The sequence below is a fragment of the Bactrocera dorsalis genome, chromosome 2 (genome assembly GCF_023373825.1).
Source record: "Bactrocera dorsalis isolate Fly_Bdor chromosome 2, ASM2337382v1, whole genome shotgun sequence".
Taxonomy (NCBI): domain Eukaryota; kingdom Metazoa; phylum Arthropoda; class Insecta; order Diptera; family Tephritidae; genus Bactrocera; species Bactrocera dorsalis.
In genome coordinates this window covers 82,884,390-82,938,495 of record NC_064304.1, presented here as the reverse complement: position 1 = coordinate 82,938,495, position 54,106 = coordinate 82,884,390, and the positions used below count along the sequence as shown (strand labels likewise).

The 54,106-nt window shown below is 36.4% G+C and overlaps 2 protein-coding genes and 1 pseudogene across 4 annotated transcripts; 2 read left to right on the top strand and 1 right to left on the bottom strand.

The window, feature by feature from the left end:
• The first annotated feature begins 3,019 nt into the window (after positions 1–3,019).
• Positions 3,020–5,676, top strand: LOC105226544 (protein takeout-like; annotated as a pseudogene).
• A 1,141-nt stretch (positions 5,677–6,817) lies between these two features.
• On the bottom strand, positions 6,818–8,198 carry LOC115066180 (uncharacterized). The gene has a single exon (XM_029550326.2). The coding sequence runs from the start codon at positions 7,829–7,831 to the stop codon at positions 6,818–6,820; it is 1,014 nt and encodes a 337-aa protein (XP_029406186.2). The 5' UTR covers positions 7,832–8,198.
• An 11,119-nt stretch (positions 8,199–19,317) lies between these two features.
• On the top strand, positions 19,318–53,345 carry LOC105226545 (dynein beta chain, ciliary). Of its 3 annotated transcripts, XR_007421581.1 has the most exons (32): positions 19,318–19,429; positions 21,762–22,520; positions 23,787–23,939; positions 24,003–24,214; positions 25,449–25,690; positions 25,741–26,023; positions 26,095–26,360; positions 26,453–26,904; positions 28,326–29,896; positions 32,082–32,354; positions 34,065–34,094; positions 34,352–36,340; positions 36,411–37,123; positions 37,184–37,536; positions 37,610–38,433; positions 38,845–39,206; positions 39,266–39,422; positions 39,479–40,828; positions 40,895–41,064; positions 41,131–41,434; positions 41,510–41,703; positions 41,807–42,011; positions 42,072–42,236; positions 42,527–42,667; positions 43,362–43,532; positions 43,615–43,931; positions 44,001–44,415; positions 44,485–45,486; positions 45,551–45,699; positions 46,500–46,611; positions 49,770–49,902; positions 53,018–53,345. XR_007421581.1 is itself a non-coding variant. In XM_049447708.1 (31 exons), exons 2-31 carry the CDS (start codon positions 21,800–21,802, stop codon positions 53,177–53,179), a joined length of 13,479 nt encoding a protein of 4,492 aa, XP_049303665.1. In that variant the 5' UTR covers positions 19,318–19,429; positions 21,762–21,799; the 3' UTR covers positions 53,180–53,345. The 3 variants fall into 3 exon arrangements, 2 of the variants coding, with proteins under 2 accessions (XP_049303665.1, XP_049303666.1); XM_049447708.1 differs by lacking the exon at positions 46,500–46,611; XM_049447709.1 differs by lacking the exons at positions 34,065–34,094; positions 46,500–46,611.
• The last annotated feature ends 761 nt before the right edge of the window (positions 53,346–54,106 follow it).

Here is a 54,106-nt window from a genome sequence, read left to right as displayed (position 1 = left end):
CGTGTTAAGGCTGTGATGTTGAAACGTGAATCGGCAAAAGCGTGAAACCTTAATTATGAAATTTTAAGCAGAAAAGTTACTTACAAATTGTTTATAAGACATTTTAATTGTTGATTTTTAATCAAAAATATTTGCAATATTTTATATGTATTTATGTGTTTACACAATTGTTTATAATGTACAAAGCTATGTCTACTTAAAAATTTTACTTATTTTTCAAAATCCATTTATATTTACAACTTCCAAATTTTTTATTTAATATAAATTAAAATATGTAAAGCAGTAACTACACTGCAATGAAAATTCTAAACCAAAACAGTTAGGAAGTATGTACCATATCGTCACCTAAAATGCAAAATAACGTATGATCAAACAATTCGAAATTGAGTATTTTATTGATTACGAGTCGCTATTTCAAATTACATACATATATGCCAAACATTTTAAGGTTCTACTATCAGATATAACCCAGTTTTGACCAATATTTAAATTTTGTTTCAACTCGTGTTTCATTTTATATCGTGTTTCATTCATTCTCCTGTAAAATTGAAATGTTGTTAAGTTTTTAGGTGACGATATGTAATGTGCGCTCGCACTTGTCGAATTATATTCAAATTATTTCCTTTTGCTAGTGTTATTACTTTGTATGCAAATACATGAGTGCTTTATACCTATAAATATAATTATGTATATGTAGTTAATAAATGTATTATAGTTAGTTAACCAATACAAATTTTTATGTTCCACTAAAAGACGTAATATCTAATACATACTATATATAAAAATATTAAATACAACCATCTTTTATTTAGCATCGTTCATAATGTAATAATGTATTTTAATTCAGAATTGCAAGCAGGTAAAAATCAGTTACCGAATTTTTTTGCAGCAATTTAGAACATGCTCTACTGTATTGCATTTAATTGTTTGTGTAATTGTGTAAAACAACTAAAATGAAATACTCTTAAAAAATATTTTCTCTGATTTTCATTAAAACTTTCATGAAAATAATATGACTTTGTAGAGCAGTTATATGCGTTAGTAGTCCGACAGGCCCGTAGCCAGCTTTTCATTTCGGGGGGGGGCTGAAGTAAAAACATATATAAACTTTAAATTTTCTGTTTATTAAAAAAAAAACAATATAAATTCATATACATATTACTTAAATTATTTAGTATTATTGCCATATCATTAATTACTTCATCTGGATCTATTTTAATATCCCAGTGCACTGCATTAACAGCAAGTGCACTCAGCCGCTCATTGCCCATCACACTTCGTGGTAAAGTTTTTATTCTTTTTAAGGTTGAAGAAGTTCTTTCGAAGGAAGCGGTCGTCACTGGAAGAGTTGGAAAAATTGTAAGCAGGTAGTGAATATTTTTAAAATTCAACACTTCTATGGTTGGATCTATTGTTGATAAGCTGCAACACCACAATCGATACTCTGATTTTAATGCTGTTATTGATATTTGCTCCTCGAAGAAAATAGTTAAATTTTTTAATTCTTCGGCATTATCAATTGCAGCAAAATCTGTGAGTAGAATTTGAAATTACGAGAGTATATCCTCATTCACTAATAAACGTCACGTCACTCTAGGCACTACAAGATCTATGTCAAAAAGATCTTTAGACATTTGTGATGCTGTTTGGAAAATATCGTTGAAAAAACCATCCGCTGTTTCTCTTATCTGGTGCAGAGTTCTTATTAATTCTTTGGCTCGGTTCATTGCTGATACAAAATCCATAGATTTTTTCCTGGAGTTGCACAGACAGTGGCAGCGTTAAGCTGAACAATTGCTCACAGACGAATAGACTAAGCAAAAAATCGCTTTTCTCTATCGCTGCTGAGAAGGCTGATGCTTTAGACGAAATGGACCATGTCTTACTCGAAATTATTTCCAAACTTGGTACAATGAATTTGAAAAGCTCCACAAAGCTTATAATGCTTTCATGCCTTTCTATAAACCTTGTTTCACAAAGGCGAACAAGTCGTCTTTTGTTAATCTATTCGGAAAGAAATCGTGGACTACCGGTATGAGATGTCGCCAAAAGGTACAAATGTCATCTTCACATGTACATACATACAGTACACAAAAATACTGAGTATTTACAGAAGTGTATTTTACCTTTTATTAAACAGGTTTAACGTTGTTGCGACTATATGCATATAACAAAACAAACTGAAGAACATAATAAATATAATTTTTATAACGATATTGGTGAGACTAATCATTTACATGCCTCCATCGTTTCATAAAATGTTAATACAGATATTTTTGAAAATGTTTTGTTACCAATAAGAATGATATCTTGCTTGAAGCAAGTAGCAAAGATTTACGCAACTGTAGGCTGAACCACACTCGAAAAACCTCGAGACTGCACGCCAGGTGATACCTAATGCCCGATCTATTGCTTTCGTCACATCCTCTCATAACTTCAAAATTTAAAAGTACCTCGTAGTACTCTATATAACACATACTATAAAAAATGATGAAGTCAAGCAGCTTATTTTACTTGCGATTGAGTTACCGGACAGGCGTATTTCCAAAAGCTCTGACTCGTGCTAGTTTTCCAAGCAATTTTTTAAATAGCACATAAAATTTTGAAGAAGATTTTATAAAATACTTATGGAAAAAACGACGAACTACTCATAACAATTGTTACTTTTTTATATTTTTTATATATTTTGTACGTAAAAAATATGAAGTAAAACCAGGACATTTATTTGATTTTAGCTTGTATGGCAGCTATATCCTATAATGGTCTGATAACGGCGATTTAGACAAATGAGCGGGACTAGTTCGCGTATATTTAGCAGACAGACGGACAGAGCTAAATCGACTCAGCTCGTCATGCTGATCATTTATGTTTGTATATATTTTATAGAGTCTATGACGTTTCTTCTAGAAGTTACAAACTTCGTAGAAAACCTAAAAGTATAAATATGTTCTACTATAAGTCCTCCAAAAGCTATTTAGATTGATACTTATATTATAGTTATAATATATTTTATTAATTTTCTCTACTAAAAACCTTTAGCCACTGGTTTTTAGTCTTCCGAGAATCCGAAATAGTTATGCAAAATGGTTTAGCTTTCAATTTGTAGATGCGTTAGCCTTAAACATAATACCACAAGTTTAACAAAACTTTATTGCGGTACTTAATCCTTAATATTCGATACACTTCACACAATCCAGTTCATCACACGAAAATTTCACTGCCGAGTAACAAATTCAAATTTGTCAAAAGATAGCAATTTTTTGGGATGAACAATTATTGTACCCGTAAATAGTCAAAGTTCAAAAGGTTTTGCTGCTAATTTATTTAATCAGAGTAGGCACTTTTAATTGTCTAAAAAAACACAGTTATTTTTATTTATACAGTTTAAAGATCTTCGTATGACCTCTCAATTTAACAATGAAAATTTTGAATTGAGCAAAAAATCATTAAAAGCATAGAACTTAAGTGCACCTAGATCATTTCGTTAAAGATATTTATTCGCGTAAGTTGTGTAGTTAGGAGGTAAAATTTTCGTACAATACTAAAATTGTTAATTAAGTGATGAGCAGCTATAAATTCCTGACTTTACTATATCTTATCGGAATTTGCCATGTAAATACGAATGCCGATATGCGTAAGTATATGCTGGTGTTAAAGTGAGTGTAGAATTAATTTAGGTTGAAAAGGGCTGGAACTAATTATTGTTATAGACTGTGACTGTATTTCAGTGATCCTTAAAGCTGCTTTGTTCCTAGAATGTAATGTTTTCCTTAAAGACTAAATCGTCTGGTGGATATTATTACAGTCTAACATAACCTGTTTATGCTCTTGCAGCATGTTGCTACTCTCTGTTGCTAACAGAGTACAGTATAGTTTTGTTCACCTAACGGTTGTTTGTATCAAGTAAACGTTTACATATCGTTATGAGACTCTATCGTTATGTTCTTTGACATCCAAAGAGGGTTAGTATGATAGATGGACGTAATCGGAGACCTGCCACATCCACAAAATGCATCAATCTAAAAAATATACAGTGCCAATTAAAGTAGTGCAGCGATTTTTATTGGGCAGAAGCATCTATGGTTGAAAAATTGTGTTGTTGTGGTAAATTTTATGCATACTTTTTACTTAAAAATATGATTTTGGCAAAATTTACGACCTCATTTTGTTTTGTAGATATCTGCTCTTAAATAATCTTACTTTCTCTTAGAGTGTTATTAAATAATAATGCTATGAAGTTGTTTTGAAAGTTTTACAATGGAGGGAAAGATGGTTTAGAATAACCAAATGATAAGGCAAATGTAGTATGTGGCTCAACTAAATCGAGGTATTTTTGCTTAATAAAGAAATAGCTTTCCGTACAAAATTGCCAGCATAAGTTCTAAAAAAATATGTATATACATATTTCTCTTTTTTCATTATAGACTAATTACCAATACTTTCCGTCATTAAATAATATGTAAATGTCTTTCTATACCCAAAAACTAGCGCCAGAAATCGAAAAATGTCGTGCAGGCGATGTGGATTGTATTGCAAAAATTGTACCCTATCTTTTGCAAAATTATACCAATGGAATTCCTGAAATTGGTCTAACTGACATAGAGAAATTGTCACTAAATAATGTTATTGTTACAAAAGCAAAAGAGCAATCGCCAGTTACGTTAAACTTGGCATTCAAAAAGATGTATTTGCACGGTATACGAAATGTAACGGTACAACGTGTGGTAGGCTTTGAAAAAGATTTGCTCAGTTCAAAATTCGAAACTTACGTTACAATACCCAATTTAGTAGTGGATGGAGAGTATGTCTCCAGTGGAAAGGTGCTGTTGTTGCCAATGGATGCAACAGGTTTTGCGAAAATAGAGTTGAAGAATATAAGCTTAGCTTGAAATTTAAGTTCTATGAAGAATGTAAGAATGGCAAGCAGTATGCGAAGATAAAAGCGTTAAAATGTAAATTGACGCCGGAATTGTAAGTTCAAATCCACCATGAAATTAAGAGTATTATTTGAATTATCTAATCTTTCAGAATAGTCATACAATTCGATAATCTTTTTAATGGTAATAAACAGCTGGGTGAGTCGTTGAATCAGATGATTAATGATAACTGGAAAGTACTTTGGGCCGACATGGAATCTCAAGTAAATGAAGCAGTTGCAAGAATAGTAAAACGGCTCCTAGCGAATGTAATAAGTGTATTGCCCTATGACGATTTTTATCGTGAAGACTGACTGTTCGGAGTGTATGGATATTGAAGAACTTACATAAACATTATATATTGCTACTTAACAATTCTAAATTAATATAAAACATTAATTGATATTTATTCGTGAGTAGAAATAATTTGTGATATTGTATATCTTATTTTGTGTTATCGGTTAAAAAATTATCAGCAATAATCAAACCTGTTAAAAATCGAGTACACTATAAGCCTTTTTGGACAAATACTTTTCAATTCTTAAATTTTTTTGTTTTTTGTAAATTTATTTAGTCGAATCTTATTCCACCGAATCCCAGGAGCATCGACTCATCGTTGAAGATTTGGAAATCGGTAAATGTGCTCGATCTTTCGTGAGATATATTTCATAACCATGACGGGCATGGTTTAGTAGCTAGAGTTGCGCTCTATTACTGTGCAGGTTATGCAGGCAAAAAGCTATCACCTCCAGTTGCCAATGATGACTCTTCAAGTGAGTTTTAGTACGAAAAGGTATATACCAGTAAAAATCATCAGACATCAGGAATTGGTTTAACTATGTATAGCTTAGTTTGAAGAGGTTTGACATAAAAATATTTTTCTTTTAAATAGTTCGCTTGTTCAAGTATCCATTCTCGCTTGATGTATACTGGCTCTGCACGCCTCCTAGGTGACTTGCCCCCTTTGGACTAACATCAGGGCACAATTTCGGCAGAACTAGTTCCGCAAAATTCACTGACCAGCTCAACCGCTTTGTTATTGATTTGAAGATTCCACGTTTCAAGGGGTACAGTGTGATGCTACAAAAAAAACTGTAATAATTTTTTTTTAATGAATGCAGCCACGCATATGCTGCATCTAATTAGAAAATTATTCAAAGCAGCCTGAAGGGTTAAAGTCGGGATTGCTCAATTATCGATTTAATGTACTGCTTCAATTCAGTCAGATTTACGGGAATTGTTTTTGTACACCTCTTGCTTGACATAAACTTAAAATAAAAGGAGGCTGCTCAGGACCTTGAGGGCAGCGGAAAGTGGAGTTTCTTGATATTAATTTGTTTTAAAATTTTCTTTGGAGCTCCGCAGTAACCGGTCTGGCTATGTGTACACTTGCTCCGTCTTAGTGGATTCAAACGCTATTGAAAGAATATGTCTTCGGCAAATTTCTCATCAGGAAATTTAACAAGTTGTTGTATTCTTCGGAAATTTCACTAATTTTTTGACAAGTTCCAGGCGAATAAGCAAATCTAGAGAGTTTAATTGACTTGTTATTTGAACTTTGTACCGAAAAAGGTTTGAGCTGTTATGACTTATTCGTTAATACGAGTACATAATTACTGTTTGTTTTCGTAGCACCACGCAGTATCAACTTAGTCATCAGAACAAGGTTTAATAAGCTGAAAAAGGTGATATTTTAACTTATTTCCTTTTTGTTTATTGTTTAAGATAAAAATAATAATACATTTAGAGGTTTCATAGAGTCTCATAAAGTTATAAGTTATAACGAATCGAAAACATAGCGTTGAGAATTGTTTAAACCAGTGTAAAATTTTATGATTGTATGACAATGTTATGAGTACCCTTAATATTATTCCGAACATATCCTAAAGCAGTATTACATCTTAGTTCCTTTCATGTCTTCGTCCACGCTCATTGTAGTGTCCATGTTGCTGAAGATCGTCATAAAAGATGTGATCATTGAAAATCTCATCCCTATGATAATAGTTTTGAAAGCCTTGCAATTTTTCACCAGCTTGATAATTATTAGATTCCTCAAAAAACTTTTCAGCATTCTCACTAGGAGGTTGATCTGTTTTGTGTCTTTGACTTAGTTTTTTGATAGCCGCCTGAGCACCAAGATATCTTAACACCGAGTTCTCCGGCACGTTTTTATTTTCTGGTATATGAGTGTCATAATCATGGTATTCTTCGTCCAAATATTCTTTCGAGCTAACCTCGTAATTTTCCTTGACATCCTCATCCTCTTTTCTGTCTTCATTTGGATCGATATTTTCTGCTTCGGTCGCATTCGCTGTAATTGGCGTGACCTTTGCGAAAACATGAGCCAGCTTTGTATCGAGCATTCGTTGATCGGTCAGCTTTTGCCTCTCTAACCCTCTTTTATGCTCAAGCGTACGACTATTGTCCTTTTTTACAATTCCCAAATGTTCACGATACGAGGGTGCTTGTTGTTGAGCCAAAGCTTTGGCTACCAAGGCGCAACTTGTTTCCGTTCTCATTCGTACCGGCCTTATTACTATCATATACGGGCGTATCTTGCGTATTTTCTTTAACCCCTTGGGATTCTTTCGATATCTACGTGTCATTTGGTATTTTACTTTTGTATGTAATGGAGTTTTTATTTTTCGCGGAATTGTCGTGTTTTTGACTTCCTCTCTGTACGCATTAACAATCACGCAAATCTCCATATTCTCTGGCGTGGGTATAGCTGTAGTATTTTGGAAAGGACACTGCAATATATGATATTCTTGTGAGTAATCCGTTGGTCTTACGGGCAGCTTATAGTAAGCGTGCAGATTTCGTTCTACAATTATTGCCCGCACCATGACCAGCTCCCGTAAGATGGTGAGGACTAAATTTGCGGTGATGATAACAGAATTCAAAGTAGCAGGCATGATAAGACTCGCAATGTTAAAGAGTGGACTGAATTTATCCCATCCATTTACTGGCTTTTATAAAAATCATTGAATTTGTGTGATAGCAATTGGAAACGACTTTATTTGAGCACAGAAAAGGAAATAACTATAATTTGTACAAATTATGTAATAATTGAATTTTGCGGTTTGTGCCGCGGCTCTTTCGTTCAATGTCAATAATAGTTTGAAGCTTACACTGTTCGTTATGGTCCAACACCCTTGTTTAGTTGTTCGAGTTTCTGCTCCTATTGCAGAGCGGTCTCATTTTTGTCCATTTTTTGCATTTTTGCACTTTACTTAACGCCAATCCCACGTTATATCTGTTATGCTTCTAACAAATTTTTCATACAATAAGATTATGGACATTTAATGCAAAGCTGGAACGATGAGCGATCGCTGGAGAAAATAGTTAATTTTAGTCGAAACTGAATTCAAAGCTTGAGTGGGTTACTTGAAGAGCAATCGTTATTTTTTGTTCGATTACTTCCTTTGGTTCGAAAATTGGAATACTTTGCTAAATTTTGTTTTAAACAGAGACAAAATCGATATACGTAAATAAATTTAAGTGAAAAGGGTATTCTTTTTTTCATAAGGGGCGTTTTTTACGTGGCGGGTCCCAAATCCAGCGCACAACCCTGTGTAGGGGATATTTCGCCTTCTCACTTTAGCTCGCCTTCGAACGGTTGTTCTTAGGCTACCCAGAGGATACTTGGTCTAAAACCCGAAGTCGTGAGCTTCTGAGCCATATGTAAAAGAATCGTTTCTGGCCACTCCCAAATGAATGGTGATTAGAGAACTTTCCTCATTTGCGTGAACTTCTACACATGCCTCCATCCTCCCCGATGTCAAAATCGTGCTTGGCGACTTTAACGTCAAGGTGAGCAAAGAAGATATATTTGGCACTACGATCGGTAAGTTCAGCCTCCACGATGAAACATCCCAAAATAGTTTTAGGCTGTTCGACTTCGCCGGGGCCCGAAATATGGTTATCTGTAGTACTAGATTCCAGCATAAGAAAATTTGTCAAGCCACCTGGGTCCGGATGGAAAAACCACCAACCAGATCGATCATGTTGTGCTAGACCGAAGACACGTCTGCAGTGTTTTAGATGTGCGTGCGCTCCGAGGTCCTAACATCGACTCGGAGAATGCAAAAGAACAGCTGGAGTACGAGGAGTGCCGTGTCGCAGCGGAAAGAAAACAGACTGCCTACCTCGCAACGTTACGATCGACCACAACACGTGCGAGATGGGATACATACCGAGAGTTGAAAAGGGAAGCGAGACGCATTTGCAGATAGAAAAATAAAGAGAGCGAAATGCGTGAGTATGAAGAGCTTGACAAGTGGGCCGACGGGGGTAATGCTCGAAAATTCTACGAAAAAATGCGGTGGCTAACAGAAGGTTTCAAGACCGGAGCATACTCTTGTAGAACCCCCAAAGGTGATCTAGCGACCGATGCCAAAAGCATACTTAAATTAATGAGGGAAAACTTCTCCAGCCTGCTGAATGGCAATAAAGTACAACGCCAGGAGGAGGGGAACTCGATTCCCCAATCGATGACGATGGAGCAGACGTTCCATTGCCCGACCATGAAGAAGTTCGAATAGCAATTACTCGCCTGAAGAACAACAAAGCGGCGGGGGCCGATGGATTGCCGGCCGAGCTATTCAAACACGGCGGCGAAGAACTGATAAGGAGCATGCTTCAGTTTCTTTGTAAAATGTGGTCGGATGAAAGCATGCCCAACGATTGGAATTTTGGTGCGTTCTACCCAATCCACAAAAAGGGAGACCCCACAATCTGCGCCAACTTCTTTGGGATAAGCCTCCTCAACATCGCCTTTAAGGTTCTATCGAGCGTATTGTGTGAAAGATTAAAGCCCACCGTCAACAAACTGATTGGACCTTATCAGTGTGGCTTTAAACCTGGCAAATCAACAACCGACCAGATATTCACCATGCGCCAAATTTTGGAAAAGACCCGTGAAAGGAGAATCGACAAACACCACCTCTTCGTCAATTTCAAAGCTGCTTTCGACAGCACAAAAAGGAGCTGCCTTTATGCTGCGATGTCTGAATTTGGTATCCCCGCGAAACTAATACGAGTACGGCTGTGTAAACTGACGTTGTCAGGATCGGGAAGGACCTCTCCGAGCCGTTCGATACCAAACGAGGTTTCAAGGCGACTCCCTATCGTGCGACTTTTTTAATCTGTTGATATTGATATCATCGGCCTCAACACCAGCGCCGTTAGTTCTATTTTCTCCAGAGTGGACAAGGAAGCAAGGCAGGACCTGTCTACCGATTATGTAAATGTTCCTTAATTTTTTTATTATTTTATTCATTAAAGTCTATATGGTTTATTGGTATACAATCATTTACAGAAACCTGTAGATTTATCAGTTAAGATGCCATGACAACTGTTCGTTATGGTGCAACAGTTCTAACTAAATAAATAGATTCTACAGGTGGTATTCTCTATACCTATATTTATATAGTAGTTATTACTTTCTTTCACTTTTAAGAGGAATTTTGAGTGCGCAAGCGCTTCATCTATTATTTTGACTTCAACCTTGATTTTATTTTATCAATTTTTAGTAAACAAAAATAGATAATATTTATATAGTACTCTTTGTTAGTAAATAATAGGGTTAAAGTTTTCGTGTGCAAATCTATTAAGGGGTTATTCAACTTTTTGAAGTAGGTCGCTTGCGACATAACATGCTTTGGCTGTTGAGAGGATTTCAAACTAACTTGCTAACTTGCATATTTATATATCTACTTTTGTGAATATTTTAGTCGTCTTATATAGGCTAACAAAGACTTTGGAGCAACTTGTAAAATTGTGGCAAGCATTCAGAAATCTTGCCTAGGTTTGGGATAGGACAATTAAGGAATATTTACGTTCGGGTGTAACCGCACATTTTATACTCTCGCAACTTTCAAAGAGCCGGGATTTTTTTTTCGAATTTCAATAGTACATGGTGTCAAAAAAGCACCTGGAGATTGTAATTAAGTTCCCCGGGTAAATTATATTTAAAAAATCGTACTTTGTTAAGTTGGTAGAACTGTCCTTAATTACTATGCCTGAACTGTAAACAAGTTTGTTAAAAAAACAGCCGCACTGAGTAGTGCGTTACGATTTGTACGAGTATAATGGATAAAAATATCGAACAAAGAATTTGTTTCGCGTTCTTGGTTGACGCGTCCCGACAAATCTTAATTTTTTTCAAAAAGAGTATCGTAAACAGGTATTTTTGGACATGCTTCATTGTGCGAATTCCGATTCCACATTCAAGGAGAGCATTATAACTTCCGATGAGGGTTAATGAGTTTGATATGCAGACAAGTCAAGAGTCATCGGAATGGAACCCGTCAGCATTTATAAAAAGTGTTTTAAGGACTAGAAACATCGTTGGTACAAGTGTGTTACACATGGCGGGAATTACTTTGAAGGCGACAAAAGAAATATTGATGAACAATAATATTTTGCGTTTTAGTGCAAATTCCTGGTCTTTTTTTAACATTGTATATTTGACAAGTTGACTGATATTTTCGTTAAGAAGTTTGCAAAAGCCCTTGGAGTCCACATATTCGGTATATGCGAGCTTGAGTAGTTTTGACAGGACTTGGACAATTTTTGGTTCTTAGGTGGCACACCTTAAAGGCACAATTCGTCCAAAGTTGTGTCCCATAATATTATTTGCTTTTTGATTTGTACATTCTAAAGTGAAAGAATCAAGTAGAATTTAAAACTGCGAAATATGGGAATTAGATGTATGTATGTTATATACATATATACCTTCTTCTTTGAAATTGGTCGAGCAAGTCTCGAGATATGCGATTTCCGCTAAAGGAACGCGGTGCCACGCCCATCATCCAATTTCGACCCCTTTTTCTTTTAGAGTCCTCTCATCAATTTAATGTTGCTGACGTATTTTGTTGTTGATTTATCGCGCTTTTAGCTGTTTTTAACAGAACCGTTATATGGGGAGTTGGCGAGGTTATCATTCGATTTCACCCCACTTTTTTCCACTTTTGCAGTGTCGGTAGGGTTGCTTAAAAAAATTGTCCTTTTAGAGGGCGTGGCCCCGCACATTTCCTGCAAACCCCTGTGTTAAATCACAATTGTATAGCTGAATTTAGTTATGGCACTTTATAGGTTTTCGTTCAATGGCGTTTTAAGGTCGCAACATAAGGCAAGAATATAAAATTGTAAAATTTTTGGGGAATTATTTATGCTGCAGGTCAAAACTTGGAAAACTTATTTAAGGTTCAATATTTCGGTGGGACAAAGTAAAACAAGTTGTGTTTTTCTAACTTTCGTTCTGTAGATGTTAAAACTCGAACATATCAATACGTTAGTTCGAGTAATGGTGATACATAATGAAAAAATTAACCTTAAAAGAAATTTGAAATCCGTAAGTATATTCATATAATGAAAAGGCAAATCAATATTATTACCACTGTCTTATGAAACAAAGAATAAGGTTTGAGAGAAGAACACATCTCTTGAATATGTTAGTTCAGCGAATCACTTAAGTCTTTCATTTTGCAATGTATATATAATAGTATACTTATGTCCGCTAAAGAACTATAGGCCTACATACTGATCGGACAGACGGAAGGCAAAATAATCGAGAGAATAGTCAATATGTACTGGTGAGTTTGGGCCAAGAAAGTTAGACGTGTGTAGATCTGATTGTCTCAAGGTGAGAGATGATATTTTCGATAAAATGCCTCGAAACAAAATGAATATATTTAAATTTAACAGAATTTTGGTCAAGCTTATTTTGTATAATGAATTGTTGAGTATAAAAGACGCTTCTCGCAAGAAAAAATTATTTAAGTATTTTGTTCAAAAGATCACTAAATAATCACACATTCCTGATTAGCTTTAATAATTATTTTCTTATTAGGATAAGGATAAGAAGAACAAAATCATTACCGTGCTTTCAAGTTTAAATTCCTTTTGGCATATTCATGCTCCAAAGCAGCAACGTGGCAAATCTACATTCTTTAATTCAATTACTAAGCATATTAGAAGTGAAATCGAAGCACTTGGCACTTGTCCCATTAGACACTCAACTGATTATCTCAAGAAAGTTCAACAGGTATTTCGACACAAACAGGAAAATGTGCCCTAATTGACTTCAGTCACGCGAACACTTTTAAGGATAACAAGTTTAGACGTAACTTTGCTCTTTTCTGCTGAAAACGTTTTATTTCGACCTACCACAAGTTTGTTCACATCGCGTGTTGAAGGAAATCGCAGCTGGCGTGACTAAAAATAGATTCCAATTGCTATTTTTAGCGTTGCAAATATGAAAGCGGGTAAATATAGATATTTCCACAAGTTGTTAACCAACTTTTTATCGACACGACTCGATTGACTGGATCTCAAGTGCACATACATACACATATGTATGGCATATTCAAATGTAAATGTTGCTATGGCAAATCCACCACAACAGTGTGCAACAGTTGTTTGACGCTAAAGTTGCCGTTACCTGGTTAACCCTATATTATATTGTAATATGCTTTTTAGTTTGTTTATATAAATAAACAGGATGCGAATTATTGTTTATTATGTATAATATAGTTTTTTGGCAAATAAATCACCTTGACAACATAAGACTATTTATGGTATAGGGACCTATAAATGGCTCTATGTAATTAGAGGTGTAAAGCCGAAACGTAGCCAGTTCTCGAAAGACGTTGTTGTGAGTAGAGCCTGGCTGTTATTAAAAAATATATAATTAACTAGTAATTAATATATATGAATTAATAATATAAAATATTGTGTTGAAATGTGTATTTCGGATGAGCTCGAGTCAAGATTTTTAAAAATTTAACAAGCATCTCGAAAAAATTGGCCACAAAACTTACATTTGTAGTTAAATACGACTAACTATTGTTTTAAAACACACTCATAATTGGGCGATTAAGGAAATTTTTGTAATTTACCGAATCTAATTGCCCAATTAGTATTTATTTAATTGTAAATAAATTGATGTAAGAGTCCATATACAAACTGATGAAGTGACAGCTGCTTCACGGAGCTTAAAATCTCCAATCATATACTTATGTACCATAGTCAAGTTCAAAATGTCCTGGTATCGTTCGGTGAAGTCAATGTGGAGGTTTTCCAAATGTTGGCAGTAGGCAAACAATTCGTCGTTACTGCATGATACTGATAAATTCGGAAAATTGTGAAACTCACGTCTTCCCAGATTCTTTTTGTGTAGAAGCAGTTTGGCTGCGAAAGCAGCAACGACGTTTTTTGTTTTAATTAAATTTAGATATCGCCTTGCAGTTGGAGATTCAACGACATGATTTATACAGGTCTGTCATGTAAGCTATATCATTCTTTGATGTTAAGACCTTGTCTTGAAATTCTGTAACTTTAGTTTCCAAGAACTCTATAACAGAGCCAAACAGGTTGTAGAATCGAGTCAGACAATTGCCTCTTGATAGCCAACGAACTTCAGTATGAAACAACAAACGATTGAAATCATCGTCATTAGTAACACAAAGCTGATGAAATAATCTATCATTCAAAGAGCTGTTGCGGATTTTATTGACTGCTTCGATGACATATTGCAGTGATTGAAATAGTTTTTCACTTAAGTTTCTAGCAACTAAATGTTGTCTATGAATAACGCAATGTACACCAAGGACATCTGGAATTTTATTTTTTAAGTGCGCTATTAAGCCTTTATGGCACCCTATCATAGCCGGAGGGCCATCTGTAGCAATTGAAATAATATTTTTCAAAGGAATCTCTTTCCCATCGCAAAACTTTTCCAATATATTGAATATGGTTTCGCCTTTTGTATCGGTCTCTAAATTTCTAGCAAATAATAGTTCTTCACATATTTTCTCATCTTTAATAAAACTCACGTAAGACAACAACAATGCTTCATTAGTTGGTAAAGTGGACTCATCGAGCTGAATTGAGAATTGGCTTGTCCTCAGGTGATCGCACAATGATTCTTCAATGTTTTCAGCCATTTCATCAATTCGTCTTTGCACAGAATTATTACTCAAAGGAATTTTTCGGATAATATTTGCGGCCGGTTTATGAAGCAGGTAGTTATTACATCATTTATTGCTGGCAATATTAACTCTTCTCCGATGTTATGTGGTTTGCCTTTTTGAGCAATTAACAAAGAGATATTGTACGGAGCTCGAAGTCCGTCGTCATCTTGCTTAGCAGCCGCCGAAAATAGTTTTGCTACACTTGGCTGAGTATTATGCTTCTTCTCTAGGTCTTGAAATATGCTACATTCTTGTCTCTCTTATCTGGATGCATTTTATTCAAATGATCTTGCAGTCTTTAAGGCTTCATTGCTTCGTTCGAAAATGTTTTTAGACATAGAAGACACAAAGGCGAGGAAATACATTTGTAAAAAAGGATCTTTCTCCTTTTTTTATTTTTCCCAGAAATACATTTGTAAGAAAGGATAAAGATACTTTTTTTATTTTCCACATAAAAGATTTAAGGAGTTCAAAAGCCAAAACGTGCGCTACATCAGCTACCTACCCGACGTCATTTCGCAAGTGATAAAATAATTTTTTCAAGAGTTCAAAGCATGCGCTACATCAGCTCAAACCTACCTACCCTACACCTTTACGCAAATGATTATATTATGATAGCAAATGCCCACATACAGATTTGGCAATGGCAATAGCAATACGTTTGACAGTTAGTATTCTGTCGAGATGCCCCGTTATGAAACGGAGCGACCGATTGACATGATTTTCATTTTTTCTGTATTCAATAAAATAGGACAGATATATGAACTACGCGGAGAGAAATATAGAACCGAGTTTGAGCAATCTTTTAATTCATATTAGTTGATGTTCACAAGTTGTTGTTGAGAGTCGAGAGCTGATGTAGTCGTTGTCTAAGAGGCCTCCTAGCTAAATAAAATTACAAATAACCCCCCAGGCCTCTACACAACGCCCCCATTTTCTTTCTGGGTCTCTTACCGCCCCCCTTGACACCTGCAGCGCCCACAAGGGGCCGTTATCGCCCACTTTGGGAAACACTGGTTTAGAGCCATTTAAATTGAGCTTGCTACAAAGAAGCTCGAAGTATGGTACGGATTGGCAGGGAATATTCTATTATGATTAGCTTCCCTAAGGAAGCCAATATTTGACCATCTGAAATAAGTGATAGTCATAATACGAGAGGAATTGTGTTTCAACTAAAAACGCCAGGGACAACGATAACACTCGTCAGAATAATAATGAATCGCCAAAAGCACTGGAAACTTGGTTGGTACGTTCTTATGCAACCATTTTATAGTTTTAATACTCTATGGAATCCGTACTACCTGTTCTTGTTGAATAACAATTTGATCGATTTGTTACGATTACGACTGGTTTGTCTTAAAACTTACCAAGCCTTGAGGGTGAAATGTCAGTACACTAATTTGGATGAGGGTAATAAATTCAGACATACAGGTCTGTAGTAAAAGTGGAAGAATTCACTTTTAGAGCCTCACAAGACGACACTTATCTCAAATACAGGAATGTTTTGACGAGAAATTTAGCATAGATGTCACTAACAGTACTACCAACTTACAGAAAAAAAAGTAAAAGAAAATTAACCGATTCGAAAAAGACGCGAAGTATTAATTCAAAATCGCCCTTTCGTTAATCGTTAATCTTTTAATAAAACTGTATCTTTCTACAAGACTAATTACTGCAGGTTGTTAAGTTGTGGTACGAATTTACTTTCCACCCTCCAGGGGCAAGAGAGATTTGATAAAGCAAACGATGGATCTACTTTAAAAAAAATTATCTAGCGACTATGCTTGCTGTGAGATAATTTAATATAGTTTTAAAATAGTTCATATTATTTGACTGTAACACTGCACTATTTATAAAAAAATTCATGTCCCTAATACATTTTGAAGTTAAACAATCTTTCTTTAATAAAAATTATAATGCAGTTTCTATAATTTAAAATTTTTGTCCGCTGAAGTCCTTTAACTTTTTGGGGTATGTAGGTTCTCACCACATATTCGGTAGCAAAGTTAACAAATATTACCCAGTAAAAGTTTTCGGATATTCTAAGAAGTTATGTTCAATTGCTAAGAAAGGTTACATGAAAAAATGTTATTAAAGTAAATTTCAATGAAGTTGTATACATATAGTATAAGTAAAAAATAGTGAAAACAGTTTTGAAAAATATGTCAAAAAATGTAGTTTCTTTTTTATTGATATTATTTTTTAATATATTTAATTTTGAAATATAGTATGAATACAAAACATAGGAATTAGATGGGTCCATCAAATAACTGTTTTTAATAAATTGTACATTATAATCATATAATAGAAACTAACAATAGTTTTATCCTTTGCTAGAGGGTCTGGTTGCGATTTACATTTAATCCACTACTATTCCAAAGCTAACTATAACAGTGGTTTATAAAAGTAACCATGTTTGGTACTACTTAAATACTCAATATATTTTAATAACGCCCTCCATTAGGTTCCAGTTCGCTATGTCAGCAATGAAATATTCAAGGACAATACATTTTTATACTCTTGCAACCTGTTGCTACCGAGTATTATAGTTTTGTTCACGTGACTGTTGTATGGTGCCACCTAAACCCCAGCGAGATGGATACACGGTTATATATACATATGTACATATATAAATTGTGGGTATGACTTGAAAATTTAAAATCTGGCTGAGTGTCTGTCTGTCCGTCCCTTTATGGGAGCCGGTGGGAAAATTTAACTACGGGCGTGGCACCGCCCTCTTTTTGGTGAAATCACATATCTCGGAACCCAATCTACCGATACCGACTAAATTTAGTACGTAGCATTCCTCTCATATTCTTATGTCAGAGTGCGTAAATGTTCGAAACGGACAACAACCAAGCTTACTTCCCATGTAGCACAATTTTAAGTTCCACTTGATTCTTTTAGTTTCTAGTACAGAAATCAAGAAGCAATTAATTAACGGGGTAAAACTTTGCAATAATCCAACAAAAACTGTTCAAGCCTCTAGGTACAGAATTTTGGACCCCATTACCTATAGACTTTCGAACAAAATGTCGGTCAATGTGTGAGATATATAAATGAAATTCTGGTTTAATCCTTATCTACTTAGCCCCCATATACCTAATGCAAAAATTTTCGATCTTTCGGGTGACTTTGTAACGCATATATCGTGAATATGTAAGTTATCTTAATGAAAGTGAGATAGAGTGTTTTCATAATAATGTATTTTTGTGCCTAAAATAGATAAATTTGAGCGAAAACTTGACCCAGCCCCTATATAACTAATATCAGGATTTTTGAACTTCCGTCTACGATTGATTACTCTATAAGATTGTTTTTTTACGATGTGGCATGTTAATAGTATGTGTATTGGGAAAAATAGATAAAACCAGGTCGATACTACCCCAGCTTTCATATGTACACTACATATAATTATTTTCGTTCTTCTAATAAACCTTATACCGAATATGTCGGCCAGTGTTTGACTTACATATATTGTGTATATATTATAGGTATACATATAAAAAATTGCTTGGGTTTAGATCCTCTGGTTTTACACCTTAAAGCATCTCCTTGGCTTTGATTTCTGCAAGTTGGAGGAGTATACAATGTTCGGTTGCACCCGATTTTAGCCTTTCCTTATTTGTTTCTTTTTTCTTCTTACAAAAATTTATTTTGTAAAATAAATTGCTTACTGATATTTAGTGCGATAGCTACAAATAACATGCAGTTAATGGGTAATCTATGCCGAACTATTATAGCTTTAATATATATGCAACTGTACTCGTATATAAACCGTCAATAGCGAGCAGTAAGTATGTGAAAGCAATTTTCCCAGCTGCATCTGAAGCCATTGATGATCATAACCTTTCACTAAAAAATTAAAATTGCCAACATCAATATGCAAATAATAAATAAATATTATTCTTTTATTCATTGTAATAACATTAAAGCGATTTTGCCATTCAGCTCTATTATTCTATTGGAAATATGTCCGCATGAATCACCCTTAATATAGTTATTTGTAGATATTAAGTACAGCATATAATATACAATACGTATCAGAAAGAAAATACCCTATTTAATAGATAACATATTATTCGTAAACAAAATTTTTGAAATAAGTTTGAAAAAATTCCTTTAAATGTTTTTTGAAATATTCACTAATATTATTTCCGCTTCACAAAATTATATTGAATATTGCACTATTTACTTAACTTTTTTCTTATGCCAAATAATTGGATTTCGAACTTTCGGGTGAATTTAGCCATTTTGGCAGCGATGGTATCAACCTGAATGTAATTTGGTAGCGTGCAATAAAATATTGTCAAATAATAACAGTTATGTTGATGTTTATCAAAATGCCTTTGTCGGAGGGTGTGTGTAGCGCGGTTGTTAAGGCTCAGTTATTTTTTCGATGGTTGTCAATTGAAGGGAACTTTCTCACCGACTGGTACCAAGAAAATAGATAGTCGTTGCATCATTCTTAAGTTGGATATTGAAGATGAGTAGTGTCTATAATTTTATTTTGTGAGAATTTTTTTGTGCAAAAAGGTGAAATTTTTATAAATAAATTATTTAAAATTATTTTAAAAGTGTGAAAAGAAAAAAAATTAATCTTAAGAACTTAATGTGTTTATATAAATAAATGTGGAGGAATTTGACCTATAAGAAGAGCTTTTCGTTTACGTAAACGCTTACATAATCTGAAAAATAAAATTAGTAGTGATGTGTTTTAAGAAATTATTAAATATACAATAAATAAACTTAGTTAAAATATTGAAATTTGTTATTATAAAGTCATTCATATTTTTCCATTTCAAATTATTTTAATTATATTTTGCGTGAAAATAAGCTTTTTTATAGTAATATAACTTACGGAATACTTCCATTCATAAAGATTATTAATTGTTTAAAATAATTATAAATTTTTTCAAAAATATTTTAAAATAACGTAGTACAACATTTGCTGACTCTTGGAGTTATAACTAGCAGTTTTACGAGTAATATCTACTTACATAAACTTATACACCATGAGATGAAAGTCTTTGGCCCATCTTTATTATCGATCTTTATAGATCGATACTCTCTCTTAGTATCGCCACTTTGAGGCCAATTACTTGGATACGATTGGTTCTAAGGGTTTGAAACTTTGACAGTACTATTAGTTAGGGCTGGTAATGTAAGATATAGATAGAGATAATTTTGCTTGTGACGCCATTTCTCGCCATTCCAAAATTTTCAGCCCATTTATCTAACACAATATGAAACAAGTAAGGAAGGGCTAAGTTCCTTTTACTTGTATACTCTTGCAACTTGCAAGAATTAAGGCCAGGGAAATACTTTAAGGTGTAAAACCAATCATATAGAGTAAAGTCAGCTGGATGTTCGAAAATCCTGGTGTTAGTTATTTTGGGGGCTAGGCCAAGTTTTCGCTGAATTTTATCTATTTTAAGCACAACGATAGACTTTTATTAGTAAAACACGCTCTCTTATTTTCATTGTGATAACTCTCATATTGGCCTTTGTATGCAGGGCAAAGTCACCCCGAATTTCGAAAATTTGGTGTATGGGGGCTAAGGGAAGTGTTGGTCTCATTCAATCCATTTTTGACATCTAGACATAATATAAGAGAAGGGTTATTCCTTAATTTCAGTAATATATATCACACATTGACCAACATTTTCGATCAAAAGTCAACGATCGGGGTCTAAATTTTCGGTACCTAGGGTCTTGAACCGCTTTTATTGAATTTAAACAATTTTTGATCATAAGGTGAAACACATTGAAGAAATTATTCTTTCAAAGGTTCCGTTATATTAATTGCATCTTGATTTGGGTACTGGAAACTGAACGAATCAAGCGGAATTTAAAATTGTACTATATGGGAAGTAGGCGTGGTTGTTGTCCGATTTCGTCCATTTTCACAATGTGATATAAAAATATAAGAATAATGCCACATACTAAATTTTGTTTAAATCGGTTTGTTTGAGTCCCGAGATATGTGATTTCAACGAAAAGTGGACGGTGCCACGCCCATCGTCCAATTTTCACACCAACTCCCATGAAACTCTCTCATACTATCTCGGTGGTAAAATTTAATGTTCCGGCATATTTAGTTATTGATTTATTGCGTTTTTAGTAGTTTTTAACAGTACCGTTATTTGGGGAATGTCGGTAGAAGTTCTGATCCTCTGATTGACGTTTTACACCTTAAGGTATTTTCCTCGCATTGATTCCTTCAGGTTGCAAGAGTAAAAAATGCACTCGAACTTAGCCCTTCCTTACTTGTTCTCTTATAAAAATTATTGACACTAATCAAGAGAACCGGATTGTATATTTAGGAGAGTATGTCAACATTGTATCCTTAATATTAAAAAAAGAAACAAAGAGCTGGGATAACAGAGCTTCAATAGGAGCTTTAACGTAAACCGACGCCGTAGTCCAATAAAATTTATTTGTCGACCAGTAAAAATTACAATTTTTGGTAAATTTTATATATATTTACATATCTACAAAGTATAGAGATTCTTAGAAGAAGAAAGGCTTTGTCAACATTTGCAAGTTTTACGGATTGCATGATATATGTAAATAAAATTCATATAATGTCATACATATAAAATATGTTTCTGTGTACGATTTGCTCTCTCGACGAACTTATTAGCTGCTTTACAAAAATATTATATAAAGGATCTTAATCCAATACTTAGAATTGACTGTACGTCGTACAGTCGTAATAATCTCTTAGAATTTTCAAATTCTACAAGATGATGATTGGGTACTTATTAGGATTAATTATCGAAGGATCTAAACATAAATCCAATGTTATCTACATTGACCATGTTTATCTAAATTCTCTTAAAACATAGTTACTAATCTTTTCCAGAAATTACTGCATCGTAATTTTTAAAGAAATTTTCGACAATGGAACCTTCCACCAGCGCAGAAGCCGCAGCCGCTGCAGCGGTAGGACCGGATCCACGGCTAGAGCTGATGGGTTCTTTTGTTATTAAATCACTGAAATTGAAACCAGAAAAATGGACACGAGTAATAACGGTGGAAGAGCACAAAGCTATAATAAAAGAATTTCTCGATCGGCCGGTACCCATGGTGCTTATTATTATACTCACACAAGCCGCACAACTGTTACCATCCACTACCTTTCCCCTCTCACAGTTAAAAAGTAAAGGGGTATATTTCATTAAGAAACATCCACAGCCTGTGCCACGCGAGGACTGTAGTAATTTTATTATTTATGGTGACTTGGCTACACGCACCATCGATCAGCTGTCCGCGTTGGTCGAGGAGGTGCTTGTACCATTGCTCTCCAATGACGTGAACTACAAGTCATGGCCCACAATGGTTGCACAGGATGTGCAAAAGCATGTGCACAGCTTGAAGAGCACTGTACATCAGGTGAAGGGGCAAGTGAGTGGCGAAACAATACTCGCTATGCCAGTGGGTGTGGAATTGATTGTTAAGTTGGCAGCGAAATTAAATAATTCACGTCGCATAGCTATCGATTTATACTTGAAAAGTGCAATAGAGGGCGTGGTAATCAAGTGGGCAGAACAAATACACGAAGTCATCAAAGAGAATCCATCGAATGCATTTCAAAATGGTCAGAACCCTACACCGCAAGTTGGTGAGTATGAAAACATTGTTTTCCCAAGTTTTATGCGTAATTACTCTGCTTGATCGGTAGCAACATTCCCAATTTAATTTGACTTGAGGGAATTGATGGATCGTTGTTTAGACAAACAAAATATTATGGTCTCATTCTATGGCGAGAGATCACCCTTAAAGGTTTTGAACCGAAGGTGTCTTATTTTAATTCATGAAATTTTTTGTTTGTTATAAAATTTAAGTGTCACGTTGTTTGTCCGCGATGGACTCCTAAACTACTGAACCGATTTTAGCAAAATTTAGCACACTGTGCCCAGTTTGAAGCAACTTAGAAGATAGGATAGTCAAAACAATTCATGAATACAGTGGAAGCTGCAATAAATGGACGCTCAATTAAATGGAGGCACAATTAAGCGAACATTTCCATTAACATATTGACCGGTTCCACAATTTGTTGATATTTATTAAGTACAATATATTAACTCTAATAACTGGACACAAAGGCTGGTTCGTCTGTGTCTGTTTATGGGAGATCTCACAGTATATATTTCTAAACATACGCATGTATTCACAGTCTCCAAAAAATATAATACAATTGAATTTCCCTATCTCAAACTTCCATAATTCGAAGTTCTCCATAACTCTAGCTCTTGAATTAGCAGTAAAAGTCAAATTGCATACAAATTTCCTGCCAAAACTCGAAGATTTTTGGTGAATTATGGAGATTTGAGTTAGGAATGTTCAACTGTAATTATAATTTTCAGTAAAATGCCAAATCTTAAGGTCCATTTCCTCAATGTCTGTTTAGCAGCCATTTGTCAGTTCAGTTCTGGTAATTTTAAAACTAAAGAAACTAAATTAAGATTCCGTTTTTCGGTAAAGAACGTTTTTTTAAATAGAACTGTCAGATGCTATTAACTTAACTGTGAAAACAGCCTTAAATTCGTTATTTTTTCCATTGACATTTATTTGTATGAACAAATTCAAAATTGAACCTCATGTACAATCTCTTGGATTCTTATACCGCCAAAAATGGTTTCTCTTTTATTTGTAAACGAAATTTTCACAAACTGGAGTCTTTCAGATTTTAGTTCGTGAAGTTTGTGCAGACTTAAATCTTAACTTATGAGAATTTCGGTAACAGTTTAAGTTTTTATTTATTTTGGACTTGTAGGTTGATCGAATGGTTGTTCGTTTTGATCTCCTTCATATTTAAATATTCCCATCTCTTGATTTGAACTCACGATTTATTCGAATATTTATAAATTTTTACTTTAAACTCAAGAAATCGCCTTCTGGAATAATCGGCTGAAGAACTTATCCTTCATATTCGATCAATTGCGTGGGGAACGTATACGTGCCATGGCTTTGGTGTTAGAATATACAAATAGTGCATATCATCCATGTTTTCAAGGAATATTCAAAAACGTTGTAACAGGTAAAGATTGGATGAGAGTTGTATTTTTATATAACAAATTTATAACAAATAATTTTGTTGCAGCTTTAGCCGAAGCGAAAGACATCACACTCTATCTAAATCCACTGAAACGTCCTATACAGCAGTTGGAAGAGATTGATTTTGCCGAATGTAAACCGCTACTAATCCCACTAATGTTTGTGATTTGTACAATGTGGGGTAACTCACGGTATTACAGCAATTCTTCAAAAATAACCGTTCTACTGAAACAATTATGTAATCTTATTATACAGCAGGTAAGTAATAAAAGAGCTGATAAGCTAGAACATTATTTACAATAAAACTAAAGTTTTGGGCTTATAAAATTATTGTATAAAATATTTAATTGATCCAAAGACTACTTGTCTTCCCTTTCTCTTAACGCGGCAACTTTGATCCGTTCTAACACATACATAACCTAATTACAGTGTGGTGTCTTGTCCACACCCAGTAAACCATCGACTGTATTCTTCAGATGAAAAAGTTTTTTAATATATTTATATTAGTGCGAACTCTCTACAGGGTTGTGCGCTGGGTTTGGGATCCCCCACGTAAAAAACACCACTAATGAAAAGTAAAAAACAGCCTCGGAAGAGAAACCCCCCTTTTGATAACGCTCTTGTCAAACGTACTAAGGATAACGAGAGTGACTCCGTCGCCGAGTATTGTCATTCACCCCGGTGGATGAACGTCTAGCCACAATTCGCTTCAAACCGAAGTTCTTCAACAACTCGCTGATTTGCGCCCACGGCGTCGAAATATCTCCTGTCATCAAACAATCAGTCGCCGCACCAGCGATTAGGCTCCCACGTCACTGTTGACAGTCATAAATTCGAAGTTGTAGATAATTTCGATGCTACTTCGGACTGAGTAGGCAATTCAGAAGTATTGTCCTTTCTCGACGAACAAAAACCAAACTCTATAAGTCACTCATTATTGCCGTCCTGCTATATGATGTAGTGGCATGGACGATGACAACATCTGATGAGTCGGCCTTAGGAGTTTTCGGGAGAAAGGTTCTGCGAAAGATTTATGGTACCTGGAATGTCTTCACTTGAAATCTCCAATTGGTGTCACCATGCGAAAGGAAGAAACCATTTGCGCACTGTTGTTAATTCGGCTACTTCACTTAAGTTTCATTAGGATATCGCAAAAACTGACGAACAAATTTTTAGAATCGCCTTAAAAATCGCTGCCTCGAAACCGGTATTAGACCCATAGTTTCTTCGGCAAAGTTGTTCAGAATTTTTCTTTTTTTTGGCTTTCTGTAAATTTACCTGCTTTAGTATATATCGGCGCGTGAGAAAGCAGTCTTGTATTTCTTTCGTTTATCCGAACATATTGTATATCCGATGCCCACCAAAAATAGGAAAGATGGTCCTCTATGTATGTTAGATCCCTAAATGAAGCAGTATTATGAATAAATTCTAGTCTTTTAAAATTTTCTTTTTGAATTAACCTAAATTTTGTACATATCTTCACATTGTTAAGGCCAAGCGTTATCTTGATCCTTCGTCGATATTCCATAGCGATATTGATGAGGCAATGCAACGTCTCACACAATCTATACAAATATTAAAATTCTTCCGTGAGCTTTATGATCACTACAAGGAAAATTTAGCAGATTTCTTTCCCACGCCAGAAGAGAGACCACCGATTCCCTGGACCTTTCATCCAAATTCCGTCTTCAATCGCTTTAATGCATTTTTGGAGCGTTTAACCACAATACAATGGTAAGTTATTGCAATGGCTCTCTCACACATACTTAATTTTCTGTATTTAGGTTTTTCTTTACTGTGATTGAATTCTTGAAGTTAGAGAAAGTTGAAATCGGTGGTCTACGCGGACGCCAATTGAGCACACGCATCACTGCGGTGTATGTGGAGTTCAATCAATATTTCACGGCATTCGCTTCCAAGTCTTACGATGTACTCGACCCAGACGATCACGAATTCGATGAGGATTTCGAGAACTTCCAAACACATATACTGGAGTTGGACATGAAACTGGCTGCGATATTGTGTCAAGCATTCGATGATTGCCACAATTTGGAGAGCATGTTCAAGGTGAGAACTGTTTATGGAAAATGATAATTTTTTTTATATATGTACTATATCTTGATATTCTAAATTTTTAGCTTATAAATATTGTGGGAAGCGTAATTGATCGCCCTAAAATCAAAGAACAATTTACACAGCGTTACACAGAGATTGTACAAATGCTCGAAGTGGAAATGACCACGTGTGAGGATATATTTTACAAACAAATTGATTTGCAACAAGTGAACAAGAACTTGTATCCTGATTATAACTGTCCACCGGTAGCCGCCTTCATACGTTGGTGTAACCAACTGGAGGCACGTATCAGCACACCAGTTAAAAATTTTCAAAAACTTCAACACGAGTGAGTTTAGTTTTCAAACCCAAATAACCATTGATTTATCAAAATAGTCGTTATTTATTTTATCAATTCGCTTTCTGCGTCACACCACTTAGCATAACCAAGTCCGAAATCGCTGAGGATATATTTACGCGTTACGAGCGATTGATGCGTCGACTGGGCATACATAAAACCTGTGCTTTCGACGAATGGAGTGAAAAGTTGGCGGAACAAATCGAAACGAATCTGAAAGTTTCGTTAATCGCCCGTGATCCCAATAGTAATTCGTTAATATTGAATTTCAGTCCGGAACTCTTCAGTATTCTGCGCGAGGTCCACTATTTGAAGCAAATGGCTGTCGAGGGTATACCAGAGATCGCTTTGAATTTCGCTGAGAAGAACGAAACTTTTCGCACTTACACTCTGAATCTTGAAAAGACCATCGACTGGTATAACTCTATACAGGAGAATAGTTCCCCAGTTGAACTGAAACTGATCGAATCGGAGATTAAACAAATCGATGATTTGGTGGAGATTGGTGTAAATGAGTTAGTGTGGAATTCTGAAGGTAAATATTGTAAAAATATTGTAGATACTACAATTGATCATTTTGTTTGGTGCGCTTGTTTTGCTTTAATTACATAGAATGGATTTTGCAATTCATATGTATATAAATCGGTTCTCTTACAACTTTACGCAAATTCCTATAAAGTATATATTTGACAGTGTGTAGAGACTTTTGAAGAACTACTTTGGTGATATTAACATTTCTTTGGCTGTTTGCTTGAAAATTATTTGACATGTGATGAATTCGACATTGGCTGTAAAAAATGCAGTTAAACTTTTCCATAGAAGCCCATGTGACGCTGGTAGGTGGATTCTTATAAAATCTACGGTGGGAGCTGCTTTTTATCTTTTATCCCAAAAAAAGAGCAATTTATGTATGGAGATTAGGTGCATCAGACTTCTGGACGTTGGGTTTTACAAAGTTTTACAAAGAGAGGGGTTAGAGCTTAATCTACTGAAACAACTGCGTTTATTGGAATTGTGCATGGGCGATCCTTGTGTTATGTGTAGGGTACACTCCTTTTGTTATAAGAGTAAGATAACAACAAAGGAAGATTTTATTTCTAAATGAAGGAGTAATGGATTCAAACTGATTTTTTTAGTACATATATTATAAACTACTAAAAACAAAGACGATATCCTCATTTTCTGAAGATGCAGTGCAGCATAGTATTCGATCTTAAAGTTTCGATAGGAAGTAGGAACTTCTTTTGAGACAAACATACTTATCACAGTCATCATTTAACCCATCTCAATTAGATATCTTAAATCATATTTATACCCTGAACTGTTTGCTACAAAGTTTATAACACCCAAAAGGAAACGTCGGATACCCTATAAAATACGTAAATATATAAAAGACCAGTATGATGAACTGAGTCGATTTACCCATGTACGTCTATCTGTCTGTCTGCAAATATACAAACTAGTCTCTCAGTTTTTGAGATATTAATCTGAAAATTTGCACCTATCCTTTTCTCACCAAGAAGTTGCTTATTTTACGAAAAAACCGATATTGGACCACTATAGCATTTAGCTGTCATACAAACTGAACGATCAGAAAAAGTGCTTGCATGGAAAACTTTTTCGTTAGAAGAGATATCTTCACAAAGTTTGGCATGCATCATTTTCTAAGGCAATAATACAATCTCCAAAGAAATTGTTCAGATCACTAGAGGAAATAGCTCACATACATACATTATTGATCGGAATCAGCGATTTTGTAATAATTTTTAATAAAAATAGGGGAACTTAAGTTTTAAGACTCTCAATAAAATAAGTATATGGCATATGGAAGCTAGTCGACGTGATCAATTTATGAAGATTCATTCCAGTCTAGATTCATCCTTCTTCTATAAGTTCTCGTGATAATTGGTAGAATTCAACTCTTTAACTGAAATACATTTCTTGATTATTCCGCAGATATTACAACATATTTAGACAAGTTACGTACACCGGTCGCAGCTTTACAAAATCGTATGCATCACACACAAAGCAATCTACAACAAATCAGTCAACTTATGTCCGTTTGGGCAAAGCAACCACTTTTCGAACGGAAGGATTCCAAAAAAGACACGGTGCTTTGCATTGAAGAACGTCCCGATCGTACCATGAAACGTTATGCTGAAATACAAGCCGCTTCAGTAGAGATACACAACTTACTCCAAGACAACGTGATTCAGTTTAATATGGAAAGTAGACAAGAAGATGAAATTTGGTTGAATTATGTAGACTTCGTGGATAATATTGTTTATGAGAATATATTAAAGACCGTGGGTGTGAGTGTTGGCTATTTGGCGGAGAACATGGACCCGGATAATAATTGCGCGCCACTTTTCGAATCCCGTTTAGAGTTGGTGGAACCGAACTTGGTGTTTGTGCCCTCTCTTAATCCCGAAGATTCGATGGGATTTAATAACATGCTAATCGAACTAATGCGCGACATAATGAAAATGGCCACATTAATAAAACGTCTTAAGAAGAATGAGAAGCGTAACTATGGTGATATGGTTAAGGAAAACCAAGATATAATTGATATGCGTCGTGAGATTTTGAACGGTGTCGATCGTGTTATGGAAGAAGCATCGCTGTTTTGTCGACAATTTGAACGTTACTCCTATCTCTGGCTAGACGATCGGCATGAATGTATGGAGTATTTCCTTGAATATGGACGCATTTTGGATGTGGACGAAATCGATTTGGTATTGATGAAAGAACCGAGTGCGCCGCAACCATGTGCACCCACCATCGAAGCGTTCCGAGAACAAATCGATAACTATGAATCATTATTCAATGAAATTGAAGACATTGCACCTTTCCAAATTTTCAATTCTTGGTTTCAAGTTGACGTGCGACCCTTCAGACAGGCATTGCTGAATACAGTTTGCAAATGGGGAAATATGTTTAAGGAACATCTGGTGAATACCGTTACAAATAATCTCATGGATTTGAGTAGTTTCATACGGAAGGCCGATGAAGGCCTACTGCAGACCGTCAAGGAAGGTGACTATGATGGACTCGTCAGCATTATGGCCTATCTGATGCAGGTAAAGGAGCGCGCTATCAAAACTGATAATATGTTCGAACCCATGCAAGAGACCATACAATTGCTAAAGTACTTTGATATGGACATACCGGAAGAGGTGAATGTGTTGCTGCAAGAGTTACCCGAGCAGTGGGTGAATACGAAGAAGATTGCTACAACTGTGAAACAGCAAGTGTCACCTTTACAGGCCACCGAGGTGGTGCGTATACGCAATAAGGTGACCGAGTTTGAGACACATACACAACTGTTTCGGGAGATTTTCAAACATTACAAATTCTTTCGGTTTGATTGTAATGAGCCCTATCTGTTGATTGATCGTATAAATGAAGACATATATCGGCTGGAATGCGAAATGCGTGAAATACAAGAGTCGGGTAGTTTGTTTGAGGTTAATATACCTGAGTTCAAGGCATTGAAGCAATGTCGCAAGGAATTGCGAATGTTAAAGGTAACCATTTGTATTTCACAAAAATGTTTAAAAATATTTTTTATATATTTTATTTAACAATTAATAGAAATGTCAGCATTTATACCAGCCATATTTTGCATTTTGAGTAGTTATTGCAGAAGTACACACACCACAAAATATCAAAATATAAAATCTATTTGTCTATCTATTATTAGCTTCGGTTCACAAGTTTCCGTATTTTACGGTCCTGGTATGCAAATTTTTACAAATTTAGCGGAGATCTTCAGAAGCAGTGTTATAATAATTTCCCTCGGTACCAGTTAGGGAACTGAATATTAGTAATTATACCACGAACAGGGTATATTAAGTTTGTCACGAAGTTTGTAACACCCAGAAGGAAGCGTCGGAGACCCTATAAAGTACATACATAGCCATGTCCGTCTGTCTGTATATATACGACTTAGTCGCTCAGTTTTTAAGATATCGTTTTGAAATTTTGCAAACGTCACTTTCTCTTCAAGAAGCTGCTCATTTGTCGGAACGGCCGATATCGGACCACAATAACATATAGCTGCCATACAAACTGAACGATCGGAATCAAGTTTTTGTATGGAAAACTTTCACAACACATTTGACAAGATATTGGGTTGTCAAAAAAGTCTTGCGGTATTTGCCCTAGTAGGCGCGGAAAGCGCGTAGTTCTAGTTTTATTCGTCGCAGCGGGTCATGCTATACTTTTTTGGAAAGCCCATTTCACGCGCGCTAACACGTGTCGTTCGTGAGTTATAGCGTCGCAAACATGGAGCAAAATAAAGAGAAAATACGGCATATTTTACAGTACTACTACGATAAAGGCAAAAATGCATCACGAGCCGCCAATAAAATTTGTGCAGTTTAGGGACTCGATACAGTTTCCATTTCCACGGCACAACGATGGTTTCAACGTTTTCGTTCCGGTGTAGAGTTGGTCGAAAATGCGTCACGCTCCGGAAGGCCTGTTGTCGAAGATTGCGATAAAATCGCTGAATTGGTCGAAAGAGACCGCAATAGTAGTCACCAAACCGTTTATAAACCATTTGAAGAAGCTTGGAGTCACTAAGAAGCTCGATGTATGGGTGCCAAACGAATTGATTGAATAAAAATACCGCAAGAGTTTTTTGGCAACCCAATATAACTTTTAAAGGGTTATATATGGTACAGTTAGAAGGCCGAAAAATGCGAATTTTCCAGAATTTTTTCTGAGAAAACTTTTACATTTATTGATCTAAAAATTTGTACACATATTATGAGATTTAGTATTAGTAACAATATTTATTCAGAAAGGAACTACATTTGATCGAGAGCTCCTCTCAAAAAAAGACGTTTTGCGGTGACCACTATATCTGAACTAGATCCTCAGAAATTAAAAAGCAAATAGGTTTCGTTGAAATGATGTGAAAGCATGTAAGGCAAATCGAAGGAATAAGGAAAATACTTTTTTTTTACAAAATGGCGGTTTCTTAAAAAAAATCGATTGTTGGCCAAATTTCGGCCTTAAATTGTTAATAAAAAAAAAAAAAAAATATTTATCGGTGAGAAAAAAATCTGACTTTAATTATTAAAAAAATATTTAAGAAGCTCGTGTTAAAATTTGAGACTAATCGGCTAAGCCATTTTCGAGTAATGTTGGTTTCCGACTTGGAAAATAACATTTTGCGAAAAACGTTTAACTTCGAAAATATTCACCGGAACGATATGAAATTTTCTTTGTATATTCTTAAATATGTATGAACATTAAGAAAATATTTTTTTTTTTAAATTCTACTAGACGTAATACCTTAAAACGACACTTGAAGACTATTAAGATGTTTCTTTAATTCTATGGAAAATGTGTAAAATTATAGAATTTGCATTTTTTTAATTTTTACTATATGTATATATCAATAGTTATATATAAACAATCTTTATATAAACAATTTTTATAAAATACTTTACATAGATAAGTATCTTTTGTGATTTAATGCAATTCGTTTGTAAGAAACTGAACTAGTTGTGTACATATATACATATGTACATACTTATATCGAATACCAGGTAAATTTCAGTGTGGAATTTTTTGAATTTTGCTAATAATTTCCCAAACAATAAGATAAACCGGTTTTGTGTAATTCTCACATTAGAAAATTAATTTGAATTTACATCTGCAATATTATACTAAATAAATTTTTACATGACTTCCAAACAGCAATTGTGGGACTATGTATACATCGTACAGACCTGCATTGAAGATTGGAAAACGACGCCTTGGCGAAAAGTAGATGTCGAGAATATGGACATTGAATGCAAAAAATTCGCCAAGGATATACGTTTATTGGACAAGGAAATGCGCTCCTGGGATACATTTATAAATTTGGAATCCACCGTCAAAAATATGCTCACTTCCTTGCGAGCTGTTGGTGAATTGCAGAATCCAGCTATACGTGAGCGTCACTGGAATCAACTTATGAACTCCACCAAGGTTATTTTGCTTTACAAAGTGTACCTTACTTTGAACATGCCTGCTCTTATTTATATCAAACTAACACTGTAAATAAGTACCGAACGATTTTCTCCTAAATTTTCTAATACGCAATATTTTTCAAGCACATGTGCTACTCTCAATTGAAGATGAATAAATCTGTACATAATGTAATACAACTTCGCGAGAGGCGCACGATTTGTACAGTCACTTTATCTGATATTCTAAATTCTTTGTAAATATTTTAAATATTACACCTATTTCAGAGGGAGAGCATTTTTAAGTTTGTCCAAATGAAGAGCGAATTTTTTGGAAGATCCGGTATTTTAGAGATTGTACCTACATATATTCTCAAATTTAATTTTTTACAGGGCTTAGTATACTTAGCAAATTTCCATCGGTCGAATTTTAGGTAACGATTCGTAATCTTATTCCGATCATGTACTTGATAAGTTGATAAAAGTTTCTTAAATCTGTTACCTAATCTTGACATTAATATTTTTTTGCTCTTGTAAACTACATATTTACCCGGTATATACATATGTAAATATATTCTTCATATTCTCCACATTATTATAATAAAGCTCAGTACCGACGAATATTTTATCAACTTATGGTAGAGTAGTGAAGGAGAGCTCTGCGGACGCTTGTAAAAATAAAGATGCTTCGGCGAAAGAATGGACTCAATATTTATTTAAGAATTTATTAGAGCCGATCACTTATAAGGCTTCTCGCCATACGGCACGCGATATAACTCTATAATATTCAATAATGATGTAATTAAATAGTGTTACAACCCAATTAGTAGAAATTTCACCTCTAGAGTAGGATGAGACAAAAGAGATCACCTTTTCACATATGACTAATGACAGGCTAGCCTTACTGAGGCCAAAGAGATCGCTAGATCTCCTGCGATCTACCTTGGGCCAAAAGGCTTTTGCGATTGCTCAAGTACCAATGGTGGCCCAACGTTGGCCAAGCATCCGTGAGGCCCAGCTATCTAGCAGCAGAACATAAGAGGATGCAGAAGCACCGACCGATAATAATTCTAGGGTACTTTTCTTTGCCAGCTCATCAGCTTTGCAATTATGCTGCGATTCCGCTGTGGCCCGGCACCCATACCAGTCTAATCACAAATACCTTCGCTGGTAGAAATAGCGACGTTAGACACTCTTTGACCAACCCTGAACGCACTGTAAATGAGTGAATGAAGGCTAGTATTGTCACTCTGTTATCTGAGTGATTGGTCACTTCTCTAAAGGTGGACGCATTCCGGAGCAGCAAATCTTCTGCTACCTTGATGGCTACAACATCAGCCTTGAAGACACTGCAATAGTCAAGAAGTCTGAAACTGGAGTTGATAGAGAGCTCCCGACAGTAAACCCCTCCACCAACCTTCCCCTAAAGCTTTGACCCATCCGTAAAGAAGCTTACTGCCCCTCTGCTCCAACAGCTTTTTCTTACCCACAGCTGCCTCGTCGGTATAGGGCAGAGAAGGAGCCGCCAGAGTTCGATATGGCGGCTCCACGATCCAGATGATCCGGTGTGCAATCAAAATGATGAATAATAAATAATTCGTCCTACCAGTTATTCTTATCATACATTTGACGACTTAAAAGTGCTCTTCCGTCTACAAACTTGTGTATATACAATGATAAGTTTAGTTTTATACTCTGTGCATTCTTTTTTGTAAATAATATCTCTTTACAGAGTTTAGCCGCTTTACCAAAGGACATAACGGTAAGTTCTGTGTAAATAAACCTCGCCCTCGTAAATGTTTGTGTTGTCCCAGATATTTTCACCTGCATGGTATGCAAATAATTAAATATGTCCTTATTAGTAAGATCTAAATAGTAGCATTTGCACAAAATTTTTGTATATTTCGACGTAGTGGCACAGTATAAAATGATATACATTTATGTAGTAGTCACTAATGTTTAATACATACATATGTTAAACTAATATTATATTTTTTATCGCTACGTCGGCACTTTCAGGTGAAATTCATAATGGATCATGAAACGACGCTGGCCGAGCTCTTGGGTCTTAATTTGCATGAATGTGAGGAGGAGGTGAAGAATATCGTCGATAAAGCAGTGAAAGAAATGTCAATGGAGAAAATACTACGCGACTTACATACCACTTGGTCTGCGATGGAATTCGATCATGAACTCCATCCACGCACTGGTTGTAATCTCCTCAAGGCATCGGAGGAACTCATAGAGACTCTCGAAGATAATCAGGTCTGCTTACAAAATCTGATAACATCGAAGTACATTGCACACTTCCTTGAGGAGGTGTCAACATGGCAGAACAAACTGATGGTAGCCGATCAGGTGATTACCGTCTGGTTTGAGGTGCAACGCACTTGGACCCATCTAGAAAGTATCTTCATGAGTTCCGAAGACATACGTAAACAATTGCCAGTCGACTCGGATCGTTTCGATCGCATCGACGCTGAATTTCGCATATTAATGGACGAAATGTCCGTATCATCAAATGTGGTGGCGTCGACAAATCGACCCGGCTTGATTGAACGTTTGGAGCATCTACAAAAGGAGCTTACATTGTGTGAGAAGGCACTGGCAGAGTATTTGGAAACGAAACGTTTAGCTTTTCCTCGTTTCTACTTTGTATCATCTGCTGATCTGCTTGATGTGCTGAGCAATGGTATTCAGCCAGAGATGGTCACCAAACATTTGACCAAACTTTTTGATTCGATAGCACGTTTGAAATTTAATCGCGACGAATCGAATGAAATCGACACAGCTTCGGGTATGTATGCCAAGGATGGTGAATATGTGGAATTCAATGAATTGGCGAGTATACGCGGCCCGGTGGAGGTGTGGCTGAATCGCATCCAAGCGGCCATGCGTGCCTCGCTACGTCATTACGTTTCCGAAGCTGTAGTCGCCTATGAGGAAAAGCAACGTGAACAATGGTTATTCGACTATCCTGCACAGGTATCACTTTGTGGATCACAAATTTGGTGGTCCACTGAGGTGAACATTGCCTTCGGTCGTTTGGAGGAAGGTTACGATAATGCCATCAAGGACTATTACAAAAAACAGATCTCTCAGTTGAGCTTGCTCATCACGCTATTGTTGGGCGAGCTGACTAAAGGAGATCGACAAAAGATAATGACCATATGCACAATTGATGTACATTCGCGCGATGTTGTCGCTAAAATGATCCAAGCCAAACTGGATTCGGGTTCGGCATTCATGTGGCAATCACAGTTACGCCATCGTTATGATGAGGGTGAAAGAGATTGTTTTGCCAATATCTGCGATGCCGAGTTTCAGTATTCGCATGAATATTTGGGTAATACCCCACGTCTTGTTATCACACCGCTTACCGATCGCTGTTACATTACATTGACTCAATCGCTACACTTGATTATGGGCGGTGGCCCCGCTGGTCCGGCGGGTACCGGTAAAACCGAAACTACTAAAGATTTAGGCCGCGCGTTGGGTATTATGGTATATGTTTTTAATTGCTCAGAACAGATGGACTATCAGTCATGTGGTAATATTTACAAAGGACTGGCGCAAACTGGTGCTTGGGGCTGTTTCGACGAATTTAACCGCATCACCGTGGAGGTGCTTTCTGTTGTAGCTGTGCAGGTAAAATCTGTACAAGATGCCATACGTGACAAGAAGGAAAAGTTCAATTTTATGGGTGAAATAATCAGTTGTGTGCCCACAGTAGGCATATTCATAACCATGAATCCCGGTTATGCTGGCCGTACAGAGTTGCCGGAGAACTTAAAAGCGCTCTTTCGCCCCTGTGCTATGGTTGTACCAGATTTCGAGTTGATTTGTGAAATCATGCTGGTTGCTGAAGGTTTCCAAGACGCGCGAGTATTGGCTAGAAAATTTATTACGCTCTACACACTATGCAAAGAGTTGCTTTCCAAACAGGATCACTACGATTGGGGGTTAAGAGCAATTAAATCAGTGCTGGTAGTTGCTGGTTCGCTTAAGGTAAGAACTGGGGACCTTTGTAATTATTTAAAGTTTTGAATTCACTATTAATACTTTTCACCAATTTCAGCGCGGTGATCCCGGCCGACCCGAGGAAGAGGTACTCATGCGTGCCTTACGTGATTTTAATATACCGAAGATCGTCACGGATGATATGCCAGTTTTTATGGGTCTCATTAGCGATTTGTTTCCCGCATTGGATGTGCCCAGAAAACGTGATCAAGACTTCGAACGCACAGTGAAGCAGGCCGCATCTGATCTACTACTCCAACCCGAAGATAACTTTATCTTGAAAGTTGTACAGCTGGAGGAATTACTAGAAGTACGACACTCCGTTTTCATAGTTGGCAATGCTGGTACCGGCAAGACACAAGTGTGGAAAACTCTACTACGTACTTATCAAAATATCAAAAGAAAACCGATTTTTAACGATTTGAATCCGAAAGCCGTTACCAATGATGAACTTTTCGGTATTATCAATCCGGCGACACGTGAGTGGAAGGATGGTTTGTTTTCGGTTATAATGCGAGATCAAGCAAACATAACGGGTGATCAGCCCAAATGGATTGTGCTCGATGGCGATATCGATCCAATGTGGATTGAGAGCTTAAATACTGTTATGGACGATAACAAAGTCTTGACTTTGGCCAGTAACGAGCGCATTGCGCTGACACCTTCGATGCGCTTGCTTTTTGAGATTTCCAATTTGAGAACAGCCACTCCAGCAACTGTTTCTAGGGCAGGAATACTTTATATAAATCCACAAGATTTGGGTTGGAATCCGTAAGTAAGAGCGCATTTGATTTCGACAAAAATTAATCTACTGCTTTTTTATGATTAAAGTTACGTTAGCAGTTGGGTGGAAACTCGAAAAATTCCATCCGAAAAGTCCAATTTGGTAATGCTTTTCGATAAATATATACCGGCCTCGTTAGAGACCATACGCACACGTTTTAAGAAAATTACACCCATTGCCGAGATGGCGCACATACAGATGTTATGTCATCTGTTGGAATGTTTCTTGACGCCTACGAACACACCAGCCGATTGTCCAAAAGAATGGCATGAACTGTATTTCGTTTTTGCTTGTGTTTGGGCATTCGGATCGGCTATGTTCCAGGATCAAGCGATCGACTACCGAGTCGAATTCAGCAAATGGTGGGTAAATGAGTTCAAAACCGTTAAGTTCCCGCAGGGTAGGTATAACATATTACCATCTGGATTACTGGATGAGCAAATAAATAAAATTTTTGCATTTATTTTCCATAGGCGGCACAGTGTTTGACTATTTTCTTGATACAGAAACTAAAGTCTTCCTACCATGGACTGAAAAGATTCCGAAATTTGAATTAGAATCCGATTTACCGTTACAAGCAGTTTTGGTGCATACCTCTGAATCAATACGCGTGCGTTTTTTCCTCGAGCTACTCATGAATATGCGACATCCTGTTATGTTGGTAGGCACCGCAGGTTGTGGCAAAACTGTACTAGTCAACGAAAAGCTACAGGCACTCAATGAGAATTATGCGGTCACTACGATTCCCTTCAACTACTACACCACTTCAGAAATGTTGCAAAAAATACTGGAGAAGCCGTTGGAGAAAAAAGCGGGTCGTAACTATGGCCCCCCAGGCAATAAGACGCTTATCTACTACATTGACGATATGAATATGCCGGCAGTGGACTGTTACGGCACCGTCCAACCGCACACCATTATCCGACAACATCTGGATTACGGACATTGGTACGACCGCAATAAGCTGTCCTTAAAGGATATACACAACTGTCAGTATGTGGCTTGTATGAATCCGACAGCTGGGAGCTTCACTATAAATCCACGGCTCCAGCGGCATTTCTGTGTGTTGGCCGTGAGCTTTCCTAGTGGTGATTCCATCACTTCGATGTTTTCCACGATCTTGTCACAGCATTTCGCAAATGCTGAACAGAAGTTTAATCCGATAGTGACGCGCATGACATCTAACATTGTTGCCGCAACATTGGCTCTACATAACAAGTCTATGCAGATTTTCTTGCCGACTGCAATAAAATCACATTACATATTCAATTTGAGAGACATCAGCAACGTTTTTCAGGTCAGTGGTGGAATAAATCAGTTTTTTGTATGGATTATGTTAAATTAATTGCTTTCGGACCGTTAGATGTCGTCATTGACTCAGTCTAACGGTATAGTCAACGAACGAGTTTTATAAACTGGGGAAAAGTGGTGTCAGTTAAGTGGGGTCGAGAGGTCATTGGTCATGAGGAAATTTATCTCATAAACAATCGATTTTCGAATCGGGTATTGCTTCCTCGCTCAAATTTGACTAATAACCAGAATAGTTGACTTGAAGGGAAAAAACTATGAACTATGTTGAGTTTAGCGTTTTGTGATGAATATATGAAAACGTACCTTTCGTATAAAAATGGGTGCGGTTATTATTTGCAGATTTCAAAATACATAAAAACATGCACACCTGCATTAAATTTATTTCCTGCCCCTTCAGGGCTTACTTTTCAGCACAGCCGATTGCTTGACCAGTTCATCCGATCTTATACGTCTTTGGCAGCACGAGACCCAACGAGTCTATGGTGATAAATTAATTGATGATAAGGACATCGACAGTTTTACGAAGATGCAACACGACATAGTGAAGAAATCTTTTGAGGAAATCGACGAATCGGTGATTTTTGACAAACCCAATATATATTGTCATTTCGCTGGAGGAATTGGTGAACCCAAGTACATGCCCGTCATGGGCTGGACTGAGCTTCACAAACTCCTTCAGGAAGCAATGGCATCGTACAATGATCTTGTGGCGGCTATGAATTTGGTGCTCTTCGAAGATGCCATGATGCATGTATGCAGGTAAGGACGAAGCTTTAGCGATAATCAGTAACTGGGATTAAATATTCTCAACTTCCTAGAATAAATCGCATCTTAGAGTCACCACGTGGTAGCGCCCTGTTGGTCGGCGTTGGTGGCAGTGGAAAACAGTCTTTATCACGTCTCGCCGCTTTTATTTCTAGCTTGGAAGTGGTGCAAATACAATTGAAAAAAGGTTACGGCATAAATGACCTGAAGGTATACACGTATTACGAACTTCATTCTCTTTTACTCTTTGTTCTCTTCCGCTTTAGAACGAATTCTCCGGCTTGTATTTGAAAGCTGGTTTGAAGAATGTTGGTACTATGTTTCTTATGACAGATGCACAAATACCTAGTGAAGATTTTCTCGTCCTTATCAATGATATGCTTTCTACGGGTGAGATACCTGATCTCTTTCCCGATGACGAAATTGAAAACATAATAGCTGGAGTACGTAACGAAGTAAAGGGAGCTGGAATGGTAGACTCACGCGAGAACTGTTGGAAATTCTTCATAGATCGCGTACGTAAACAACTCAAGATTGTGCTGTGCTTTTCGCCAGTTGGGTCTACGTTACGTGTACGTTCACGTAAATTTCCGGCTATCATAAATGCCACATCTATAAATTGGTTTCATGAATGGCCACAGGAAGCCCTCATCTCGGTGGCAATGAACTTTCTGTCGTTAAATAAGGTTTTACCTGCAACACATCGCGATTCGGTAGCTAAATTTATGGCCTATGTACACACATCGGTGAATGCTATGTCGAAAGTATATCTACAAACCGAGCGACGTTACAACTACACCACACCAAAAAGTTATCTTGAACAGATCAGTTTATATTTGAAGTTGTTGAACCATAAACATGACGATTTACAGGGTAAGATCGTGCGCTTAGAGAATGGTTTAGAGAAATTACGTTCCACCGCTGTGCAAGTAGCCGATTTGAAGGTGAAATTGGCTGTACAAGAGATAGAGTTGAAAGAAAAGAATGAGGCCGCCGATGCGCTAATCGAAATCGTCGGAATCGAAACGGAGAAGGTGCAAACAGAGAAAGCAGTGGCTGATGAGGAGGAGATGAAAGTTGCGCTCATCGCCGATGAAGTAAGTAAGAAGCAGAAAGACTGTGAAGAAGATTTACTAAAAGCAGAACCCGCATTAACCGCTGCGCAAGAGGCGCTGAACACTTTAAACAAAGCCAACTTAACAGAGCTGAAATCCTTTGGCTCACCACCAGGGGCGGTAACAAATGTGACCGCCGCTGTCATGGTACTGCTGGCACCAGGAGGCAAACTACCTAAAGATCGTTCATGGAAAGCAGCCAAAATTTCAATGGCAAAGGTGGATACATTTTTAGATTCACTCATCAATTACGACAAGGAGAACATACATCCGGAAATCATTAAAGCTATACAACCCTATCTAAAGGACCCAGAGTTTGAGCCCGAGTTTGTGCGCTCCAAGTCAGGTGCTGCTGCGGGACTCTGTGCCTGGGTAATCAATATAATCAAATTCTATGAAGTATATTGTGATGTGGAGCCGAAACGTAAGGCTTTGGCTGCGGCGAATGCAGAGCTTGCTGCTGCTCAAGAAAAACTATCAGGCATTAAAAGAAAAGTCGCTGTGAGTAGTTATTTCTCGTCATTGTGTGATTTTAGTTTAACCACGCTGTATTGTACGTAATGCTAGAATCTGGAGGAGCAATTGGCAAAACTAACTGCGGATTTCGAGCAAGCAACCGCTGATAAGTTACGTTGCCAACAAGAGGCCGATGCTACACAAGCCACAATCGCACTAGCAAACCGTCTAGTTAATGGTCTGGCTAGTGAGAACGTACGTTGGGCCGAAGCGGTAAATAGGTGAGCACGTGTAGTTTTGAAAAATTAAAAGTTACTTATTTAACACACTTTTCTTAAATTCAAAAGTTTTGTGAAACAAGGCATTACTTTGCCAGGCGACATTTTGCTCATTACCGCCTTCATCTCATATGTTGGCTGTTTCACTAAACAGTTTCGAATCGATCTGATGCAAAAAATGTGGACGCCGTTCTTGAAGAGCATCGATCCGCCTATACCAACCACTGAAAATTTAGATCCATTATCATTGCTAACGGATGATACCACCATCGCGATATGGACCAATGAGGGTTTGCCCAGCGATCGCATGTCAACTGAGAATGCCACTATACTTTCGAATTCAGACCGCTGGCCGTTGATGATCGATCCTCAGGTAGCTGCATTCTTTCTAATAATTTTTTACGAATTTTAATCGTTCTATCCTCTTTCATATTTGAATGAATTCCAGCTTCAAGGTGTCAAATGGATAAAACAAAAGTATGGCGAAGAACTGAAGGTGATACGTTTAGGCCAACGCAGCTACTTGGATGTAATAGAATTAGCTATCACGAAAGGCTGCATTGTGCTGATCGAGAATATCGATGAAAACCTAGATCCTGTATTGGATTCGTTACTAGGCAGAAATCTCATAAAGAAGGGCAAGTAAGTGTTAAGTAGAACTGAATTATTTTCGAGTAATGGTACGAACCCTAAGTGTCTAACTAAACTTCTTTTAAACTCACGATGTAAAATATTTTTCTTTCAGAGCCATCAAAATAGGCGACAAGGAAATTGAGTACAACTCCAACTTTCGTTTAATATTACACACAAAGTTAGCAAATCCACACTATAAGCCTGAAATGCAAGCACAAAGCACTTTGATTAACTTTACTGTAACACGTGACGGTTTGGAAGATCAACTGTTGGCGGAAGTTGTAAAGGCCGAACGTCCTGATCTAGAAGATTTGAAAGTATGTAGGAGTATAATATTTGAAACAATGTAAATTTTTATGTAAACCAAATAATTTTAGGCCGAGTTAACAAAGCAACAGAACGACTTTAAAATTATGCTGAAAAAGCTTGAAGACGACCTATTATCTAGGTTATCATCGGCAGGTGAAAATATTTTAGGCGATACCGCTTTAGTAGAAAACTTAGAAACTACTAAGAGTACAGCTTCTGAGATCGAAATAAAGGTGAGCGGTTATGGACGTAAGAGTTGGAATGAGGGTTGATATAGTAAATTTAATGTTTTAGTAAGAGTAACACTGCCATGGTTCGCCTTATACTTTTCTCAAATACTATAAGGCAGTATCTAGGATGATTTTAGAAATATATTGGTTACACTTTATATTATTTAATTTTTTTTATATTATTTAATCGAAATGATAACAAAACACTAGATCTATGAATGCAATATTCTAAATATCAACTTCTTTCAACAGTATTAATACTTCTAGTGTATCTATTTGTTATTCCGTTTTAGGTCGCCGAGGCTAAAATTACTTCCAAAGAGATTGACAAGGCTCGTGAATATTATCGGCCAGCAGCTGCAAGAGCCAGTTTGCTTTACTTCATACTCAACGAGCTCAACACTATTAACCCAATTTATCAATTTTCGCTTAAGGTAATATTATAAAAAGAGCTTTGTTCTTAATATTGTTTTTCGGTTAATAATAAATGTAAATCTAAGATCCAACATGGATTCGTTATTGTTTTTGAGTCAAGGTTCAGCATTTTAAACTCATTCCCAGGTAATGGACGTTTGCTAGTAGACCTATAAAAGGAAAATTAGAGACTTGTGTTTATTTACAAGATTTTTAAATCTGATGTAGGGAATGGCTAAAAATTGAGCGTGTTTTAGAAAGAAGTACGAGTATTACCTTTGAAAAGTGTGACTAACCCTACCTTTAAACGAATTCATCAAATGTAATTACTTACGTTGATTTGCTAATTTCAATTGGTGAAACAACGGTTCCTATCAAGTGCATTCAGCAGTTACAGAACTATTTTTTTTCTATAATGAGTGATAATATGTTCGAATAGAAATATGGATCCATACATGCTTTATCAAATCGGGGAAAAAGTTCAAACTTCATATTTTTTCCATTTTTTGTACCCGATTATAAGCGTACTAATTTTTAAGTCAAATATAATTTTTGAAAGTTTTAGTAATAAGTGCCTCTCCACAAATTTATAATCATTAATTTTCAAACTTATTTGTTGTTATTTCGCCAATATTTTTAGTAATGCCGTTATTTTATTTATATATTTAAATAACAGATGATATACGTATTTGCAACTTATCTCAATTCTTTCAGGCATTTAGTGTAGTTTTTCAAAAGGCCATCGCACGCGCCGAACCGGGCGAAACTTTAAATGCACGCGTTTTCAACTTAATTGATTGCATAACTTACTCCGTATTCCAATATACCTCGAGGGGTCTATTCGAATGTGATAAATTAATATTTGCCTCGCAAATGGCTTTTCAGGTACATAGCATACATAAAATTGCTTAAAACATTGGATCATACATATGTATATAATTAGATATATGTATGTACATATTCCTAGATCCTTTTAATGAACGAGGAGATTACATCTACGGAACTGGACTTTTTACTCCGCTTCCCGATTAAACCGCACGTTACTAGTCCGGTTGATTTTCTCTCCAACCAATCGTGGGGCGGAATATGCAGTCTGGCGTCTAAAGATGAATTCCGGAACCTCGATCGAGACATAGAAACTTCATCGAAACGTTGGAAAAAGCTGGTGGAGTCTGAAGCGCCAGAGAAGGAGAAATTCCCACAGGAGTGGAAGAATAAGACGGCATTGCAACGTCTTTGTATGATACGTGCACTTCGACCTGATCGCATGACCTATGCGCTAGCGTAAATATCTACCCAATTTAGATAATACCATACATTTAAATAATCAAAGCAATTCTATTTCCACCACAGAGACTTCATCGCTGAGAAACTTGGTAATAAATATGTAGAGAATCGTGCTTTGGAATTTGCTAAATCTTTCGAGGAAACCAGTCCCTCCACACCTATTTTCTTTATACTCTCACCGGGCGTAAATCCACTGAAGGACGTTGAGGCGTTGGGAAAACTTTTGGGTTACACAATGGATCTGGGTAATTTTCACAATGTCTCTTTGGGTCAGGGACAAGAAGTTATTGCCGAAGCGGCTATGGATACAGCAGCTAAAAACGGGCATTGGGTTGTATTGCAAAATATACATTTAGTGCGTAAATGGTTGCCGGTGTTGGAAAAGAAATTGGAATTCTACGCAGAGGGATCACATCCCGAATACCGCATGTTTTTGAGTGCTGAACCGGCTTCGTCGCCATCGGCTCACATTATACCACAGGTAAAGTAGTCCTAGCATCTAATATAATCATATGTCTACGAACATAATAATAACATTTGTAACTTTCAGGGTATACTGGAGTCCTCTATTAAGATTACAAATGAACCACCTACCGGCATGTTGGCCAATCTACATAAAGCACTCGACAACTTCACCCAAGAGACATTGGAAATGTCTGGCAAGGAAGCTGAATTCAAAGCTATACTTTTCTCGCTTTGCTACTTTCACGCTGTGGTCGCTGAGCGTCGTAAATTTGGCCCGCAAGGTTGGAATAAGATCTATCCATTCAATGTGGGCGATTTAAATATCAGCGTATCGGTATTGTATAATTACCTCGAGGCAAATGCCAAGGTACCATGGGAGGATTTGCGTTATCTCTTCGGGGAGATCATGTATGGCGGTCATATAACGGACGATTGGGATCGTCGCTTATGCATTACATATCTCGAAGAATACATGCAACCAGATCTAGTGGATGGTGAACTGTTTCTAGCACCAGGTTTTCCTGCGCCGCCCAACACCGACTACGCCGGCTATCACGCTTATGTTGACGAAACGATGCCAGCCGAATCACCATACCTTTACGGACTGCATCCGAATGCAGAGATTGGTTTCTTAACCACACGTGCGGAGAATATATTTCGTACTGTTTTTGAGATGCAACCGCGTGATGCTGGCGCTAGTGGTGGTGCCACGGTGACCAGGGAGGATAAGGTGAAACAGATTGTAGATGAGATCATGGAGAAATTACCCGAAGAGTTCAATATGGTCGAAATAATGAACAAGGTGGAGGAGCGTACGCCATATGTGATTGTGGCCTTTCAAGAATGTGAACGCATGAATTATCTAACGAGCGAGATGAAACGCAGTCTAAAAGAGTTGGATCTGGGTTTAAAAGGCGAGCTGACGATCACCTCAGACATGGAAGTACTAGAAAATTCATTGTTTCTGGATCAAGTGCCGCCAGTATGGACACAACGCGCCTATCCATCACTACTGGGCTTGAATTCATGGTTCATCGATTTGTGTTTGCGATTACGTGAATTGGAAACATGGTCTACTGATTTTGTGGTGAGTACTATTGAAATATTTATACGGTTTGTTTTTGGTTGAAAGCGTTGGTTTTGCATTTTAGCTTCCTTCCTGTGTCTGGTTGGCCGGCTTTTTCAATCCACAATCATTATTAACCGCAATTATGCAGAGCACAGCGCGACGCAATGAATTACCCTTGGATAAAATGTGCCTACAATGTGATGTGACTAAAAAGCAGAAGGAGGACTTCACGTGAGTATACAAGCGGTTTCTTGTTTTGGAATGTCTCTAGAGTTTTTATTTTACTTGTACATAATATGTTGTATGTACATATGTATGTAAGTATATAGTCATACTTATTATCCCTAAAATGAACTTTCAACCCAGAAGAAAGTTCTTCCCAACAACTAATCAATCATCAGCAGAGCCACATTCATCCATCAATCTCATCGAAAAGTTCGTCTCCACCGTCACATAACATCAATAATATTAACGTTTAACAGTAAATAAATCAAGTCGCAAATTGAATTGACTTCTTCACTGACCTCGGCATATACAAACATGTCTGTTATTCCCCGCGCTAGTGGGTTGCTGTGAATATTCGCCAATTCTGACTCTGATTGCGTTGCTCATACCCACGCACACACAAACGTAGGCGAATATCTGTTTTCTTAGGCATAGTTTTCATTTTTGTTAATTTAACTAACATTAATAAAATGGCGCACAAGCAGAAGTTGGGCCGAGCTTCGTATCATGTATTTGAATGTTAAGCTAAAAAGTAGTGAGTACTACTACCGTTGAGTTCATTACATAATACCGTAAGAGTTTTTGTCAAAACTTCAATGTGATTTTAAAACTATATGTACATCGCTAACAATAAAAAATTGCCGCAGTTGGTTTCGAACTCACAACACATCATGGGTTAGTCATACACTTAACTAGACTCCATTGACCGCCATTTTATTAACACAAATGCATTTTTACTTGCAAGTTCAATTACTTTTCGACGATGGCTCATACAACATACATATGTACATATTTACCGCAAGCAGCAAATCAGCGACCAAAAAAGCGCTTCAGCTTGATTACTTGGAGTCAGTTTGCTCATTAAGTGAATATAAAAAGTGGTGTATCAGCAGTTCACCAATGATTCAAAGCGACCTGGTAAGCATACATACACACATGTATAGTATGTGCACACATATATCTGTATACCTATGTACATATGTATGCATATTAAGAGTATCTCGTAGGTATATTACTCAATAACTCATCCTCCTTTTGCTCTAGCTTTGGATGCGTTGTATTCCATTTTTCTTCTTCTTTTATTTGGAATTTCAAGCCCTTCGATAGTTTAATATAAGTATACTTACCATGTTGTTCAATAAGTTTCGTCGTTTGAAAAGAAAAACACAATTTTATGATTCAGTATAAACACTTGCTCCAAAGATCCTCCAATCTGTGGATCCCATCACTGAAGTGAGAATCCGGAAGGTCTGCAAAATACGCTTCAACAGCCGTTATGACCTCTTAATTTGATGAAAAACGCTTGCAACGCATACATTTTTCGAGTTTTGGAAACAAATGTGGGTCACTGGAAGCCAAATCTAGTGAAAACGGTTTATACTCCAACAATTCGAACTTCAATTCATTGATTTTAGCCATTGTCAAAATACTCTTGTGACACGATGCATTGTCCTGATGAAAAAAGATTTTTACTTCTGCAATCCGGGTATTTTTTCACAAATTTTTCCTTCAACTGGTCCAAAGGTTGCATGATATTCAGAATTAATTGTTTTACCAGTTTGCAAGTAATCCACAAACAAAATTCCTCTGGTATTTCAAAAATCTGACGCCATGACCGATTTTCGGACACGAACACGTTTCGAAGCCGAACAACCAGGTTCACACCATCTTTTAGCCTCTTGCTTTGATTCAGGATGAATGTGATAGACCCAAGTCTCATTCATGGTGATGAATCGACGCACAATATCCCTTTAAAAAAAGTCATAATTCTATGGTTTTGCCCCCTTTCTTAAACTTCCAGCATACGCAATATTTTTTCCATTTCGGACACTTCATGTTAACTTCAAATAATCGCACTAGTTTCTATCTCGCTCTCAATTACTACAACGACAAGAAACGACAGTTACCATGTCGTTTCAAAAGAGGGAATACGAAGAATATTTTCGACAAATGAACAACAGAAGCGACACAGCAATTTTCATTTCGTTTTAAAAGGAAAACAACAATGGGAATAGCGCCGATTATTGAAAATATAAAAGATGTGCTTCAGGGTTTGTGTGGAAAGTAATAGGACTAAGTATTTTTTAAAAAAAATTATTAAACCAAATGTTACAATTCTTTAAAAACTTTCGAAGTTGGCTCCTTATGCGTCGATGCAGCGCTGCCAGCGCGATTTTCAAGCCTTGAAGGCATTACGGAAGGCATTCTCTGGAATAACCTTGAAAGCCGAGGTGCATGCTACTTGAATCCTCTCTACCGTCTCAAAATGCTTGCCTTTCATCGTCATTTTCATTCAAGGAAACAAAAAAAGCGACCCGTGACATCTGGGCTTTAGGGCGGCTGCGGAGGCGTTGCGGCACCGGCTTTGGTTAGGTAGCTGCTCACAAGAAAGGAGGTGTGGGCGGGGCTTTGTGCTACTTCCAACCGATTCCGATGCCTTGTCGGACTCGATTGACCTTTCGTTTGAGTCTCTTGAGGAGGAGGAACAAATTCATGGTGGACGATGCCAAAAAAGACAATGAGCCTCGTTTTCATTTATCAGCGACCTCTTCCCGGTCCTCCAAAAAGGTCTGGTGCCACTGAAACACACCACTTCTTGCTAAAGCAACATCTGGTATGCCGGCTTGATCATATAAAACGCTTCTGTCGCAGATTTACCAAGTTTCACACAGAATTTAATCGCGTACCTCTGCTCTAATGAACACTGCATTTTCGCTTTGCACCACTCACAGAAACACGTCGGGCAAAAATGTTTGTCCTGACTCTTCAGGTGCTCGGAGGCCGCTCGTTCATTAGCTACGAACGCCCTCTACCGAATCCAGACGGTGCGCGTACGCTCCGAAGTGTAGTGGCGGCGGTCCTTTTACTTTCCGGACAAACACTGTATATTACGTTGATTAATTTTGGTACCTTATCACTGATTTCGTCAGGCATGTTTTGGAAACGTCAGATGCATCAAAAGTATTTTTTTCCAGTGGTCGAAAATAACTATACGAGATACATATGGGGTTGGGGGAAATTCGTGGACCGATTGCTGCACTGAACAGCAATATGTAAATGTGTACAAAGTATATACGGGCCAACCATAATAACGAAAACTCTTACGAGTATATTAGGTAAATGGGGCCTACTCTTCTTAAAAAATGTTAACGCTCAAAGGATCCTCTTCACTGTGATTTGCTACATTAAATTTTATTGGTTATTTTTTGATTTGGTTGTAACGCTTGATCGTTTTTACATGACGACTTTGTGGGTCCGATTTTACCCATCTGTAATACCACACCTCTTCAGAGTGCCAAAGAATACTAGTACCTAACATAATCGAGATGTTCAATAATATTTATTTTGTCGAAAACTCGTTAATTCCTTATATGACCATCTGTACTGCGAATTTCTGTACGCTCCCAAAACATTTCCGCAACACTGTAGAAGGGATTCCCTTAGGTACCAGAAAGGTGATGAATTGATGTCGCAAACCACAACACAAGTGCTTACAATGCGATCACTTATTCACACAATGATGAGGGCAATTAGTCTGTCCCAAGTCATGTAATTAAACAAACAAATCAATTAGACAATTGGCGCATTCGTTAACGACGGCAAGACGCGCCAGTAGAACCGTGACGATGTTGACGCCATTCAGCAAAATGTACACACGTTCACATTCACGAATGCAACGACGCCGAAAGTGATGCCAATCAATGGCGAGACAACGAGACTAGGCGTCAATAGCTTAGAAATCATCATAATCATCGTAATCATCAAACGTCAGCGGCCACTGAGGCGGCGCTAGCACATCATTTCGCGAAGCAGCGTGACAGGGCCGTAAACGCCTATACAGGTATTATTTGCAACAGGGCATGACACATATGTACATACGTATATTCACACGTATATATATGTATTTAAAGTGCTAAACTCATTAGCAGGGTTATTTTTAGATATTGAAAAGATTTTATGCTAAAGTGTTTTTCTTTGCAAAATCGATGATCTTAAATGTCACGACGCGCGTATTCATACATATGTATGTATCTTTCTTTTCATGTGTATGTAAGTTTGTATGCATTTATTTATAGCACGGCACCGCGTGAAGGCGCCTATGTTCATGGGATATTTATGGAAGGCGCCAGATGGGATGTACAACAGGGTATCATAATGGAATCGCGTCTCAAAGAGCTCTATCCACCGATGCCAGTGATAAATATTCGGGTAGGTGAAATGTCACTGTTTAAAATAAAACTTGCAAAAAAAAAAAACAAACACATAACATACATTTTTATATGTACACTAGTGGCCAGAAAAGTGTTAGAAGGGTTTAAGAAATATTGTTATTATTGTTGTTTACCAAATTATAGAAAGTAATAAGGTCGGCTTAATTTTTTTTTTTGCTTTTGTTAAATGACCAAATATGGTATTCTAATTTTAACTTTGATAGATATACTCATGATTTTATCCTGATTTGTTATATCACAAAGACAATTTCATTGTCATGAACTATGTAATACCATTTTTGCTTAATTTTAGTTAACATTACGGCACTAGATTTTCAATTTTGATATTTTTTTCATTGAGTGAATGTAAAGCTGTTCACACAGAAAAATTGTCTCCAAAAAGTGTGGTTTTAGAAAAATTCTGTAAAGTTATGACATTTTATATATGTATATAAGTAGTAATGGAGCTTATCGCACTATAAGCAATGTTTTAATGTAACTTAATGTTTTTATGATTAATTTAAGGTAATTAAACAAAGAGAAATCATTCTAAATAAATTAGTTCTATTGAAGAGTTCTAGGAATCCGGCAGTGTTTTTAAGATTATCGTATAGAAATAGTTTCAACACTATACACAAACGATATATCAAAATACTGACTCTTCGCATTATTATCAAGATAAGTATGTATATCAATCTATGAGAGGCAGCACTTAGCACTAGAATGTGAAATTGATGATAATGTCGAATGCTTCAGTGTTCCAGATTTGGAATCATATGACTAAGGTAAATATAAGCAAAAAAATGCTTATGTAAAATCCATTGTAGAAATAGTGGGTGCGGCCACAAAATTTTCACCCATAAGTGTCCTTTGCTTCTGCAAACACTTATACTAAATAACAGTTTTATATCTTAATTTAGTACTTAGCTATTGCCCTTTATAGGTTTCTGTTTCATAGTGTTTTGTGGTCGTGGTATTCCATCACGAACTCCTCTTTTCTTTATTGTCAAGGAACACGTATACAAAGTTTCATTATGATATCTTTGTAGTAAGATTTTTTAAAATTACAATGTTTGGGACATAAAAAGGTTAGGCAGGTAGAGTAGTTATCTGACGATACTTCTGATTGTGGTACCACCGGAACTGAAATTCCCTGAAACCCTCGACCTACATATACTTGCGATTCTTTTCCTATACAAACCTTTGCATTCACATCGAATATGTCTTGAGAGGTAAAGTCCTTTGTCGACGAACAAAGACCAAATTCTACAAGCGACTCATCATCCCCGTTCTGCTATATGGTACAGAGGTATTTACGATGACAACATCTGATGGGTTGACGTTACGAGTTTTCGAGAGGAAGATTCTGCTTCGTTATGTAATGAGTTTCATCATAACATTGTGTTTGAACTAAAATTTATTTGACCACTACTGTAATTCATAAGCCTGCTTTTATCGATCAAAAATTTTGATTTATATTCTTATAAATAAAAAAAAATAGCAGGGGAAATAAAGCTCCAGCGAAGGTTAATTCATATATTCATGAGCTAAATGAAGGCAATCGCAAAATCACCAGCGCCAGCGTCAACGTGTGGAACAACATCACTAGGTGGCAATTATCGAGGCGTCTAAAGATCAATTTCTATGCATGTATAAATGTGGAAATCACTGATGTGCAAATTAGCGAACCTTAGAAAATTGCAAATAACAAATAGAAATTAGATAAAAAATGGAATATTTGTCTGGCGTCTTTAAAATCATGATGGCATTGACGTTGAGGTAACAGGCAATGTGAATGGCTCCAAAACGGGGCAATCGCACATTGGATGCTGGCGCCACAAATTCAAATTATTTGCAGCACATGTTTGCATTTTAAATTGAAAACCGATATATACACACACATATCTATGTATGTTAGTTCTAGCATTGCCCGCAAATAGAAGCGCACTATACATACATACATATTTATAAACTAACACAATGTTTTAACAAACCCAATGAAATCTACAGCAGAACTATTATGGCATAAACGTATAACTAGAAAGGTATAAGTTTCTGTGACTTCTTCTTTTACACGCATGCCACAACATGCTAGCTTACTAAGGAAATTTTTATAAAGACTTTTTAGTCACAAATATTATCCTCGCCTACTTCTCTATGGGTAGTTTAGGGCTTGGATTGGTAAATAAGATTCATAAGAACTGTCAATTTTGTATGACGAAATCTTGTTAAATTTATAAGATTGGTGCGATAAACTACTCAACAGCCGAAATTTTATGATTGAGTGTCGGTTTGAACATAGTATTACACGCATGCCACAACACATTTAGTAATCTTCAAAATGCCACTTAAACTTAAGAACTTTTGTCAAAATGTTCTACACATCATAAGCACAAAAATCATATTTCGGCATCTAGAAATAAATCATGATCTTGAAACTAGAGAACGTTGAGGGTTTATTTTAGATATAATCGTAATTACAAAGGTGTGAAAAAATTTGTCCCAGATGGCATTCTATTGAACAATGTCACGGAAAGTCCTATTCAAGAATTTTGTGAAATTTTTATCACCCTCCATGTCTAATACCAAACATTACAAAAGGACTCAGTTGCTACCTCACCGGTATGTAAAAGTGGTACTCTATGCTTTGATTTAGCCATCTGTTTTCCTCTCTCATATAGCTATTATACATTATTGTATTATTTGACACTTAGTTGTGATTGCTGGATTATTTATAATATAGTAACAGTGGAAAGGGAAAAGTCGTCAAAAAAGAATATTCTTGTTGTAAATAACGTCGATTCCAAATATAATTGTCACGTGATACTGGTTATTTTTATTGTATTGTTTTCAATAGAATATTTCATACTAGATGTTTTATAAATTAGGATAATCATGTATATGTCTCCATATTTACGAAATTGGCGCAGAACCAGAAATCGTATTTAAAAAGAATCACCACAATTGGGCAGAACAAACTAGATTGAATAATGAATAAATGTTTATCAGAGAGAAAGTTCTATTAATTCATATGAATCACTGTTATATTTATTCACCAAAACAAAGCATATACAAATGTATTTCATTCTCAACCCATTTATTCTGTTTTACAGGCGATAACGCAGGATAAGCAAGATCTACGCAACATGTATGAGTGTCCCTTGTATAAGACGCGAACTCGCGGCCCCACTTACGTCTGGACTTTCAATCTGAAAACCAAGGATAAACCCGGTAAATGGACGCTAGCTGGAGTGGCTCTGCTACTGCAACCCTGAATAATACATTTGATGTTATTAATTGAATTTTTTTAAACTCCAATACTTAATGAAGTAATTTATAAATCGATTCAATTTAGTGAAGCATTTTGTAAATCTAATTTACTTGTGCTATTTTACTAATGCATAGAATACACAGCCTTAGGCTCGCACTAAATAGTTTAAATTATTACATTGTTTTATTATAACGGAACATGTACATGTATGTATGTATATTACACATACATATGTATGTACATATGTACATTAAAACTATTTTAATTCTTAAACTTACGAGATTCAAGGCCCAAGATTGTAGTTTCAAAATGAAATAAACTCCAATTTATCACAATTGTGGTGGCGACCATATCTAAACTTCATTTAATATAGAAGTAAGCGCCCTGAAAGACAACTAAAATGAATAAAAATAACCTGAATAATATTATTTGTCCACCCGACAATTAGGTGCGCGATCTTATCTCACCACTCGTTTTTGAGAAATCCAAAATTATGTCATAGTTACGCAGATTAGCTAACATTATTATAAACACACTCAAAAATAATTCAATAAATCAGTAAAAGTTGCTTACATAAGATAAATTGTTGAAAACAAAGCGAAAACTCCCCTTTTCCGATAAAAGAAGTAAAAAAATAAAAAAAATCACATTTATTGTCTGAGAAACATAAAAAATAAAATCAAAATTTGTTTTACAAAATAAATATACGACAATGACGTATTAATAAATACATTTACGTATATGGTACGTTTACAAATGTATGTATGTAGACAAATGCGTTGAACGGTTTCAAAAATTTGCTACGTACACGTATTTGTTATTGTTATTATTTTGTTAATTTCACTTTAGTACCGAGTGACTAATGAGATAATCAATAAAAATATACACATATTTATATACACCAAAGAAATATTAAAAACTGTACACATGG

Excerpts from the sequence above, each read along its gene's own strand:
- LOC115066180 (XM_029550326.2), bottom strand. The coding sequence starts at position 7,831 with ATGCCTGCTACTTTGAATTCTGTTATCATCACCGCAAATTTAGTCCTC.
- LOC105226545 (XM_049447708.1), top strand. The coding sequence starts at position 21,800 with ATGGAACCTTCCACCAGCGCAGAAGCCGCAGCCGCTGCAGCGGTAGGA. Across the intron at positions 29,897-32,081 it reads AGGAATTGCGAATGTTAAAG|CAATTGTGGGACTATGTATA; the intron begins GTAACCATTTGT and ends ACTTCCAAACAG. Across the intron at positions 37,124-37,183 it reads CAAGATTTGGGTTGGAATCC|TTACGTTAGCAGTTGGGTGG; the intron begins GTAAGTAAGAGC and ends TTATGATTAAAG.